Consider the following 72,089-nt stretch of genomic DNA (forward strand, 5'->3'; position numbering starts at 1 on the left):
GAATTGATCTTTGCTGTCTTGAAGTCTTTGCTATCAAGTAAATCTAGTTCAACTAACAGGATTTAGTTTGTGAAATTTGGTGAAATTTAAAGTTGAAACAGGTGCAACTTCAGACTGGGAATGTAGTGCAATGTAGAATAAACATCTTAAACAGGTGATGCAGTCTTGTTTGGGCTGAAAAGGGGCGTCCAAGAAAGGCTTAACCTCACAGAGCATGGGTTGAAGCTTCCACTTGGCCAAAAAATCCAGCACTTTATGAACATTGGGCCTTATTCTCCAGAATCTTCCTAAGATTTTTGTTAAATTTATTCTTGAGGAAGATCCTAAGAAAAAGTCTTCATTGGATTCATGATGTTCTTAAACCAGACTTTTACACACCTTTGTGCTCTTGAGTGTGTGTAGATTCTGTTCTTACCTAAGAACAAACCCCAAATAATAAAACATTGGTGAGTGTCACAATCTTCATAAAAACTGTGTAAGTGGGTTTAAAAAGAAATTTCTTCTTACGAACGGTTGGTGAATTCAGGTGATTGCAATGATTGTAGGCATTTCGCCTTCTACAGAGCTGTATATCAAGAAAAGAGTCAAGGAATCTTGAGAAATCTCTGGGCGTAAAGAGCAAGGCCAAAAACTGAATGCCTGTTACCTTTTATCCCTCAGTTGGCCCTGCTTTAAAACCGACATGCTTCTGTGATGAATATCACCACACTGGCTTAAAACCACCAGTGAATCCATACGTGTCTGAGCTTTTATATGTAATGATGATGATGGTCAAATAGAGTTAAATATGAAAAAAGAAGTTTTCTTTGGGGGCTATTTTCCATTCATCTCTCCACCAAGAATGGATTAAAAAACTTACTCTTAAAACTATCATAAAACAATGTTTTAGATATCAGGCAAGGCATTTATGATCATTTCATGTAATAACTTTCAGTGCAGAGCTTTCAGATGCATTAAACTCTTCATGCATCTGGTCATTGTGAATAATTCTGGGTTGGTAAGTTTCTCTAGAACTTGAGGGGAAGTTGCGTTTAATTTAGTTTTTTTTACAGTGTGTTTTTTGTAAAGTACATTAAATCAATACATTTCAATCAACCTCCATAGCTAAACTATGGAAAGCTTTAAACAAGGTCCTTCCACTCTTAGTCTTCCACTCTTAGTCTCTGATTTATCAATGATCATAAATAGCTTCATAGGAATTCTTTGTAGCTTTCAATTGTTCCCAATTTCCATTATTACCTTATTGTTGGAGTGTAATCCTTTTGCTCTGGGTCATATGTTCCCTCATATGTTCATGATACAATAGGCCCTTATACAGTAATAATAGGCCTTATAATGGGCCCTTATAGAGTAACTTCCTCCCCGAATTGCAATACACCGAAACCACACAAACGAACCCTCCCTCTGACACCATTGGAGTGAAACTAGAGCAAGCTGACCCCCATCAGACACAATCTGTTGGGACAGCACTGGAAACATTGCTCTTCCTCCTGCCCTCTCTCTCTCTTTCTGTCTCTCTGCCTCTCTCGCTCACCCTTTCTCTCCCTCTGCCCCTCCACATTCTGAGTGCCCTCCAACAAGGCCAGCTTTGTGCGCCGCTCCCTGCTTTGCGTGTTTGCAGATTGCGTTTTTTTTTTCCCCTCGTCTCCTCAGAAATGAAGGGCCCAGATCTCTCACATCTGAGAGGGTCTTAATTTGGACGGGGGTCCGGCTGGGGCCGGACTCCTTTGTTCTTCCTTTCCCAGGACGTTCCCCCCGAGTCCCAGCAATTCCCGGCGCGTCGCCTCTTCCAGATTTTTCGGCAGGAATGAAAGAGACTGAAGGCAGACTGATCTGTCCAACTGGAATCTTTGTCCAAAACACGGGGGTGGTGGTGGGTGGTGGTGGGCGGTGGGGGAGGGTGGGCAACAGAATGGCGAGTGTGGCACATGTTCCTGCAGTTTTACTGAGTTAGAGTCGCACACATGTATCATATTCTTATATAGATAAATAATAGGATTTCATATACACTTTGTATATGAAACATACAGTCATGTGCAAAAGTTTGCACGCCTATAGTCAAATAGTGTTTTGTTGATTTTGTGAAAAATAAATTAACACATCCTGTACAGAGAACACACTTTGTTAATGCACAGTTGCTGTTTACTTGCTGAATTTAACACACTGGAAAAAAGAAAATTAAGATATGGCACATTTTATATTTTATGCTTTATTTTTGCCATTATGTCAACTCCTTAAAATCTCAGGCTTTTACATACTAAGTCTTATTCTTCAGTAACTACAGGTACTTCAGTGCAAATGAGTGAAACTAATCTTAGGTTATAGAGATGTGTAATAAAGCTTTGGGCCGGTTGGCGGGCCCATGGCTCATGGTAAGGCGCTAAACTCAGCACATACATAGAAATTGTGCACTATAATTTGGAGAAAGTTGCCATATTCAAGTTTGTTACCTGTAGAGAAACTTATTTTCACTTAAAATATCAGCAAAAGCTATAATTTACTGACTGTATAAAAAGTTTCAAACAGTAAACCCCCTTAGGTTCCCCTTGGCATCACAGCTTGAAATCCATTATTTTCACATGTTCAGTCATTTCCTAGTCATACCTTGTTGAAGCATGCAGAGATGTTAAAAGTGCAGATTCTAACCTTTCGATCCGTACCACACTTGTGTTTGTAAATCACTTGTGATTTAAATTTGATGAAAAGTTATTGCTGTGTGTACAGTCTAGTTCTGCACAAGTCCTTCCTGCTTTGCCTTATTTTTGTCAATGTTTGATACTGAAATCAACAGTGCAGACTCTAACCAACTGTATGTAAATGTAAAGGTAATTCATGATATAGGTCACTCTACAGAAACGTCCACTGTTCTATCTCTCCATAGGCACGTTACTGATCCTCATGGTGTTACACATAAGAAAAGGTAACACCAGAGACATTTTTAATGAAAAATGATGACAAAATGGCTGCTACAGAACATCAAACCACATGTTGTCAATCATGGAATATCCACTAAAATATGTAATTTAATCCATTTGTATTCTATTTTTTTTCACAGTTACCTAAGAATAAAGTAGGTCACACCAGTGACTTCAACTAAAAGCTTCATATGAAATCATGAGCTAAATGAGAAAATCCCTGATAACTGAAAGACACAGTGGACTCACCATGTGCTTTTCTTCATAGATCCTCAGAAAAAAGTGTGATTTTTATTTCAAAATAAGAGATTTTTTTGTTACGCAGTAATACCAGTGACAGGACTCCTGGGGACCACAACTTTCATTATATATTTAATAATATTCATTTGGCATTTGTTTTCTTTATGCCATTTAATTTATATATTCCATAGTCATGTATAGATTATTGTAGTTAAAATTGCAGAAATACGTATTGTATTTCTTCAAAATATGGCCTCACCCTTTACACATGACTGTGAAGACAAGCACTTCTGTGGTGCTTGGAATTCTATATAATTGATTTAAAAACCAATATTGCTAATTTGAGACTCAAAAAGGTGTAATTGTTAAAATAACATATAACATATAAAACATATAAAATATAAATAAACTGTAACCCTAACATGTTTTTCAAGTGTAATATATCTGTAAATGCCAGGAACACAAAAGTGGACATTTCTGAAGAATGACCCATATAACTAAAGATTCATATAAAGAATTTTTAGGTACACTGAATGCATATGAAAACAATAATACCTGGAGACTTCAAATGATTAAGAATTTAAACTTGAGCTCATAATCCAAAATGAAACCTTTTAAAATTGCACATCGACATCATGACTGCCTTAAAGATGAATTAGACAGATTAAAAAAAAAAAAAATCTGCACAATTCAATTGTTGAGATGTAATATCATTCAGGGTGGCTTATTGCAAAACTTACTAGCTTGGAGTTCTTTACAGTCGTGGTGATAGAGACCAGGGGTTGCAAATATTGTCATTTTATTTTCTTTCCAGAATGAAGTTTATGGCCAAAATCTAATCTCAAAACATTTATGAACACTGTCTCAGGCATCAGGCAGCATACTAAACATTTCATGTAATAACTTTCGATGAGGGAGCTTTTAGATGCATCAAACTCTTCAGATGTCTGGTCACCACCACTGTGAGCAATTCTGTCTTGGTAAAGTTCTCTAGAACGGAGCGTTTCACACCAAACCACTCTGAATGACTTTGTTTACATTTTAATGATTTTCAGAACTTTTTACCAATTGATGGAATTCTTCTTAAAGATGGACATTAATGCTGTTTACAGTATAATTCTGTTTTGAATGCACAGATTACTTTGACACTTCTGTTGTGAAATGTGTGACAACGGAACTTCATAATTTCAATGAGTAGCAGACAATTCACTTACAAATGAATGACGGCTGATAGATCTTTGCAGTTGGAATTGCCTTTAATTTCCAATTCTAGAGTTTTCTAGAGAGATATTTTTTGAAACCTTCAGGGGTCTGGTTTGGGTGCATTAGTTTATCATGAGCAATTAGAGCATCTAACGCCTTGTACTGCAAATGAGCTCAAGGCATGACTGAAAGCACATTGTGGCTGCATAGAATTACAACAGTCATTACACAATGTTTCCACAAATAGTCCTACAAGAATAGGGCCTTGTAAACATGTCTTGGACCATGGTGTAAATGGCATCTGATGGTAAAGGGAGGAATGATGGTGGCTTTTCCACTCAGTTAGATAATAACTGCTGCCTACAGTGTAAAGAATTTTTGTAAGATCAAATATGCAAGTAAGTCTGATAATGTGTTTTGCAGTTTTATACAACATCATGTGTTGAAGTCTGGGAAAATATTCACAGTACAGTAAAATGTACAGTGAATAGGTACTGTAATATTAGTGTAACAATACTGTAATAACATATGAAAGTTGGTATTTACATCATTTTACAAGCATTTACAAGCATTATTTACAAGCATCCATTGAAACTCCTATCATGAGATCCTGCACTCAAGCTCATTATTCACATCCCTCAAAAGCAATGCTGTGGAGAGTAGCCTAAACCCAAAGTCATGTAAAAGTATGGATATTTTGGTGACATAATGATAAAAACACATCAAAAAACTTCACTAACGTTTCTGCATAATTCAATGGTTGGGATGTAAACAGTCAGGCAGAGATGTTTGATGTGAAAGCCTATGAACTTGGACTGTTTTACAGTGGCGGTGATAGGAACCAGGGGTCATGAGGCCTACAATACAAATATAATTATTTGGTAAACCAGAAAACTTTTTTTTTGGGAGGGGGGTGGTATTTTGCCTTACAATGCCCCGTATGTACCTGTACCTACTTTTCGTATGTTTTCAGCCAAAAGCCTATCTCAAAACTGTTGTAAAACAATGTCTCAGGCAACATATCCAAGTGATTTTGGGTCTCTTCATTTGGTTCATTCATCATGAAACTTACAAGCAATCTAAAGGACAACAGACATTTTTCAATTTTGTCAAAAACTGAAGAAAAACTGACAAAAATGGAGACACAAGGTTTTCTTCTGACAGCAGTGACGTTCATAATCATTTCATGTAATAACTTTGTGTGAGGGAGCTTTTTTAAAGAGGACATTGAACATTTTGGACATTAGTTAGCCTCTGTTCTGTTCTTTTTGGGATTCTTTTGGTCTAAAATAAATGAGAAACCTCATAAATCAAAGGCGTGACCAACTGAAAAGCAGTACAGATGCATTTACCGCCACAACAGAATGAAAATAAAAAACAATAGTAACATAAATGGACCCAAGGAAAAAGTCCTTTTTTTCCTTTCCTCACAAATACACTTAGAAGTGATAAAAATAGTAATAACAAATTGAAAATACTCAGGAAAATACAAATGTATCAATAAATTATAACCTAAGAACATGTAACTGAGTAAATGGGAGTAGTAACTACCCATCTTTAACTGTTTGGAACTTTTGGTATATGTCTGAGTGTGTTCATATGAAAACCTGTTAATCTGGAATAATCTCAGGGACTAGATTAAAGTATCCACGTGGAACTGGTCAAGGACAGACTTCACTTCCCCAACAAAGAGAGACATTTAAAAGAAGTTCATAAAAAAAGATGGTTCTTTAAGAGTTCTTTAGTAAAGAATGGGAATGGTTCTTTTTAGAACTGTGAGTTCTATATAGAACAATTGGCATGCTTACATGGTTCTTTGCATGGTGAAACTGTTCTTTGCATTGATGGAGAATGTGTTGGTTCTATACAGCACCAAAAAGGGTTCTTGTATTTTTTATGATGTCAAGCTTGTAACAATAGAAGAACCATTTTTGTGCTATATAGAACCATTTTCAAAAAGGTTCTATATAGAACCATATACAACACATTCTCCATCAATCTGAAAAACCGTTTCACCATGCACAGAACCATTTAAGCATGCAAATGGTTCTATACAGAACTCAGGGTTCAAAGCCATTCATTCAGAGCCATTCTTTTTGCTAAAGAACCCTTAAAGAACCCCTTTTTAAGTGTGTGCTCTTACACATGTGAAAATGTTCTGGATAAGCTGCTGTTGAGCTGAAATGAGCACATCTGAGTAAAGAAATCACTAAAAGCTGCACAGACTCTTCAGCTGAGAAGTGCTTCCTTTAAGTCGTGAGTGGCATTCTTGCCACTAGGTGTCCCCCTCTCTTGCATGTTTGGTGGCCGGTGACAGGCTGTTAAGATGTCTGTTCCATGTCTTCAGAAGCTTGTTAAAGGCCGGAGCGTGTGACTCTGAGAGCTACGAGGTGCGACACACTATATTTAACCCCACAGCCGGAAGGAGGAGAGAAGCCTTGAGCCTGTGATGGCACGCGCCCTTTTAGGTTAAGCTAACAATGAGGGTCGCAATCAAAGATTTATGAGAGTGAAGTGTGAGAGAGAGAGAGAGAAAAGTTGGGTGCTTGAATGTGTTATTCACAGAGGTGGGTAGTAACTGAACTGCAAGGGTCCATATTATGGCCCATACTTCAATTTCTCACTTTTATAGTTACTGTTAAAAAGCTTCAATCAATAATAGAAAGAACAATCACTCCACAATTATTACTGTCAGACTGTAAAAACTATAGACACTGCAGATTCATACTGGATTAAAATCACACTGCTGTAATTATTATCCGACTGTAAAATATACAAACACTGCTGATTCATACTGGATTAAAGTCACACCAAAGTTATTATTGTCAGACCTTAAAATCTACATATGCTATAAATTCATACAGTTAGAACTGCATATGTTACAGGTTCATACTGGATTAAAATCACTCCACAATTATTACTGTCAGACTGTAAAACTACACACTGCAGATTCATACTGGATTAAAATCACTCCACAATTATTACCGTCAGACTGTAAAACTACACACTGCAGATTCATACTGGATTAAAATCACTCCACAATTATTACCGTCAGACTGTAAAAACTACACACACTGCAGATTCATACTGGATTAAAATCACTCCACAATTATTACCGTCAGACTGTAAAAACTACACACACTGCAGATTCATACTGGATTAAAATCACTCCACAATTATTACCGTCAGACTGTAAAAACTACACACACTGCAGATTCATACTGGATTAAAATCACTCCACAATTATTACCGTCAGACTGTAAAAACTACACACACTGCAGATTCATACTGGATTAAAATCGCTCCAGAATTATTACTGTCAGACTGTAAAATGTATGCATACTGTACATTCATACTGGATTAAAATCGCAGATCACTTCATGGTACCTTCTCTCTTCATCTTCAATAAGGCTTTCGACAAATTGAGGGCCTGCACACGACTTTATTTACTCACTGTGCACAGTGCCAAATCCTAAGTGTGTAAACTATGTTTTAAGAGCTTTTGCGCGGAGCAGGTGGCTCAGATATATGTGCATGCGTGTGTGTGTGCGCGAGCGCGCCAGTTCAGATGTAGCGACAGATGGTGTTTGATTGTGGAGCAGACGGTTCGTGTCACACAAAGATGCTGTCTCAGCCTTTCCCAAGGAGCCTTCACGCTGCCTGCAGACTACAGAGAGAACTCACTCTGCAGAGAGAGAGAGAGAGAGGACAGTGCCCGGCTGTGTGCTTGAGAGAGTGAGTCAGAGAGAATGACTGATCTCACACTCATTTTTTTCCCTTTCTGAATCACAGAAGGATCAGCGGTCCGGCTCATTCTGGGAAATCCTGATCCAGCGTCATTCCATTTAGTCTGATGAGTGAACGGCATCTGCGATGGCCTGCCATGCCTGGGAGAGAGCTGAGGACCTAGGGGTCAAGGTCAAAGTCAGGGGCAGGAGGGTGAATCTCCCCACTCGAATTTTAATTACAGTAAGAGCACACGATCGGCTACTGAGAGATGAGCAGCCCGCAGCACAAAGCCCGAACCATGTAAGACGCTTAAACACTCAGCATCTGACCCACAAACAGGCAGTTGTGCCATTTCACTGGGCTCTGATAGCTATATGATAGCTTTAGGCCAGTCCTGTCTACACTGACGTCGCTGTGTCTTTCGAGGCAGTTTTAATTGTGACCTTTGGGGTCATTTGTTTATCTTTAGGTCAGCTGATCTCCGTATGATATATCATATAGTATATTATATGGTACATCTATATCATCTGTATAGTATAGCTACTACACTGCAGTATATTTATCCATTATTTATGACATTATTTGCCTGTCATAATAAAACTTTGTGATTCTTTTAAATTTTTGGTCACATTTGATTTGAGAGTCCCGTATAGATGATCTATAGAAGCTTTACTTGTTATCAAACTCCTGGTGAAACTCTGACTATGAAAACTGCACACACTGCAAATTCATACTGATTGATTAAAGTAACTCCAAAATTATTACTCAGACTGTAAAAACTAAACACTGCAGACTCATACTGGACCAAAATCATTCCCACGACATATTAAGTGCATCTAATAACTGTGCATTCACACATTAACAACACAGCCAACAGCAATGTTACTACTGGTGAAGTATTCACTGTTGCAGATGGATTAGAGCAGTACAGCTGATGTCAATACATATGTGTCAACTTTAGACTTTTCTCATGTAATTACACAAGTGTACCTTGACAGTTGTAGCAACATATTTCCTCTCATGTAATTACACATGTGTAACAGGGTGAACTTCTGTCTGCCAACAAGACTTTTCTGATTGTAACAGGAGGTGTGTAATTGCTTACATTATGAGGGTACTTACACTGCATCTGCACAGTAAATATGGCTAGCTAAATGTTAGGAAAGTTGGTATCTCCTGCGCAGATGCAGTGTAAGTACTCTTATAATGTAGGTAATTACAACTGCACACCTTCTGTTACAGACAAAAAACCTTCATTGGAAAGTTGATGCATGTGCATCACCAGTAGTTACACTATTATTAACATGTAACTAGTGACAATATAAAGGTGGATGGAAAATGCCACCCTTCATATTCATTGTGGACTACTGGACACAATGTTTTTCATATTTATTGTGACCTTTGAGGTCATTTATTTATAGTAGCTGAAATTCAATGGTTAGATTTTGTGCTCCACAGTGAAATCTTGTGTATTGTTGATCGATCATTATCTTAATAAAGGCAGTGATGTTCACAGCTCAAGTTGTGGGAGAGTGTAATTTGAGTCAGTGGCGTGGGAGTCACAGTGATTCTTATGATCTTCCTCTCCCTCTCTCTCTTTCTCTCACTCTCTCTCTCTCTCTCTCATGAGGACGTATAAAGGTCTTTGAAACTTTTGACTGTTGAGGTAAGATGAAAGATTTGGCGATTGTGTTGCACAATGTCAAAGACCACTCCTTCATCTCTCCCACAAGCAAAGGATCTTAAGATGAAAAGAGCATCTGAAAGAACAGCAACACAGTAACAGGTGGAGTCTTGCCTTTGTGTGTGTGTGTGTGTGTCTGTGTGTGTGTGTGTGTGTGTGTGTGTGTGTAAATATGCAATCTTAACCACCTTGCAGTGTTCAGTTATTAAAGAGTGGGCGTATCACTTGAAAGTTCACGTGAGAACAAGACATGTTAAGTGTTTGTGGAAAATAATTCTATCCCAATGCATCCCAATATCCCGGTGTTCCTGGGGCTTTGGCAGACACAAATGCCAAAGACTTCCTTGCAATGTATTTTCATGCCTTGAGATGCATGAAGAGTTTAATGAATTTTCAAAAATCATGTTTTGTTTTTTGTGTATCACAAACTGTCAAACTGCTTTGGGCTGTTTTCATTAAGTAAATTTAACTCAATAAAATACAAGTAACTTACAAAATTAAACTTTATTGATTTTTTGTAATTTAGATATAGTTTTTGGCGAAAGCAGATAACTCCAACGGTCATTTCTCGTTTCAGAGTTAAACAAAGCCATATAATGGAAACATGTTTCTTTTGTGTGCAATATTTAACATTCTTTAGCATAAAAATCAGGTAAAGTGCTGAAAAATCGGAACAAAAAAAGTCTGTTAATGATCAATATTAAACATCTATAAGATCAAACCTCTGAAAATCCTAAGGCTGAATCTCAAATGGCTCACTGCTCTCTATATAGTGCCATTTATAAGTTATGAAATTTTGGCTTTTGCACCCAAATATTGCACTTTATGTCCAGTATGAATTCTGCACACATGGCTGAATCCAAAGTGGTTCTTTGTTAGACACACTGTGCTCTGTTTAGATGCAGTAGCCATTATTTTAAGACCTAAAAGATCTACTACACTTTGTAGGGAGAAGGGAGCCATCTGAAATTCTGCCTAAAACAATTTGCGGCAGCATCACATGACCTGAATACTGTGCACTGGTTCGCTGAATGGATTTATCGGGTTCTGCTGGAGAACAGCGCTGGCGTTTGACTGTTTCTTCTGGACAATAGCGGCTTTTGTGACATGGCTTTTGTTGTTAAGAATAACTCAGGTCAGTCAGCTCATTTTTTAAAGGATGTTCTTTGTCGTTTTTCGCAAATGAACTCTTCACATAATCACCTAAAACCCAAAGGGCTTGGGTACATTCTGAACATGTGCTAACAATGGAAAGAGGTAAGAAATTGCCAGTGAAGAACCAACAGGGCCTTCTCGACCTTCAAAGAAGGCTTTTTGGTTGTATACAAGTAATTTTAGTTTAATGTAATATAATCATGCTTGTTGTATTTAAACTATTCTAGTATTATAGTAATACTCTTATTTCATTGTTAAGTTTTAGTTGGAAACAAAAAGTACATCTTGAAATAGCCAAATTGGAAAATTGTCCAATCAGAATTTTTTCCATGGTATTTGGGTAGATACAGCCAAGTGAGCTCTCTCATTGGTCTGGCTTTCAGGAGCTGAACTGAAGACCTCACATGTTAAATTGACTCTCAACGTAATTAGGAACAGACAGTGGAATAAACCAGTTAGTAGGACCAATTATTGAGAAAAAACATCACTCTAGGCCTTCTGGAAGTTCAGCATATGTCAATGATGTGAATAAGCCAGAGTCTAACCAGGTTTCAGTTAGTTGTTAGGAATGGAAAACAGCAGCAGCAGCTCTATTCCAGGACTCTTCACTGAAAGCATGACAGTAAAACTGCTACACTCTTAAAAAGATTGTTCTTCAAGGCTTTTTTAGTAAGTTAAATGGTTCTATATAGAACAATTAACACTTAAAGAACCATAAGCATGATTAAATGGTTCTTTGCATGATGAAATGGTACTTCAGATTGATGGAGAATCTGTAGTATATGATTCTATATAGAACCTTTTTGAAAACGGCTCTATATAGCACCAAAAAGGGTTTTTCTGTTCTGTTGTTCTACAAGTTGACATGGTAACAATAGAAAAACTAATTTTGATGCTATATAGAACCATTTTAAAAACAGTTCTGTTAAAAAACATCTATAGCACATTCTCTATCAATCTGAAGAACGCTTTTACAATGCAAATACACCCTTAATCGTGAAAAGGGTTCTTTGAGTGTTTAGGCTTCTACATAGAACCATTTTCTTTATTAAAGAACCCTTGAAGAACCATCTTTCCCAAGAGTGTGCATACAAGGTGAAACACATGCTCATGTTACAAGGTTTTGAAGCTTCAAATGCTCATGTGTAGAATGTTCATAAACAATAGAAATCCCATAGAAATTATTGTACAGATGGGTTATTTTCTCAGTTTTTGACTGATTTTGACAGTTATAGCCCAAACGGAGAGCCTACTCACATAAAGATATGGCTCTTCAAGTGTTCTTTAGTAAAGGCAATAGTTCTATTTAGAACCATGAGTTCTATATAGAACCATTTGAATGCTTAATTGGTTCTTTGCATGGTGAAATGGTTCTTCAGATTGATGCAGAAAGTGTTGTATATAAGCTTGACATTGTGACTAGCAGGACCCTGTTTGGTGCTATATAGAACCATTTTCAAAAGGGTTCTACATAGAATCATATACAACACATTTTCCATCAATCTGAACATTTCACCATACAAAGAATCGATTAGGCATGGTTCTGTAAAAAAAAAAAGGGTCTATATAGAACTCATGGTTCATTATCTTTACTAAAGAACCCTTAAAGAACCATCTTTTTCAAGTGTGTATAGTTCAAATAGTCGTGATTCACCACTGAAAATCATAATATGCGTAACTCACAATCCACTAAATCTGCCTCGCTAATAATAAACAATGTTAATCCTGCTAGCCAGTGCTACGTTAAACCACTGAACTCAACAGAATTTACCCTTCCATTCTGATTATGCGGCAATAAACATCTTTTCCATGAACTTCTTGAGGTAAATTCATATTACGGTGACAAAAAGGTTTCATTCATGTCTCGTTTATTCACTTTTAATGGAGTTGCTTTATGTTGAACTTTGAAACCTGACCTTGAAACCCTTAGCCAATGACTTTAGGCTATTTCTTGTCATCCTGTCACTGAAGAAAGGGCAAAAAATAGCAGCATGTATCTCATGTTTTCTCAGATTATTAAATAATCCATTAAATAAATGCATTTGAGGTGTTTGTTCTTCTGTTGGTTTGCCATCTGGAGTGATGACATAGTCATCGCTGAATAGGGATGCATGCAGTGTGTGTTTGCCATGATAGCCTGAATGTACCTTCAGGCTAATCAAAAGCCTAGCCTGCCACCTTATTAGCTGACCAACTAGCCAGCATGTAAGTAGCTAACAAGGAAACTTGCTAGCTTATAGATTTTTGTGACAAAATGTTAGCTGTCGGGCACTAGATAACTGAGAAGTTCACTGCTTCATATCTCCAAAATGGTAACTTTACAGGAGAAGGAAAAAACCTACTTTACTTTTAATGTGAGTCAATGGAACCAGAGTTTTTTCCAAGTAATTTTGGGCCGTTTCCTTTGGTCCACTCAACATGAGATTTCAACACAACATAAAGGGCAACAGGCATTTTCAAATTACACCAAAAACTGGAAAACAACAAAAATTGAGATATGAGGTTTTGTTCTGACAGCAGCGATTTACAGTATTTGAATGGTTACAGGGACATATGATGCTGGAGCTGTGAGAGAAATTAACAGTAGGTTCAGTAAAGTGCATGAAGTCATGGTCATTTGGTGCTCATTTCTGAGAAACATACTCAACATGAGCAAAGTCATCAGAATGTTCTCTTGTGAACTGTATGTAGACCATAGACTATCACTCCACTGTTGTTTAAAAAGCAAATGATTGTATTGTAAACAACTGCTTTTCATGACTATTTCCATAATGTATGTTGATATTTAACATCAGCAGATCAGCAGATTCTTTACAGCTCTCATTTTCCTCCCCAGTCATTGTCCAATGGAACTTCAAGCAAAGTTGGAGTCAATGATGCAGAATATACACATATACAACATATAGTTCCACATGTTGTATATTAAAGATAGATGGACAATGAATCTTGTTGCTTCTAGTAAATGTAATTGCCCATTACTTATTATTTGAAAATTTTCTCAGCTTTTTGACCCATGATAAGCCCCATATTTACTCATGACAAACAAAATGATGTGCGTAAGTTGTTCACAAAGACACAAAAAAAGTAATGTTCATTTCAAGTATATTTTCAATCTTTATTAAATAAAATCCAATGTCATTGCCTCCACTGAACAACAGTTAAGTGCATTTTTTTAAATTCATATCCATACAGTACAAACTTTCAATCGTAACATCCAGAAAAAAAAGAAAATGCAAGGATTGAATTCTTATTGTGTCCTTTTCAAACAAACGTGGTTGACTTTCATCTCATAGCAATTCTGTATTCAAGAAACACCATAAAAATACTGAGCTAATTACCACACAGCAAAGAAAACACTCGCGCAGAAAAGGGCCGGAGGCCATCTACACACTCTCCCGAAACCACACACACACACACACACACACACACTCGAAGGTTCAGAATGATTCCTCTGGAATGAGAAGTGGGCTTTTTTTGCGTTTATGTTCTTGAGATGGTTGCACAGTGACGTATTTTTAGACATCTATGTCCGAACTGTGGTCATCCAAAAATTCGGCCTTGAGGAGATGACCTCCCCAGTGTCCGGCACGCAAAGAGGCGTCTATCTTAAACTGAACGAGTGCCAAGCACACACAGCATCTGAGTAAGCAGGACACAGCTGTGTGTGCGCTGGTGTTTTAAAGTCATTGGAAAATTGCAGTAGCGTTCATTTAATGACGAAAAGCATTTGTACTGTTTGTACTGTTTTCTGTGCAAAAACCAGAGAATTCAAAATCAAAAATGGCTGTGTAGCATTAAAAAAGGAAAAAAAAAGAGGGCGGGGTTATGATGTCCATTCAAATGCTTTGATTGGTGCCTTCAAAGCAGCCAAAATGTCAACCCTTGGACCCATATAAACCAAAAAAAGAACCTAGGAGAGGACCAAAGCTATTCTAGTGTGAAGTCCATTCGGGCGTACAGTCTGTAATATAGTTTTGCATATAGAGATTTACATTTTGGAATAATAATTTATTTCTTGCAACCTTATCATGAAAGGAAAACCCTCCAAGTGCCAGTCTTACCCAAGCAGGAACAACAAGAACAACAAGAACACCAACAATAATAAAATAACAATAATAATAGAAATAATAATAATAATAATTCTATACACCCTATAAATGCAATGCCCTAATCTCCAGAAAAAAAATACACACTTCAAAAACTTCAGTTTGACAAGCCCAAGTCAACTTTACATCAGTCATACTAGTTCACTGAGTTGTTTGGCTTCATTATAAGGGGTGTTGTGAGCATTTTTACCCAGAATTCCAGACAGAATGGGCAGGCAAAAGTCAAAGGGGGCCCCTACTGGGATATCAAAGTCTTTCCAAATATAAAACACAAAAAAAGTTAAAGTCAAAGACAAAGAAGAATCTCAAATTTAACAACTAGATCACCCCAGGAAAAAAGAAAAGCTCAGGAATGCTACTTCATATGCCATACATTCAAAAACAAGAAGAGAAAAAGGAGAACTGTAAAACTCGAGAAAAGAAGAAAAAAAAAAAAAGAAAGAAATTCAAATCATCATAGGAAAACAACAAGCAGACTTTTGGGAATCGTTTACTCATGGAGAAGTTCCTGGAGACAGTTGGGGGATTTGAATATCTCTGGAACTTCTGAGTCCAGCTTGCAGATGACCTTGTAGATGGCCTTCTTCCAAGAAGGGTCCACGTCTTTTCCCGCCACGATGGCGTTGAAGAACTCCCGCAGTGTGATCTGAGCCACCTCCAGGAAACGTTCAGGAACCTGCAGAGGGAAGAGGTTTAGCTTGTTATGAAAACTGCTTTTTTAATGATATGCCACAATATAAAACCCAGTGATAAGCATAACGTTTCAAATTTTGTTAACACCTAATTTGAATAGCACTTAAATAGCGACTTTGTAACAAATGCATAAGCAGTGAATGGCATATTTATAAATACTTGAGTGATATTGCATTGATATTAGGCACAATATACACATACATAAACATTATATATATATATATATATATATATGCATATCGCTGCTGAATGAAACCTTGTATCTCCAAAATAGTAACTATACAGCAGAAGGAAAAAAGACACTTTACTTTTAATGTAAATCAAAGGAACCAGAATTTTTTCCAAGTCATTTTAGGCTGTTTCTTTTAGTCCAATCATCATGAAATTTACACACAATGTAAAGGGCAATAGGCACTTTTAAATTATGTCAAAAACTGAAAAACGACAAAAATGGAGATAAAAGGTTTTCTTCCTTTCAAATGTATATATAGCTTTCAATAAAGTGCTACCAAACCAAAGCATCCTAATCCTTACTGGTAAATTAGGGCATGAGGTGCACGCACACACACACACACACACACACACACACACACACACACACACACGTATCTTATCGGGCGCTTCACTCTGGTAGACAGCCATGGGGAAATGCAGTGATATGTGGTCTTACGGCTCACACTGTCTTATTCTCACTTCCTCTAATACAGCTTTACCCACACTCTGTCTTATGGGACTTCCCAGTGTTTACACAGGCTTAAGGAACACACACCTATCGCAACACTGACACAATCAAACAAGGAGCACAGGGGGAAGTGAATACACGACAGGTGTGTGTGTGTTTGTGCGTTTGTGTGTGTGTGTGTGTGTATGTGTGTGTGTGTGTGTGGGTGTGCGTGTGTTTATGTATGTTCTTGTGTGTGTGAGTGTCATGCTCATAAATCTGAGATGAACTAACGACCTGCAATAAGGTAAGCAGTGGAAAGCAGAAGAAGTTAAAAGCAGAAGTTAGAGGGGAGTAGCCCGGCTCCTCTGTTCCCTCTCCACTGTATAACATCTCCATAAACTCTCACATCCCTCACAAACGAAAATCACTGCGGCTCACGCCACTCTCAACCGAGACCGGAGAGTTCTTAAGAAGTCGGGAGTGGAATGAGCAACTGTCTGTCCACCGTGAGACAGGTGTGCTTGTGGCAGAGTCCATCTCTGACTTCATAAAGATTTGACTCAATAATGATTCTTTAAGAAAGGATTCAATATAGGATGAAATCTCAAATGTCACCATGTTTCAAATAAATGATCACTCTTTAGGGAAATGATTCAGTTCAATTTTAAATGAGTTAAATACAGTTTTCAGAAATGATTCAATACAGCATACAACCCCAGAATATCTTTAGTAAAAGGTTCAATGCATCGTAGTATCATAAACAAAATTTTGGCACAATTTGATTATATTCAGATTCTTTAAGAAACTATTCGATGCAGTATAGTATGTTGAATCTCACCATGATTCAAAGAATCATTTTAAAGAAATGATTGAATCTAGTATGATATCTCAATTTGAACTATGATCTGATTCATTTATTATTCTTTAAGAAACTATTCAATGCAGCAGGGAATCTCAAATATCTCTATGATTCAAATCAGGGAACACTCTTTAAGAAAATGATTCAATGAATCATAAAATCAAATTCCACAATTTGATTTGAGTTGATTCTTAATGAAATGATTCAATGCATCATGAAAAGTGAAATGTCAGCCATACTCAACTGAACTATTTTTCTTTAGGAAATGATTCAATCTGTTATGAATTTTTACATTTCACCTTGATTTGATTCAATAGCGATTCTTCAAGTATTCAATGTATAATGAAACCTCAAATTTTACCCTTACTCGATTCAACAGTGATTCTTTAAGAAGTGATTTAATGCTTTGGTAAACTGAAAAGTTTCACCATGATTTGTTTCAATGCAGATTCTTTCAGAAAATGATTCTATTTTACCACATTTTGAATTAATTCATTCCTGAAGGAAATGACTCATTCATCGTAAAACCTCAAATTTCACCATCATTCAATCTGAATATGATTCAGTCCATCGTGAATGATTTAATTTGACCATGGCTCGTTTTACACAGCCATTACCTTACATTCGTTAGGGGAGAAATGTAAAAAGACAATAGAAACATGATTGACTTTAGATTTAGCACTATTCAAAATAACCTAGGCCAAAAAATGTGAATCGATGTTTAAGATGCATTTTTACACCAATACTGTCTGTTTAAGAGTAAGTGGGGTCTATCATGGAGCTTGAGCAGAGGGTCCCTGGATTATACCCACCCACACACACACACACACACACACACACACACACTCATATCAAGCCAGGTTCTTCTCAAAAACATCTCTGGAGGTGACACTTTACGCTCCTAAAGGGTTGTAGATATGGCTGCAGCTAAACAATCTGTAGTGGTGTGTGTGGCACTGCTCAGCCAAGTGCCCTGCGCTCTGTGTGTGTGTGTGTGTGTGTGTGGGAGCAGACTGCACTCCTCCTGTGCCCTGCAGACACTCATCAACAGTGTTAGGACACGCCAAGGTTAGCGGCCATGCACACACACACACACACACACACACACACACACACACACGCACACACACACACCCACACACACAGAGTTGCTGCAACACTACCATCTTGGCACAGAACTGACTGCCTCACAACTCACCCAGAGTGAAGAATGGGCCGTAGTGAGCATGTATTAGTGCCTTTGTGCATGTACTGTAGGTATAGCAGTCTAGTTAAGCCTAAACACTAGAAACTCTCAATGATATTTTGCCAAAAGTTGCCACCAACATATGAGTTCCACAGATACACTTGATTGAGGGTCACCGTCCTAATATTCATAGTTTTTACTGACATGAATAAAGTGGTACTCTAGCCAACATTAAAACATGTAATCATGCCTACATCTGTTGTAAACGTGTCCACACACCTCCTACTGTGGTGAGAAGCAGAAAGTGCAACCAGCTGCTAAGGCTGAACTTTGGAGGTGTGTAAAAACATTCCTGCAGATTTCTTTAAAAAGTCTTTGGAAGCTGAATATCTTTTATGTAATGGTAGTTTTGACTGGAAATTAAATAAATGAAAGGGTGTTGAAAGACTAGAAGTGCTTCGGGGTGGATACTTAGGGGTGAGAGCTGTTTGTGTTGTTGGCTAATTCTTCAACTGAAGAATTTAACAAAGAGAAAAGTTTGATGACCAGCTGAGGACAGTGCTATATAACTAATGCTATGGACCACCACAGATTTGTTCATTAGCCTCAATATCAGTTGTTAGGTTGTTAGTGTTGTTAGGTTTTCCAGTGGTGATTAATGTATTTGCATGATGCATGCTGGGTAATGTAGTTAGAGAACAGTGATAGCCAAAAACAAGTCAAGTCAAACAAGTAATACCAAAGCATGAATTCTGTCTGTATATATATATATGTATATATATATATATATATATATATATATATAGATATATATATATATATATATATATACTATATATAGATAGATAGATAGATAGATTATATGTATGTATGGACATGTTCACAACTGTAGGTTTGAAGGCAAATATGTAGTAGACTAAGGTGAACTGAGGTGAAAGTTCAGTTTAGACTAGAGATTAGACTAGTAGGTCAATATTGGCCTGTTTTTTATGAACAGCCAAACTTTTTTTCTTCACTGATTCACAAACAAGTTCAAATTTGACCATTTTTTAGAGGCTGCCTGTAAATTTCCATGCACTTGGCAAACCCTGGCTCCGGGAGCTGGAGGTGAGCGGAGTGCCGCATTGCTAAGAATATTCCTGCATGGAATTTCTCCTGACGCTTTTACTATGAAAGGACAGCGAAATGCTGACTGCGAGGAGACGACAATGTCAAGGAGAAAAGGGTAGCGGGTATTTTAGATCCACTTGACTGAGAGAGGGAGAGGGAGGGAGAGAGGGAGAAAGAGGAAGGGAAACAAAAGGGGTGGTGGGTGGGAAGAAGAGAGGTAGAGTGGGGTAAAGAGAGAGAGTGCATGCGCAAGGTAGGGACGGTTTGGGGAGGAAACCTGAGGGGGGCGGATAGAGTGATGGAATGAAAGGTGAGAAAGACAGAGGTAGAGATAAACTGAGGGAGCGAGAGCCAGAGGAGAGCAGTGAAACAGAAGAGAAGTAGAAAAAAGGAAAGAAAGGAGAAGCTTGAGTGGGTTATTCTTGTCCTAAGCACCTTTTCATGCTCTCTCGCGGGAACATCTATACGTCTATATATCACGCAGTTGTGACTGATTGCGTGCGCACATTCGTCCTCCAGTTCTAACCGTGTTTTTTCTTTGTGTGTGTGTTTCCCTGCTGATCTCATTGGTCTGCGGTGGGACATTTGTCCCTACCCTGTAGGAATGATGTACAGAGGGCATTTGCAGCTGGGCCAAAACCGTTAAAGTGATAGTTTGGCCAACAATCAAATTTACACAATTTTACCCCAAATGTAGCCGATCAGCCAAGACACAGCTGATGTCCTAAGTTCGCTTCTTTACTTTTGGACTGAAGCTACAAAGCTAATGTTGCTAAGAAATAATGGAGGCTCAGCTGTGCAAAACACATACCTATATCATCACACACCTGCTTTAAACTGATGTAAACAGTCATGTGAAATGCACCATTCTAAAGAAACTTACAGAGTCTGTTGTGATTGTTCACAGTTGTAGTGATAGGAACCAGACGTCTGAAGTGTTTAACGCCTCTAAAAACTTCCTCACAAAAAGAATATTACTTGAAATGGTTAAGAATTTGCCACGTGATGTCTGAAACATTGATTTATAGTAGATCTGAGATCGTGTTTTGGTCTGAAACCTCACAACGTCCTCATTATCAACATAATATCTGAACTGAAGATTCGACGGTCATATTGGATATTAAATAAATGCTATATCTCACAAACGGTGGTTCCCATCACCACCACTGCAAAGGAATTTGAGTCCCATCAAACCACTTTGAATGACTTTGTTTACATCGCAACGATTGAACCATTGAAAAAGACACTAGAATTCCCTTTGAAGTCACTCAAGTAGACTTGTGTATGTGGTTTTGGCATTGTCTGACACACTGTTATCTATAAAAATGGAAAATAATTATAGACAGAATTGAGGTTTTTAGTAATGTTAACAATATATTTTCCTCATTTCTTTTACTGATCAATATTAAAAAATGCATTCATTTGAAAGAGATTACATAAAGTGTTACACTGAAACCTAAAAGTTACTCCAAACCAGCTCCTAACTTCAAACATGACTGGCTTGCTAGCTAGTGCTGCTCTTAGTTTAGGTTAGTTGCATTTTTTCAACTAGCAGTGGAACAATCCAGCTCATCATCCTTCAGGGAGCAAGTTACAAAATTTTGACAAAATAAAACTTCAGGACTTTAGAAGGGAGTTGTTTGAGTGTACAGCTGAAAAACTCAGTGTAGCATTGCTGAAACACATAAAAGCAGAGCTTTTTGCCAAGATCGTCTGGGGACAACAATGTGAGATTTTGGGCTAAACACAGGTTGGAATGTAGACAAACAAAGCCAATGCCTCGAGAAGAGCTCAAAAGAGGGTGTGATGGTGCACTTGCCAGCACAACAAGCCTATTGTTAGCTCATGGATGTAATGTAAGTTAGCATGGCTGAAAAGGCCTCAAAAACTCCAGTCAAGCATGTAGATGTGTGAAGAGTGCATTACATGAGGTCACAGTGGAAGGATGGAGTTAAATTGGCAGTCGGGTGCACAAGAGTGGATAATTTAACTACTGGTAGATCAGATATTATACTTAGTTGTGAAGACTTCTGTGAATCTTCTCCTTTTGAAAAATAAGTTCAGTTAGGTAACGACACTGTTTAAGCTAGCATGGTTTCAACTGATTTTATTGCAATCCAGCACCACAAGTTTAAAAAGTTGTCACCAGACATGTATTCCCATTAGCCAGTTAGCCTGTAGACTACTTAGCATGTTGTGTGACAGATATATGTATGGTTTATGAAGGTATGTGTCCTATTAGGTGAAGGAAAGTAATATGTAGAAATATGAAACATAAGGGAAACTTGACTGCCATTGTGAGTGCATGTGTGAAGAAAGTGAAGTCTGTGTTAGTCTGTGTTAGTCTGTGTGCATGTCTGGTTAAAGAGTCGGTTCTGTTTTCAGCTTAACACCTGTCAACCCTCCTCTGAAGTAGCACATAAACAGCTCTTAAGAGGTGTGTGGTAATGATGACGGCATATGGCACCACGCTAATATACAACATTCTTCACCCGCACACATACGCCATTCCAGTAAAACCGGAGAATCACTCACTTTACACCGAAGCAGGTGTTGGGTGAACTAATCACCGCAGTAAACCGCCTTCAAGGATGGTGTAAAATGTTATTATTTGAACCTGGTTTGACTTAAAGGGTCCATATCCTACACTTCTCTTGCATTTTATTTTTTCCTTGAAGGACCACTTATAACGCTTGTTTGGTATTATGTATCAAAACCAGTCATAATTCATTTCTACATGACCTCTCTTTATCCCTTATGATAAAACAGGCTGTTCGTGTTACTGTGCCTTTAAGATTGATACACAGTTGTATGCAAAGGTTTGGCCACCCCCAGCCAAACGACATTGTTCGTTGATTTTCTAAGTGTAAAAGTGAACAATCGTCTACAGCAAACACACTTCTGCACATTTTAATGCATGATGGCTGTTTATTTACTGAAATTAACAGTAAAATGTGGCTTGTGCAAAAGTTATATCACATTTAATATTTTTTTGTTTTAGTTTCCAATTTTTTAAACACAGCAAAGAACGGAAATTGTGCAGTAAAATTTGCTGAAAATGCCAGTAGAAGATGTGTTAACTCATTTTCAAATCAACAAAACATGTCATTTCATCAGGGACACCCAAACTTTTCCATACGACTGTATATAAATGACCTAGGTTCTGTTTGGCTGCCCTAGGTTTAGGGATAACTTTGGCATAACTTTTAGCTATATTTGTTTTTTCATGACATCACTGAAGCACTGAATTCAAAACGGGCTGATTTTGTGGTTTATTTGTGGTTTATTGTGGTTTAAACAATACTTTAAAAATGTTTACATACTGTATCAACTTCTTTTACTCCAAAAAATTGATGAAAATTTTATTTTCCATCAAAAAAACACTTCAGGCTGAAACACCCTTTATAACTTCAGCATGAATGGGTGTGGCTAAACTTCTGTAGGCTAAATAAACGGAAATATTGTTTTTTTTTGAAACTTGATTTTCATATATGGTTCATACAGACTGCACAGTAAACATTACGTCTTATGTAGCATGTAAACTTTAACATTTTTACATACTAAATTAAAGTCTTTTGCTCCGAAAAAGAAAGGAAAATTCAGTGCTCCATGATATGGCCCATTTAAAGAGCCCTGCTTCACAGATATTCTTTAACTAGATCTATGCCTGTCTTGCCTGTTTGTCTCTCTATCGCTCTCTCTCTCTCTCTGTCTCTGCTGACAGTTAGTTTTATGAGATTTGCGAGTTATGTTTCTCAGAAGAGAGACAGAAGGCTTCAGATTTCCTCTATTTTCATTAGCTAGTGGCACATTGTTCTGGCCTACCAGCGCTTTGACTCTGCCCTGACTCTGGACGAGGAGCTGTCAATCAAATTTCAATCAAAACCTGTGAAAAGAGCACCTCCTGATAGGTGCACTCGATGGTGCGTCACGTGTAGTTAAACGAAACTTTCTCTCAGATTTATGGAAGCAGGGGACAACACTTTGACACGGTCTTATTTCATTCAGGAACGTGTTTTTATTTGTTCTGCGCTGGCCAAACAAAAGCTGACCCTGAGAGATAAAGGCAGCGATGGCCTTGAAGGATTCACGGACCCCACATGCTCCGAGCGCTCCGGGTTAATCCCTAACCAATGGCCTGGGAACACGAAGCGGAAAAATTCCCATGTCAACCTGACCGTTCTGGATGCGCTGGGAACTGCCTAGGTACAGTCTCCTGGACAAGGGTGCGTGTTTGTGTCACTAGGATGACTAAACAAAATATGTAAAACTCGACATGGTCTAGCTCCAGTTTAGCCAAGCTTCTTCACTCCTTCTTTGGCCACACTCATTGTTCCTGGCACTGGACTTCAGCCATACAGCTGTTTGGATTGGTCACTGTTGGGCAATCTTTTAGCGTCAAGGCCCCTAGGCTATGAAACGCTCTACCACACTCTCTTTAACCCTTTAAAATCCTAGGCTTTTTACATACTAAGGCTTATCATTCAATATCTTCAATGCAAACTGCTCCAGCTATTCGTAGGATATAGAAATATGTAATAAAAATTTGGGCCTAATGGCAGGCCCAGGCCTTTTAAGGGGTTAAATATGTTTTTCAATCTCTTCCTTCAAAGTCTAATCTGTTTAATGGTTTTTGTTTTGGGGAAATTATGTAGTTGTTCTTGTCACATCAGTAAACTGACCTCAGGTATTAAAAAGGTGTTATATAAGCTGTGTTTATTGTTCACTGTTGTTGGAACAAAACCTCGAAACTGGTAACTTTACAGGAGAAGGAAAAAACATACTTTACTTTTAATGTACGTCAATGGAACCAGACATTTTTCCAAGTCATTCTGGGCCGTTTCTTTTGGTCCGTTCATCATGAAATTTACAGACAATGTAAAGGAGAACAGGCATTTTCAAATTATGCCAAAAACTGAAAAACATATGCATTTATCTGAAAAAGGTTTTGAGGCCTTCAGACGGCCAAAATAGATCCATCGCTTTCTCAACAAAGACTGAAACCAAGCCGTGTTTGGTCACTAGCGTCCCTATCAGCTGCAAATCGATAGTCGCGGAGGATAAGCCATGATAAGCTCTTTGTGTCACAACAGCCAAACAGTCTCAGTCTCTCTCTGTCTTTCGTCCAAGCTTCTGATAAAGCTCCCAGGCTTCCCTGAAACCAAGGCTTACAAACTATGCAGCCTTGAGGAGTCCAGAGAGAGATCTGACCTGATAGGCAAACATTTAGACTGAGGTAGCCAGACTAGCATGGCCTTGTCGCTTGCCTTGTTTTTTTTCACTCTTAAAAGCCAGTGTGAGGACATCCAGACCACGTCATCAATCTATTTCTCAAGGTGTGTGTGCACGTAATGATTGCGCTGAACCTCCAAGGATGGGGTTGAAAGGGTAGATTAAAGAAGGTGAGATGTCTCTCGCTCATTCTTGATTGCCTCTTTCTCTCCAGTATGGTTTTCCATACTGTCTCTACTGACCTATATCTTATTGTGGGGGGTGTCCAGTTCTGGCCCTGGATGACCAGCACAGTTTGGTGATTTCCCTGCTCTAATACACCTTATTTGACTCAGCTGTTAGTTCCCAGGTATTTCACAAAGCAGGATTACTCTGTGTAGCCAGATAAATCCAGCCAAAAGTCAAGTCTGTTGAATAGAACAAGAGTTGAGGTACTTTACCACTGAACAATCCTCATTCTGGGCTTAAATGAGCCAGCTTTAGACAAAAAGCCTGCTTCAGTGAGCTGGGAAATTGCCAAACTGTGCTAAACTAGCAATGCTAATTGGTCTTAGAGTCGATAAGATGTGTTGGACTCATTTGTAATTGTATGCAGACCTTTCTTAACCATCGTTCTAGCCAAATTTAGTCTCTGGTCTCCACTGAGTCTAACTCAGTCTAGTTTTAATTTTTTTTTTTCTTTTAACTTGGACTCAAGTAGCTTAAATCCAAATCATTGCATTTGTTTGTGTTTCATTTGATTGCTCTGAAAGCATTTCTCCAAAAGGACTCGATCTTGACCTGGTCTTGCCTTCAGTTTAACTCAGTCTTGACTTGGTCTAGGCCCCTTTACACTCTGTCTTGGCACAATCTCAATGAGTCATAGTCTTGGACTTCCGTTGAACTCAAAAAAGTGGTCCAAGGTGTAAGTCTTTCTCCTTTTTAATATTTTAATTGTGTGTGTATATTCATATTTACTTAAGCCAATGTCCCAGCTTCCCCCCAAATCCTTCCCTCACAAAAAACCTGCACTGGAACTGGACACCCTGTCCTATTGTTTAGATGAAAAGCATTAGCATTTAACACTAATACTGTTGTAATTTCTAAAACCTGACATGTTCCTCCTCATGCCACTTGATGCCTCAGAAAGAATTAATGCTTAATGAACTACTTATATGGTAGACTGTCAGGATTCTCTCTTAATTAATGCTTAATCAATCAAGGTAAAATCAAGCAGCATTCCTGCCCAGTGCTGGATGCCTTGTCTTCACTAGTGTACAAATGTACACACTAATAGATTCAAGTGCATTCGTAACCTCTGCCACTAGCTCTGTTCAGAGCAGATTGCTGTATAATCTGCATTACAGATGAGTCCCGGGCTCAGGAGCAGGGAGGACCCTGGGCTCTGACAGAGCTCTTGTTTTATGGCATCCTCCACATGGGGCCCAGATTGTGTTTGATTTGGGGCATGCACAGAGCAAAGCCAGGTCAGGATTCAGGGTCCCTAGGGTCAAATGGCCACAACTGCTTATAATAGTACAGAGCGAGGTGTGTGCGCAAGTGTGTGCCTGTGTGGGTGGATGTGTGTCCAAGGGTGGGAGCTGAGACATCTGGAGTCTGAAAGGAACAAGGGAAGTGTGTGGAAAGAGAAACAAAAAAGGTCAAAAAGAAGTATGTCCTGTACAGCACAGGGAATGGGTTTTAATGGGAAGAAACCTAGATGGCCTTTCACTTTTTGCACCTCAGAGCCTTTCTGCAATTCTGCCTTGACTATCTTACATACAGAGTTTCTTTCACTCCCAGGACCTACATGCATCCTTCAAATTAATTAAAAAATGAGAACTCACGATTTTGTTAATGTGTTTGCCCGTCCGTTGCAAGGTTAGAGGGGATTGAGCAGATTAGCAGAGGGCCGAGTATACAACCCTGGGGCACTCCATAGGGGAGTGGTGCATCCAGCCAGCGCTGATGGCCACCATCTTGGCCCGATCTAGTCGGGTGGAAAAAGAGATGTGGGGGGACTTGAGACGAGGCCATTGGCACCCTCTCCTGCCAAGTGTGTGTAGATCTCCTTGGCACGGACATGCACTCTGGAGCCTGGGAGGTTCTGAGGGGGAAGGTCCTTTTTTGCGTGTGTTTGAATGTGACAAGCTGTTCCTTTGCATCTCAATATCAGGACAGAGGGAAGAGCAGGTGGAACAAGAGTGAGAGAGAAAGGAAAAGAGGAGGGAGGGAGAACGGGATTGAGGAAACGAGAGGGAGAAAGAATGAGGGAGGACAGAGAAAGGATGATTAATGGAAAAAGACAAAGTTACAGCTTGGAAGGTACAAAGTGGAGTTGAGGAAAGAGGAGAGAGACAGAGGGTCTGGGTGTTTATGTGTGTGTGGTGTACGTGTGGGTTTCCTTGCAGACCTGTGTCAGGACAGCAATCTCTTTAGCAGTGACTGAGGCCACTTTAGATCAACTCAGATTAAAGCAAAGGTTCACTGAGGACCAGATCTTCCAATGTCAGCCTGAGGCGAGGGTCTGGGATAGCTTCTGCACGGTCCATAAAGCACACCAGAGTGCACAACAAGTCAAACTCTGACTCTACAAGGTCATGTCTGGAGCCGGGCTAAAAGGCCAGGTTTCACCGGCAGGTAAGGGTGTTTGTGCAATTAAAAGAACAAGTTGCTATCGCTTTGGGGACACTGTAACCCGAATCCTTAATTCGACACAATTTTTTCACCTAAAGTGCACAAAAACACACAAAAGTGACAGTCAGCGGCTACAACGTTTAAATCAGATCCTTTTGTCTTTGCTAAATGGCTTATCTGGTTCGTCTTGTCGTGGGCAATATGAGAAGAAGCAGACTACCTCATCCAAACCCATCCACCCCACCTGCCCCCATCTCTCGGGCCGCAGGGGAGAGCACTCTGGCTCTAAGTGCTTCTGTCTGGCACACACAAGACGACCTGGAGAGCGTTAGCCAAGGCGATTTTGGACTGCGGGGAAATCAGCGGTCATACACGTATGACTCTGGCAACTAAGAATGCTGACGCAGGATCAGCTTTTGCATTTTAAGTCTTAATAAATATGATGATGCAGGCTGGGAAGAGGCTGCTCCTAGATCAGCACTCTAAAGGCAAGTTTATGCTATGATAATGCTGATACAGATTGCAAACAATAAACAAATTCTTAGGTTACGTCTTAAAACATGACAGTGAGTTTAGTACCTTTGTGACCAAAGAGTCTACAACAAAGTTGTGACAGAGTCTCAGACCAAAATGTTGAAAGTTGACCATTGTTACAAGGGTAGCATTGGATTAGGCACCACTCATGGCACTGGAGATGGCACAAATGTGCCACTGTTGTCTTCTTTTACCCAGACATGAAAGGCTCCAAACTCTCCTTTACCTTTTTTAATCATGCATAATCTTTTGATTTTTGTTGATGTGAAAAATAGACAACTCAAGTGGTCATTTCCTTACGTAGTAGGCCTGTCATTGTACAATTTAGCCTGAAAATAAATGACACCAGACAATCTGCCACATAGTTTGTCCAGAATTTCATTACTATCAACTGAAGCTGAACTGCAAATGTAGTTATGTTCTTCATCTTCACCTTCCGAAACCTGTGATGAAGTGTTGGCAGTCCCCAGCACCACCCAATCTCCTCCCTGTTCCTCAGTCCTGCATCAGTCCTGCTATAGCTATGAGGGGGGATCTGGCCTTCTAGCTACAGGCAGAAGCTGCCCAGAACTCCAGCCCAAGTTCTCAGAGTTCTTCCCACTCTGTCAATCAGTCTTCCCTCATACTACCACCACCATGTTGAAAGCATGGTCTGAACTCACAAATAAACATATAAGCCTGCTGTTATCTTTACTCTGAGATTCTAAGACCAACCTGGACTTCTCTATCACCAGGATGTTAGAAATGATCCAGAACTGGAGGTTGGGAATCTTTTCGTTTGCATTTTGGGAAACTTTGTCACTTTGTCAAGAAATTAGAGCTATTTGCTAAGACAAATAGTACGTTTAATCATTTAAAAACACGTTAGCCTGATTTGGATACATAGGATATTGGGGCAATTTCCTTTTTGGCAGGTGCTACTTGGTGATTTTATTTCCATCCAGATTGTCCATGCCATGTTTTTCATCTTCCTCCTCTGAGAAACTTACAGGCTGAATTACCTACTGATTTTCTTCAAACTCCTGATCATTTTAGTCCTGTATGGATATACATTTCCATACATTTTCAGTCAGGTGCCTGAAAAAAATGTTACTAGCTGTATTTATTCTCATAGTGCACCTATCTATATTAAACACTTCCCAAATTGTGAAATGTTGGATGCTTTGGAAGATCATTTGGCCATGTGTAGTTAGAAAATATAACCCACTAGAGACTTGCTTGTGCTATAGTAATTTTATTGCCTTCTGGAAGTTTTTTCGTAAGGATATGTAAAACTTTTACTGTAGATGTTCCTCCGACAAACTAATCCAAATCAGGGTGTTAAATGCCTGCTTTGAGTATCAGAATCTGTCAAAATGTTTCTTAAATATCTGGACACCCCAATCCCATAAGAGGTGTTGTTGTTTACTCTGTGACTGTCATAAAAGGAGGGAAAAAGTGAGAGAGAGACAGCGTGGGACAAGAGAGAGAGAAAGAGTAATTAATGAAGATGCTTTAATTGCTGATTTTGTTCACTGTGCCGTGAGGACGAGAGAGAGAGAGAGAGGAAAAAATATCATTAAAACTTCCTAATGGGCTCAAGAGAGGAGCGGAAAGCATTTTGAAGAGGATGAAAGGAGCGAGGCAACAGAAGCAAAAAAGACGGCGGGAGACAGCGGGCGAGCGCGTCAAAAGAGGGGGAAAGAGAGAAGGAAGGAAACAATAACTACAAAAGACTTCTCAGAGGACGGAGAGAAGCGCAGGAGAGAGAAATCAGTGACAGAGCTGATTAGCATCAAACAGGGGAGAGAGAGAGAGAGAGAGAGAGAGAGAGAGAGAGAGAGAGAGAGAGAGAGGGAAAGTAAGAGGGGGATAATAAGAAAACAGAAAGAGGGGAAAGAAAGAAAGGGAAAGGGAGAGGTGAGAAAGATACAGAGACAAGGTAGAGAGAGACAGAGAAAGGAAAGAGAGAGATAGAAGGGAAGAGAGAAAATGACAAAAATATACAGAATTACTGAAAGAAAGGGTTAGAGAGGGAGAGAGAACTGAGAGAGAAAGGGACAAAAACAAAGCAGAGAGAGTGAAAGAGAGAGTTAGAGAGAGAGAGAGAGAGAGAGAGGGCGAGAGAGTGAATAAGAAACAGAGAGGGAAGTGGGAGACAGAAAAAAGGGGGAAGAAATGGGGAGAAAAAAGTGAAAAAGAGAAAAAGAGAGAGAGTAAGTGGAAGGTGGAAGAGGGGGAATAAAGAGAGAGAGAGAAAGAGAAGAAAAAGAGCCAAAAAGAAGGGAGGAAGAGGCAAAGAAAGAGAGGAAAAGATAGAGAGAGAGAGAGAGAGAGAGAGAGAGAGAGAGAGAGAGAAAGAGAGAGAAGAAAGTAATAAACAGAGTAAGAAAAGGGGAATAGAGACAGAGAGAAAGAAAACAGAGAGAGAAGGAGAAGGAAAGAGAGAGGGGATAATGAGAAAAGAGAGAGAGAGAGAAAAGATAGAAAGGTGAAAAAGATACAGACAAGGAAGGGAGAGACAGAGAAAGCAAGGAGAGAGAGGGAGAGAGAGGTAGAAAAAAATAGCAAAAAAGACAAAAATAGTGAAAGAGAAGGTTTTAGAGAGAGAGAAAATAAGAGAGAGAGAGTGAGAAAGAGAGAGAGGAAGGGACAAAACAGAGGCGGAAAGAGTGAAAGAGAGAGTTAGGAAGGGAGAGAGAGAGAGAGAGAGAGAGAGAGAGAGAGAGAGAGAGAATATGATAAAGGTAAAGCTGAAGAGACCTGCAAGGTGGAGCTGACTGTATGGGCAGTGAACCGGTGTGTGTGTGTGTGTGTGTGGTGCTGAATCAGCGGTGTGTCTCCTGTTTCTGATGGTGATGGAGGCAGGTGGGGGGTGGGGTGTCTTGGGGGCATGTAAGTTCACCACCAGCACAAAATCTGCCTGTACATCATATCACACGCGCACTGTACGGTCAGGTGGGTTGGTTTGTAAAGATTTGCATTGCTTGGCAAAATTTCCTTGTGCAAAGTTTTAATCAGCTATTAGATCCATCAGACACCTGCTGAGAAAATCCTTAACATGCAAAACGTCCCCCCCACCATGCCTCCGACAAACGCCCATACACACACACACACACACTCGCACACACAGGCAGGCCAGGCAAAACTTCACAAACAACAGTAGACTTATTCACTGATCTCCTCTCCGTATGCAAATTTCTCATTTATATATGTAAATAATCTTGAGCATGAAGCCTTAAGTTCCTGGAGCCAGAGAACAGAGTGTAAAAGAAACAACCTCTCCTTTCTTTCAGATCACTGGAGAGTATACTGCAGGGCATTGTGGCTGCCGTCATATTAAAATAGAAAACAGTTAAAAGGAAGAAGATGAAAGGAGTGATAAAGAGAGAGAGAACGAGAGGTTACATGTAAGGAGGACAGAAAAAAAACTCATTAGATTCTCACTGGGGTTAGTGCTCAGGGGCCTCTCACTGCCAGGGGCTCTGAGGGGCCTTAAGCTGGTGGGATTTGAAAGAAAATTATGATTTTTTTGACCAAAATGATGTCATTTGCTCTCGGGCCCTCCCCCTGACTGTGATTGGTCCTGATCAGTGCGTCATCTGTCCCCAAGACCTCCCCCTGACTGTGATTGGTCCTAATCAGTGCGTCATCTGTCCCCAAGACCTACCCCTGACTGTCATTGGTCCTCATCAGTCATTTGCTCCTGTGATTGGTCCTAATTAGTGCCTTGTTTGCTCCCGAGACCTCCCCCTGACTGTGATTGGTTCTAATCAGTATGTCATTTGCTCCCAAGACCTCCCCCTGACTGTGATTGGTTCTAATCAGTTGGTCATCTCATCCTCAGACCTCCCCCTAACTGTGATTTGTCCTATACAGTGCCTCATTTGCCCTCCGAGACCGCCCCCTGACTGTGATTGGTCCAAAGGGAACATATTTGTAACTCTCTCTTTTTCTCTTTTTATCTCTCTTTTTCTCTTAAATTCTCTCTCCCTCTCTTCCTCCTTTTCTTTCCTGCTCTCTCATTTCTCTCTCTTTCTTACTTTTTTTCTCCTTCTCTCTTCCTCTCTTTCTCTTTCATCTGTCTTTCTCTATATCTCACATCTCTCTGTCTTACCCACTCACTCACTCTTGCTCTCTCACTCTTCCTCTTTTTCTCGTTTCTGCTCTGTAATCTCTCTCTAATCTATACTTTCTTACTTTCTCTCTTCCTCTCTCTTCCTCTCTTTGTCTTACCTCTGTCTCTATACCTCTCACATATCTCTCTTTATCTCTCTCTCTCTCTATCTCTCTCTCTCTCTCTCCCCATCTCTCACTCACTCTCTCAACTCTCTCTCTCTCTCTCTCTCTCTATCTCTTTCTCCCTCTCTCTCACACACACTCTCATATCTCTCTCTCTCTCTCTCTCTCTCTCTCTCTCTCTGTAAAGCAGCAGGGCTCATAACCTTGCTCTGCTCCTGTGTGAGGTGTTTTCTGAAGAAGTGCTTTGCCAGCAGACCTGGGCCTTCCAGGGGACCGCACTACCCTTCCGGACACGCAGGACACACACACACACACACACACACAAACACACACACACACACACACACACACTCTTTAATCACACACACTCGCTCTAATAACTGTAGCACAAATCGCTCTTGCTCCAGTCCACCTCTTTAGCCATATCTATCAGCCTTACAGTGTTCAAACTGATAGTGTCCACAGTTACTGCCTGTCAAAAGTTTGGGGACATCTTTCCTTGGTTTTTAATTTTCTGAGCTGTTCAGGTGTTCAATTGCACCCTCATTGCTTGTATAATCTCCATAGAAAAGCACTGACCAATAGAATGGAGCACTCTGGAGTAGCCACACATTAGCCTGAGATCACCATGTCCAAGGCCAACTGTAAAGCACCCCCGGCATTGAAGTGATGGAGTTCCCTGGAGTGATGGAGCCCCATCTATTATCTTTGGGATGATCCAGAACTGATCATCCAACACCAGCTCCGGACCTCACTAAAACTATCTGAATGCAATCAAATCCTCACAGTAATGTCTCCACATCTAGTGTAAAGCCTTTCCAGAAGAGTAGAGGCTGTTACTGCAGCAAAGGGGAAGAAGAAACATTGGGTGTTTATCAAAGTGTCTTCCTTGGTGTTTTGCCTAAATAACGATTTCACAATTTTCTTTGCTAAACTGTTGTTCAAACAACTTACCGAAACTGACCTCACAACAACTGGCCTTTGGCTATATTCCCAAAGTTCGGCTTCTATCAGTTATCCTTTCAGTTGCTTGATCTAAACACATTTCTATGTTTCTGGGTTTAATTATTGCAACCCAGCAAAGAGAACACACTCATCTATGATAAAAACGTTTTTAAAAAGCTAAGCGTCCCCAAACGTTTGATGGCAACTCTGTATTTATCATCACACTTGTGTACCTCAAAGTCGTTGGCCTTGTTGTAGTGCATGTTGAGCGCCCTGAACAGCTCCGAGTCTCGGCTGACCGCGATCTCCTCCGCTCCGGTCACTCCGTCGTTGATGGCCTGTCGTGCAAACTTCTCCATCTGGATGTAGTAGAACTCCCGAAAGTTACTGAACCACTTTATCAACTGAGACGTGATACACCTGTTAAACTGTGGAGGACAAAGAGAGAGAGAGACAGAGAGAGAGAGAGAGAGAGAGAGAGAGAGAGATTAGACATTTGTACATGTAAGAAAAAGTAATACGTCATAGTAATAACAGGTCATTATTAATGTGCATTAAAAAGTGCTAGAATTTGAATTAATAACCATTTTCTTCATAAAATACAAACATTACAATTGGATTTCACAATTCTTATTATATTGAAGTGTAATAAATAATACAACCTGTCTTTATAAACACATTTACAACTTTATGATACAGGTCCAATTATTTCATGTCTATTTATTTATTAGTTAATTATTAATATTTAAAGGTATGTATTCACCATGTAATAATAGTGTACTCATCATTGAGGAAACATTTATGCGTCACAATGTGGTAAGATAATAAATAACTACGTAATCTTTTAAGGCAACATGTAGATTAATTAGTTATTTATTATGACTATGAATTGTTTTTACGTGTTAAATATCTCAGGTATCAAATAGCTAATTCACTATAAATAAACTACAATTAAATATTAGGTTACTACACTCTTAAATGTCATTAAGTACATTGTTAATGATTAAAATACTATTTATCAATACATACGTATCTATTATATAACTATTGCCTGTCATTAACAAACTACTACACAATGTTTAAGTTGTAGTTTGTTTTGGCCTGTTATAATGAAGTGTTACAGAGTTACTACTGTTTTTTTGCTAGCTTATTTTAATGTAATAACGTAATTACACAATTAATTACATTGTAGTTACATAATGCGTTACAATTACATCAGCAAGTTTGAGTCTGCACTTCCGATTTCCATTTGTTTTGACACTAAAGGTGACAAATACGTGGCAAAAATGTTTTTACCACCAGAAAAGACTGTATAAAAAATAACTTTTTTCAAATTCAAATCATAATACAACATCTCACACCTTTGAACTCATCCATATAAAAATTACAGCATGTTTTTGGTATCAGCAGCAGTAGTTGACATGTCTAAGGGTTAATGAAGCGTTGAAGGATTGGAAAAAGAGCAGCGGGCCCTCAGACAAGCCTTGTTAGCGAGTGTTCCTCAGGGGAAATGGTTAATCATTGACCAAATCTTCATAATCACAGATCCTGTGTCAACAGCGAAGATCACATTAACATCATTTACATGAATAAAAGAAAGGCCTCTCTCCAATCAGAGGCAATCTGGACGGTGCGTGTGAACGTGTGTGCATGTGTGTGCGCGTGTGTGTGTGTGTGTGAGTGTGTGTGTGGTGGGTAGCCCTCAGCTGCGAGGCCTGGGATGGATAATTGAGTAGAAAACTGATAAAGTCAACATAAAAAGAGCCATCTGACCCACAGGGGAGTTCAAACATCAGCTTAAAGCTCATTGACCAATCAGCAGCCAGCTTTCAACTACTGTTACCCCACAGGCACGGGACGGGGTGGAGAGGGGGTCTGAGCCAAATTCAATACAACCTTAAACCGGTTAAGAGAGCAGCGGTTTACAGTTCACCAGGGCAATGAACCCACAGAGAGGGGGCGAGAGACAGACAGAGAGAGAGAGAGGGGGGGGGGGGGGGGGGGGACTTGGTATATGACCAACAACCTTGTAGATAACTTAATCTCTATGGTTCTAAGAAAGACAGCGAAAGTAAACGAACAGAGAGAGAGAGAGGAGACAGAGGGAGAGTGAAATAGAGTGATAGATAGTGAGAGAAAGAGAGAAAGAGAAAGAAGAGAATTAAGAAAGAGAATTAAAAAGAGAGGAAAAGACAAAAAGAGGGGGGTGAAGAAATATAGAGAGGAATGGAGAAAGAGAGAAATAAGAAAGGGAAATACAGAGAGGGGAAAGAGAGGAATAGAGAATAATAAGAAGGGTAATACAGAGAGAGAGAGAGAGAGAGAGAGAGAGAGAGAGAGAGAATAGAAGAGAAAGAGGGAAATACAGGGACAGGAAGGGGGGATATAAGAATAACAGAGAAAGAGGGAAATACAGAGATGGAGAGAGATATAAATAGAGAGACACAAACAGAGAGAGAGAGAAACAGAGAGAGAGAGAGAGATAGAGACCTTTCCACGGAGTAAAAACAACAGCAGCAGCTGATAAGTCCCAAACGGGCCCCTTGTACCCTTTTAAATGCTCCACCCCCAAACCTCCCCCCCCACCCCCTCCACTACCCCTCCCTTCCCCCCATTTTCTCCTTCATCTCCCATCTTTCAGAAAAGACGACAAAACGATGGGCAGCAGCCCTCTGGGGAGGGGAAACAGCTTTTACATGGAGATTAGAGAGAGTACTATTGTTCAGAGAGAGAGAGAGAGAGAGAGAGAGAGAGAGAGAGAGAGAGAGAGACAGAGAGAGAGAGATGAAGCATAAGAGAGATGGTAAAAAAGAACAGAAAAAGAGTGATGTGGGGGAAACAGAATAAGATAAGAGATAAGATGGATGAAAAGATGGGGTGATAAAGAAAACATGACAGAGGAGGAGAGAGAAAAAGAGAAAGAGAGAGAAATGTTGAAGAAAAGAGACAGAAAGAGAGATAAAGGGAAAGAAGAAGAGTAAGAAAGAAGAGTAGAAGCTAGAAAGAGGTATGAAAAGAAAGAGGCAGAGAAAAAGAGAGAGACAAAGGGAGACAGATAGAGAGAGATAGAAGAGTTATTTGAGAGTTGAGAGTTTACAGGAGAAGGAAAAAAAGTACTCTACTTCTAATGTAAGTCAATGGAACCAGATATTTGTCCGGGTCATTTTGGGCCATTTCTTTTGGTCCATTCATCATGAAATTTACAGACAATGTAAAGGAGAACAGGCATTTTCAGATTATGTCAAAAACTGAAAAACGACAAAAATGGAGATACGAGGTTTTGTTCCGACAGCAGCGATATATAGCATTATTTGTTGTTAGCGTCGAATACCTAATTTCGCTAACCAATATTTATTTTGGTAAATCAAGTAAATCAACAAATCCCTGCGATGTCTGAGAGCTTCTAGAAGAATCTAGAACCAAACCTTTAAACTATCCAATAAAATATCTTCTCCTTTTTTTTTGAGTGTATTTGAGTTCATTTGTATTGTTTCTAAAGTTATGAGCTAATTTTACAAGAACAGCCCAGAAAACCTGCATAAACATTCACTGCTCTGTCCAACATGACAGTCCATCACACAAACACTACCATCAGAGACATGACCGTCAGGAGGTCCGTCCAGTCTGTCCTGCAGTGTGTGTGTGTTTGTAGGTCTTTATGATGAGCACTAAATCACTGACGATGACCTCATCACTCACAACAAAGACCTTTCCTGTCACACCACCAGAGAGAAAGAGAGAGAGAGAAAGAGAGAAAGAGAGAGAGAGAGAAAGAGACAGAGAAAGAGAGAAAGAGAGAGAGAGAGAGAGAGCGAGAGAGAGAGAGAGAGAGAGAGAGAGAGAGAGGACAAGTGTGAGTGTATGTGTGCATATTCTCATGAGCTGGTATTATTATTGGATGGTCCAGCACTCTGAAGTCATCTGTATACTTTACTCTCACTCTTATGCCCATTCTATCATGTGCCAATGTAACACCAAGAATCTGACACACACACACACACACACACACACACAGCCCAGTGTTTGTTCTTTACACTCATCCTCACTTCCTGATGGAGGACTAAAGAGAAAAAACAGTGCTAATCCCCTCGCCAGGAGATGGAAACTCTCTCAGCTCTGAAAAAAAACAGGATCTAGAAGAGGAAGGCCTTCTACATACCTTCTATGTTCACATTGCAATATTAAAATATATCATAACTCTGTAAAAACCTCCACATTTCTTTCAGAAAATGTCTACATTTCTGAATTTCTTTCAGAAAATGTGTAAAAACTTCTACATTTTTTTCAGAAAATGTGTACATTTCTAAACTCCATAAAATGTGTAAAACAAAAAATTAATTTCTTACAGAAACTGTGTGTAAATTTCTTTTTTTTGTTTCAGAAAATTGGTAAAATGTCTACATTTCTTCCAGATGTACATACATTTCTAAATTTCTTTCCAAAAATGCAGCCTATCAGTGCTAGAAAAGCAAACACACACGTATCTCATTAACACATATTGTAAAATCAAGCCGTCAACCAGATGAGCTCATGTATTTGTTGTAGTCACTGATGCATCACTAATTCCAGCTTGTAAAAAAAAAGATCTACACTAGCCTTCTGCGTGCACACACACACACGGGTCGAAAGTCAAGAGGTCCCTAAGCACTTCAATTAGCGCTTTAAAGGCGTCCGTTCTGGACGAGGTCACTCTTGTTACTGACCTCAGACCAGCTCGCTCGTCCACAGTGACTGTCTGAGAGGAAACTGGAGGGAGACAAAGGGAAAAGTCCACCAACAATTCGTTCCCACCGTTATTATCCTCCAGATAATCAGACCTTATTAAGATTATGGCTAGTCTTTAATATGCAAAGCATGCTGCATTGATATTCATGAGATATGTAAATATGACGAATGAGTAATGAGCAGCCACACTATGAGCTGTGGTGGATCCGCGAGAGAAAGGAAGGGGGGGGTGATAAAATCCGTGCCATGCATTGTTCCACAACGCAGTCAAAAACAAAGCCACACTGAGATAATGCCGCCAACAATCTGACCTTGTTTCATCGTTATGTTAATCTAATTCAATTAAGCAAAACCTTTATGCTTGTGAGGATTATGTAAAAACAAATTTGTCATGTTTCGATGTACGCTGAGGACCATTAACCCATCTTATGTCATAATTTGACGATTCAATTTAAAAACGTTATTTGTTTACGATGCACAGAAATACGACTACAGCACCAAAGTTGGGGACCATCTTGAAACGACCCTTTTATTGCCACAGTGGTAAAATTAACTGCCATTTGTACTACTTATGAAGATGTTTTCCTTATTTTTCCACATTTCAGATTAATATTGAACATCATAACTATAAAATAACACATGTGGTGGTCAAAAAGTTAAATCTTTCAAAGTAGCCCCTCTTTGCTGTGGTGCAGCTTTACACACTCTTGTTCATTCTCCCAAACAGTTCATGAGGAGCCACCTGAGATGCTGTTCCAACATTTGAAGAACATACGCATATGCCAAGACTCTGTTTGCTGCTGAAAAATAGCTGTTAGGTGAATTTTTGACTTGGTTTATGACATCTTAAGGCTTATTACATAGTAATAACATGGAAAACAAGGTTATTCTTAAGTTATAGAAGTAGGTTTCTACATATTTAAGAGGCTAATCAAAACAGCTGATGGAAATAATTTCATATGCTGGCATCAACATCGCTATATTTGTCGAAAATATAGTGGTGTGCAAAAGTTTTGGCACCCTGCTCTAATAACATGTTATTGATTATCAAAAAGAAATTAAGAACACATCCTCTATGGAGAGCACACACTTTGATGCACAATTACTGTTTAATTCCTGAATTTAACATAGTTGAAAAAAGGTTATGGCGCATTTGCACTTAAATTAGCAGAAAATGTATTATATTTAGGTGCACTTTTTCATACGAGTGTATCAAATTCAGAGAAAAATCCACAATGGCTGTGAAAACGTAAGTTTCTAAGTCTGTTTAACCAAAGGATTGTTTACTTGCGTGCATGCTTGTACCTCTATGAGTACGAGTTTTGACAAACATCCAGCTGAGGCCAACCGAATACCTATGTGGTTTGTGAGAAAGAGGGAAGTGGTTTGTTTACCCGAATGGCCAGCAGCGTCAAGGAGAGAGGAGAGTGATTGATAAGGGCTTCGTGAGGGAAACAAATGCTCGCTTCAGAATGTGACCCAACGCAAATGCGCTCGACGTGTTGGCACAGAAGCACGGCAGGTGATATATACTGCCCATCAAAAGTTTGGGGACATGCAGCCTTTCCAAAATGCTTTTAAAACAAATTACTACATTTTCTTCGTCAGTTTGCAATAACTTAACATGTTAAATTCGAAGCAGGTTTGTTTAGTGATAGTAACAGGGCCACATGTCTCAAAAGAATGGTTCTTTAAGGGTTCTTTAGTGAAGGCATGGTTCTATTTAGAACCATGAGTTCTATACAGAACGATTCATGCTTAAACGGTTCTATCTTCAGATGGATGGAGAGTGTGTTGTGCATGGTTCTTTATAGACGCTTTTTGAAAATGGTTTTACATAGAACCAAAAAGGGCTCTGTTATTGTTTTGATATTAAGCTTGTAACAATCAAAGAAGCCTTTTTGGAGCCATATAGAACCATATATAACACATTCTCCATCAGTTTCACAATTTAAGCATGAAATAGTTCTATCCAGAACTCATGGTTCTAAATAGAACCACTGCCTTTACTAAAGTACTCTTAAAGAACCATATTTTTTAAGTGTGTATCTTTGGAAATAAAGCCAAAGGTCACCCATTTGATCCCTTTTTGTGATGTCAGCACTCAAACTTTTCAGATATTTAACCACTTTTAGGTTAAAATTAGTTTCAGGATGTTCTTTGAACAATAGTTTGGAAGAGAAATGATTATCTAGACAAAACCTGTTCTTCACACCAAGGAAGATACTTTGATGAACATAAAGCTGAGTGTTGATGCTAAAATGTACCCAAAGGATTACATAACTATTCTGTGCTATCTAAACCTTTGTTTTCTTGCTTAATTGAAAAGTAACCATGGAAATTGAGCAGTATACTGCTTGGAAGGTGTCCCCAAACTTTTGACAAGAAGTAAATGGCTGTACTTTGGAGAAAAAGCATACCTGCCTGTGGTAAATGTCTAGGTGTGAGTTATGTCACATGATTGTGGATTGTTTGTCACCGTGGCTACAGTGACCCAAGGGCAGCTGGTAAAAAAAGGGGAAGTTTGTCTGTTCATTTGAATAAGATGGCCTGAATCTGTCACAGGTTTCATCCTAGCCCTCACGCTCATACACTCTCTGTGTGGTCTGAGAAGATCTCATCAACCACTAGTTCTCACACACAATTAAGCCTTTGTTTGTCATGTACGTGTTTCGTTTATGCTTTTCAACTTTCTTGTTTTCAGTAAAATATCATCACCTTTTATAAAGAACTCTTGAAGAACCACTTTTTCAAAGGTGTAGATGAGAACTTTAAGCAAGTTCTCAACTCATCTGCAGAAGCATCTCAGGTGGCTCCTCATGAAGCTGCCTGAGAGAACAGCAAGAGTGTGGAAAGCTCCATCAAGGCAGACTTAAAGAATGAAAAATAGAAGATATTTTAGTTTTGTTTTGGTCCCTGGAATGTTATAGTTTTGATGTCTTTGACTGTCATTCTGAAATGTGGAAAACCATAAAAATAGAGGTGGCCAAACTTTTGACCAGTACTCTCAGTACTTATGTACCTGTCTACCTACCAACCAATCAGCTTGTTTATCTGCCAATATGCCTCCATCTGACTTACTGTCTACCAATCCATCCACCTACCAGCCTATCAGGCTGGTGCAGATATGTCATTCACCCAAATTAATCTCCACTGGCCTTAACCAACACCAACAGCTGTGGCACTTAACATTTCCCTAACACCACCAGTGGCTGGCCAGCATTCTTAAGTGATTTCACCTGGACAAGTGAACTCACCTGGACAAGTACCACCCTCCCACCAAAAAGTGACACAATAACTCAAACTTTACTTTACTCTACAAACTTCCAAAAGTGGTCCACTCACCTTGACATCAGAGAAGAACATCTTCAGCATGTTGGAGCTGGGGTACCTGGTGTAGAAGAACATGAGCTTGGCCTTCTTCAGGTGGTTGGGGGAAAGCCCTTCCTGAATGTGCAAATGAGCGGGTTAAGGAAAAGCAGCTGAGCCCCGAGCGGAGAGCAGGGGCAGGATTTGCTTGCCATTATCATCATCATTACTCAAGGTGCCGCGGCGTCACGGCCAATAAAACGCCACGGCCAAGCCGGTTTTACATGAGAAAGCCATTTCGCAGGCAAAGCGAGCAACGTCTTTCCCTAAGCCCTTCGCCTCGGCCAACCTCCTCCTTCAGATGTAAAAGAGCGAGGGGAGATTTGCATGGCACCTACAAATACAGCGGTAAGCACTTGGAGGAACCCTCTGGGTCTCTCACAAGGCATGACGAGCTCAGGTCAAAACCTCAAGAGCTACATTTTTGTGTTCCAAATGTAAAGGAGCTGCTGTGTTTCTTTGCTCTATCTTATTGCATTAAGAAAAGTTGATAAACAACGGATATTCTTTAACCCCCTTAAACTCTAAAGGCTGAAATTTGAAACCACTGTTTATATTGAAGGTGTACACACCATCATATGACTTGAGTGCCTTGAGCACTGGCTGATAGCAACATCTATCCAATATTTATTCGGTAAAATTTTTAAAAGCTATCATGCTGAAACTTCTTGACCAGTTGACTAACCCACAGAACAAATTGATTATGAATACAATACAGAAAAGCTTACCAAGCTGTTTGATAGGTTCAACAAGTAACAAGATCTTGCTTACATTTGTGGTATTTTAAACATTTGAACCGAAATCTGGACAGTTTGGAGTCTTTTCTATGGTGCATAAATCTTTAGACATTATATATTAACAAGCAGTCTCTGATAAAACCCCATGGTGGGCAGACTGCAGATTGTTCACAGTGGTGGAAAGTTTTTTCAAGCTTGGGTATAACTTACACTTCCCTGTATTTTAATCTTATGTACAATTAATTCAAATTAATGAACATATCACTGCTGTCAGAACAAAATCTCACATCTCCAAAATGGTAACTTTACAGGAGAAGGAAAAAATATACTTTACTTTCAATGTAAGCCAATGGAACCAGATTTTTTTCCCAGTGCGTTTGGGTCATTTCTTTTCATGCATTCGTCAAGAAATTTCCACACAATGTAAAGGGCAACAGGCTTCTTCAATTTATGCCAAAAACTGAGAAATGACAAAAATGGAGATACAAGGTTTTGTTCTGACAGCAGCGACATACTTTTGGACTCGTCCTCCTGAGTCAGGGTACAACCTGTCTTACGCTGATCATATACATGATCCAAGTTGCGCAGTCAATTGACACACATACACAAGCACAGAATTTATGTTTAATTGTGTTGTGCATAAGTTACATTATTTGCTTAGAGAAATAAAAGCATTGGCGCAGATTAAAGGGTTAAAGAAGAGGGCAGGGTGGACGTGGCCCTCTCAAAGTTTGAAGGGGATGGAATTGTCTTGATCTTGATCTGAACACATCCAGACTTTCCAGACTTTGCTTTTTAACAGTACATATAGATCCTTGCTACAGAAAATTACTGTTTAATGACATAATGTTACATTTTTCTTTAACACTAATAATGACTATAAAACACTTACATGATGGGTTGAAGTGAAGTGAAACCCACCCTGCTGCATATAAGTGATGCAACTAAACAAATTCTCGTTAAGTCAGTAACTGCTATGTGATTACAAGAACTTAAAAGTATTGTGCTACGTTGTTTTGTTACGGGAAAAAAGTAAGTTAGTCACTAAGTAACGTTGCACCAAATTACCCACAACACTACAATTAACAAATCAGTGCTATCTCTAATGTTAATTGCTAAATACTACTTCTTAAGATGAATAACTGAATAATATGCAGAAAGTTTATGAGGTTAACTATGAGTAGTAAAGTTCACAGTATTAAAGTAAATATCTTTTATGCACCTACACAATACACACCCACATACTTCATAATAAACTGCTGTTATGGCCTCATGACAGCAAATTTGCCACCCTATATCATCTCTGTAGGTTTCAATTTGACTGTTACATTTAGAGGTTGGGAAGGACAGACTGACATGCCTAGGAACCGGTCAGCATTTATCTAAAGACATCTCTTTGATCCCACAATATGACTGTAAAATGACACATTTGTCATGTAAATATGGTTAATCCGAAAACATAAACACGTCTTGTAAGTGTGCACACATTCAAAGACTCAAAGGAGCCCCTAAGTAGAGTACTCCACATGAATGAGAGAAAGAGAGAGAGAGAGAAAAAAAGGGAAAGGGAACGGAGAGAGAAAAGAGGAGGGGGTGGTTAGTTGGAAAAGCGCATCTATCGCTCTCTCTCTCTCTCTCTTTCCCTCTCTCTCGCTCCCTCTCTCGTTCTCTCGTGCCATCTGGTCTTGCTTTATGAGCACAAAGGCCAGAGAGAATGAAAGAGGGACAAGCTGCTCTTTTCTTTCGCAGCATTACTTCATTCAGCGCCACGGATGAATGGATCATGTGCGACCGCAGAAAGAAAACATGAAAGCTAGAAAGCTGAAGACAAGTTTAACAATGCAAACACAAATAAAAGTTAAATGTTTGCAGTGTAACATCCATGAAGAAATGAACGTCCTGTAGTTATGTAGCAATAAAGTTGCTTTTATGGGGGCCTCAGCTTTGCTAGTTTGTAATGATGTGTAATGATATTTTCAGTGTCTCCATAAAATTTGTGATGAGCTGTTTTTAAACACACCGTTTCCATCAATTGCTTGGCAAGTTAAACTCTCAGGCTTCCAACGTGGTGTTAGAAAAAGTTATGCGGAACAATTTTCAGGCAGTTTGTTTAAGACATCTTCGTGCAAGTTCACGGCAAAGCGAACGCGTCGGGTCCGCTGTGTTGATTATCGGCGTTTCTCTTTGCGAGGGAGGAAAAACTGCTTGGCCAGTTGTCCGGCTGTTTCAGTCCAATCTGCACTTTTTCCACCATGCGTTCTGCTTTCATCAATAATCTATTTAAGCTAAGAACGCATTGTAAGTGCGAACGGGGGACTGAGTGTGACATTCCTGCAGAGGACGTTCTCCTGCCCTAACCTCCGCCACACAACAAAATGGCTGATTATGCGATTCTGCCAGACAAAGAGTCCTCCGCACCCTCCTCCCCAGCCCTGCCTCCTCTGACACCGGCTCTGGGCCTTTTGTGTGTCTGTCAAACAGAGACTAGCTGCCAGTAACCCGGTGGCCACACTGAGGCAACTTTCACCTGCCACTGCTCAAACCCGATTGAGATTGCTCAATACGAGCCATAAACGAAATGTCATCCTTAGACAGAAACAAGCTGTAGGAAACTCCCAAATCTCTATTTACACCATATCCTGAGCCATAATCCCATCCCTCTTACTGCCAAACTACCTCCATTCTTAAATCCGTGGTAACCCCATTCCCAACATAGTGTTCCCACTTGTGCCTAACCTCATTCCCAACACTTCCATAACCCCATTCCCAGGCACCAGAGAACCATCCGCTATGCTTCTCATACTTTTACCTAATCTTTATCCTGCTGATGCCCTAAACCGTGGCTGCCTAAACCTTTTGGCTTGGGGGTCCAAAGTGCAGTATTGGCCAAAAAGACAAAACAATATATTTATACATTGCAAAGGGCGGTAGCTTTTAAAGTTTTGAAGAATATATTTTGTAAGATTATATTAGATTTTGTTACTAAAATGCATCAAAATTAAATTTTACAAGGAAAGAATAAGTATTTAAAAATAAGAATTGAATACATTTTAAATCATAATATCTGTTCTCATTGGGTGAGGGGGTAAGGTTAGTCTAACCTTTGGCCGAACTAAATCAAACATCCTCTCAAGCCAACACTGGCCTGTGGGCCACATTTTGGGCTGCCCGGTTGTCAGCATATTGTTACTATTGAAATGAAACCTTGGGTCTTCATTTTTGTCCATTTCTTCAAAATTTCATGATAAATAGACCAATAGAGATGGTCCAAAATGACTTAGAATAAGAGAATCTTTCATGGAAAGTTTATCATTTCTGAGCTACAAGATTTTGATCCAGTAGCAACCCCTAATAATACTTAGTTGTCAAGTATATCATCTTGCATATATTTTCCTCATCTGAATTTGAACCCTATAGTCAACCTAACAACCTAAAATCTGAGCCTTGCTTTTTCGGCCCAGAATAATTATGTATTACTTGCAATTACCAATGTTAAAGCTACACTATGCATGTTTTTGGGACGTTGGAGACCTCTCTGGTTAAAATGTGTAATTGCACACAAGATGTGGAAGAACATTTTGGAATGTGGGTTGTGCTTCCCTTAGTGGATCAATCTGATGATTGGGCGCACATTGAAAGAGTATTTAAAGAGAAGTGAATTGTCTACTTTTGTCATGATATCTTCAGCAACATAATGCTGATTTTACATTTGAGACCTAAACATCGAGCCGGACCTTCTTTTTGAGCCTGTGCATGTGACATTGATATGTAAAGATGTATGATGTGGTCCAAAAAACTTCCATTCAATCGGACGCCTACCTAACATGCAGCATATTTTAATTTTTTTCTCCTGACTCAGTGATGCTACTTCTTTCCATTTTTAATGCTACTTCTTTCAAATCTTAGCTTTAATATCTGTTTTAGTATCTGAAAATGCTTCCATGTACATATTGGGAAGGTTAGTTTTTCATCTAATCAACATCCACTATTCTTTTTCACTGGCTAATCTTTTCAAGTGCAATCATTTTCAAATAGCTATAATAAAACACACTGCGGCTGGTGTGCAGGGTCATTGTTTAATTGCTTTCCATCCCTCTCTTCCTTTATTCCCCCCGCTCTGGTTTCTGGACGGGGTGGCTGAGGAGAACGCAGGGGCCCTTGGCTCGGGAGACAAGACGAGGCAGTGTAATGAAAGACAAACAGACAGCCGCAAACACCTGTTAATGCCCGCTTCAAAGAAAAGAAAGAAAGAAAAAAAAAAGCATTGAGGAAAAAAAAAAAGAGGGAGATTGTTTGGCTGCCAAGCAACAGCTGAGGGCCCTCAGGTTGTTGACAGATCTTTATGAATCAAAAGGGGGGAAAAAATGAAAAGGAGGGATAATTGTTCCTCTCTCTTTTTTCTATAATAGGATATGATGAGGGATGACAGAGCTGGAAGCTGTCAGTCATACAAAACACAGACAGGGGGCTAGGCCTTGAGACCTTAGTTGAACCTCGAAGCTTGGCAACAGAGATATTAGTCACCAAATTATGCCCTAAAGGTCCAAAATTATTTTGAATCAGTTTAAAAAGTATGCAAATTTTAATTTAAATGTTTTTAAATGTAAGGATCTGTTTTTTTTTGTGACCAGGCTTATTAAGTGCAATGAATATAGACAGTAAAATATATAGAGTATCAGTGGTGACAATGACACCACAATTTTGGCCGTGGACGTGGCAGTTATCAGGTTAGAATGAGTGGACTGTTACACAAAGACAGTAAAAGAGACATCTACTGTCTTAGCAGTGAGACCCATTCTACGTTCAGTCCCTCAGGAGTTAACCTGAAACCTCCATCCTTCTGGCCTATGCACCCTTATCACAAGGCCATCACATGGGGTTAAACCATGGGAATCAGAGGACACTGCACTCTAATGTATGTCTGGTGGGGTGAGTGTTCTTGGTGAAAGGCACTTGAGTTGGAAATGGAAACGCTAGGGTGACTTCACAAAAAAAAACGAGCAAGTAGAAGGCCACTCTAACGGAGGTCTGAGCTGAGTTTTTCTAATAGTGCTATAGAGTAGGATGACTGTAGAATAAGTAGCATTTAGAATGTTCCTTCTAATCATTAGGATAGCTTAATCGTTAAGTTCTTGATTAAACTGGTGCTTACAGGTTTAACAAAAAGAAAATGTTCCAAGTCTTCAAACAAAGAGGATCTGGTTTTGGATAGTGCAATTGGATAGTGCAGGATTATGTTATTATTATAAATATGAAAATATTACAACAGCAGAGGTCAAGCAAGAAAAAAGGCCAGGTTTAAAAAGGATATTGTACTCCCTGAATATGGCGAGATGTCAGACATGTCCTGAAGGTCTCCACACTCAGACTTGATGAGTGATAGAGACAGACTCTCAGCTGTGCTCCCTGGGTGGGTTGGCGAACAGGACCGATGGTGCCCCATATGGTGGTTTGATGCCATCTTGGTCCGTAAGCTGGTGGTCTCCCGTGAGAGGTCCATGGAATCAGGTGAGCCTCTGTCTTTGCCTGGGTACCCTACCGATGGGGCACCAAGCGGGCCCTGGAAGGGGTACCCCATGAGAGGAAGAGGAAAGGGATGGCGAAAAGATGGCGGACTGAAGCCCATGTTGGCGGAGAGGGAAGAGGGGTGTAGGGAGGGATGGTGGTGGCCTCCATGAGCACCCACTGCCGACGATTGGTGGTGGTGCTCGGATGCAGACTTCCGCACCACTAGAGGCAGTGCCTCGGTCTGATCATTGGCACTGGGGAGCGGGACTCCACCAAACGATTCATGAGGGCTGGGAATTATCACATCGCCAAAACACTGAAGCCTCTGATTGGCTGTGTGAAAGTTCGGGTTGTCTCCGTTGATGCTGAAACGATCCTGAGGTGCAGGAAGTGGTGGGAACACCTGTGGGAGAGGCCGTGGAGGTTTTGCAAAGACCTTTACTACAGTGTCTACAACCTGGGACATGGCAGAATTTAGTTCCTGCTTCAGCGTCTCAGCAAGCTGTTTGCCTTCTGCGTGCATAGAAGTTGGACCTTGACCCTTGCTCCTCAGCGCACCCTCCCTTTTGGGCTTCTCTCCATCTAGCAGGGATTGTTCCTTTAGTAACGCTCTTGCCCGGTCCAGAAAGTGCCCTGGATCCAAGTCTGACATTTCATTATCGGAACGATCGGCAGCAGAATCCCGCACAGGGCGCTCATCAATATCGCCATCGATGAGTCCAGCATCAGAACGGCCGCTGTCTTCAGAGAGGTTTCCTCCATCATGTTCTGGGTCATTCCCTTCAGAGTCAGTGCTATCGTAAATCTGGAAGAACTTCTCTTGCAGCTGTCGCAGCTGTTTCTGCATGTCCTCGAGCTGCAGCTTGAGCTGCCTGCGTTCCTCCACCTTTTGCTCCTTGCGCGCTGACACCAGCTGCTGGAAGCTGTGCTGCTGTTGAGGAAGCTTCTGCTTGCGCTTGTTCTCGCGGTAGCCATCACGTGGGCTAGATGGCTGCTGAGGACCCTCTGCTTCTCCATCCCCATCCCGCTCTCGCTCCTTTGTGCTGGAGTTTGATGGCATCATAACACTGGGGGAGTGGCTCATTCCACGTATGATGTTCTCTACACGAGCACGCTTAGCTCGGAGGTGTTCATCATTGAGTCGTTCGACATCAAAGTGACTCAGTGTGGAGCGGCCGAAGGGTGAGAGGCACTCCTGAGGGCTGTCCTGGGATGAATTACTGCATGCATCCTCCTGGGGCACCTCAGATCCTGTGCTGGAGAGGGCGCTACCATGGAACCCTGGCTCCGCTCCTCCACTTCCTCCATTTTTTGCCATGTTGCTTTTCAGAAGCTGTGAAATGATAGTGGCACCAGGAAAGGGCATCATCGCATCCTCATATGAGTTGGCCCTCTTAAGAAGCTTCCGGAGCACATTGGATTTGGTCTCAGTGGCATCCTCGTGCCCGAGCTGTGTCCCTTGGCACTCCAGCAGGTCCTGCTCCCGGCTGTGATGGGCGTTCATGGCCCCGAAGATGGCGGCGGATTTGGCTGCGCGGGCTGCGATACTGTCAGCAGAGGCTGCCGGTGTAGGTGTGGAAGTTGAACCCACGGTTCTCTTCACGCCAATGTCCACTCGTCTTCTTTTGGTCTGTCGGTTTAGGAGGGACTCACTGTCATGGTCCGGCATCCCTGGTGCTACTACTGAGCCATTTCTCACAGGCCAGGGCTCGCACTGTTACAGTACCACTCCAGTTATCTGCAGGCAAAGAGAGGGACAAAACGACAAAACATGGTTCACTAACACCGTAATTGTAAAAGTCCTATTTTTTTCCCCAACCATTTATATGAGGCATTGGGCTTGTTTTACGTATTCCCTCTACATATTTCCCCTTACTTATTTCTTGTAGAAGGTACATATAATTTAAACTATGCCGTACAATATTACTAGAAAAATTATATTAACCAAACAAAAATAACAGTATAATAACTACATAACGCACAGCATTTTCCAGTCAAAACACATACATGGCACATTCAAAGCAAAGGCAGAGAAGACTAAAAAAAAAAATGGGTTGCTCATTCCTATGTCTATTTTTTATGCATAAGACAATCTGCCTAAAACAAACCTTAATTCTATGTTATCCTTAACACAGTCTGTTTTTTGATGAAATTTTATGAAAGTTTTTATGAAACGTCAGGACAGAAAGCAAACGGAGAGTGCGAGTGGGTGTATGGTGGTGGATAATGGGGGAAAGCACCTCCGCTTTGCATACACAAGCAAAGTCCTACATTCTGCACGCTGCCCTACTGACAAACAGAGCAACAATTGTCGGTTCACATGGAAAACAACAACAACAACAACAAAAGCTGCATAAAATTATGTTAATCGCCTTTCTACTGTCCTCAATTACATAGATTTGGACCAGGGACAACATGTAAGAACTTATGGTTTTAAAAAAACATGAAGATTAATAACACAGAGGTACAAAGATGACAACAGAAATTATTCCCACGGTTATCAGACTCAGCCATTGTCTCAACCAGGCATGATATAATGTCAGCTCAAACACCTGTGACCCGGGTGTTTTGAATTATATAATTTTTCGACAGCTGATGAAAATGAGAGGTTTTATTAAAATCATAAATTTAAAAAAAACAACAAACTGTGGTTGTTATTTTTACTTTATTATTTTAGATATTATGGTGGTATAGAGGAAGAGGTCAAAAAGGTCACATTCAGTTTTTTTGGAGGACACAGGAGTTGAACATCAGGGCGTTTAAAGAATAAGGCTCCTCTTTTCAATATATATATATATATATATATATATATATATATATATATATATATATTATATATATATATATATGAAGCAATTCACACATCAGTTTCATATTTTACAAAGTACATTCATCACATTTTGTGTCCAAATTTGGACTTGAAGAAAGGGTGTAAAAAAGCCAAACAAGCCAAATTCAAGTATCGACGTTTAATCAGTGCCAAAAATATTACGCGCATTTAATTCGTCCTTTTTTTTGGATATACGCTTTTTACATAAATGTGCAACTCAAACAGGTTTCAATGGTAATCGCACGAGCAAGAAGCAAGACTCTAGCTCAGATTTTTGAAACTGATATTTTACATGTAGACTGGCTTATCGCTCCTCTTTCAAGTTAAATGATCGTACAAAAAGAGGTCTCGCTTGAAAATGAATGGACAAAGAAAAGATTTAGGCTTTTAATTTATGACTTTTAAAGTCCCCAATTCGTATCCACCATATTCTGCAATTTGGGATTAAACTTGCTGTTGGAGTTTCAGCATAAATCAGACACTTGTTTTAAAACTAAAGTAACTTTTTTTACGGTGTGATATCTCGGAGGTTAGTGTGGAGGAACTGGCGAGTTTCACTCCTCAGTGTGAGAGAGGAAGAGCAGGCTGAAATTCAGCCTAACTTCCCCATGCATCAGCCTCACTCTCTCTGAAAAATCAACTTCGCTTTTTTCTCCTGCATAAAACAATTTCGCAAAATTCGCCAATATTAATTCGCTTTGCTTTAACGTAATGGCATAAAAAGGCAACATTCAGGCTCATGTTTAAGAATAAGAAGGCTCGGTCGTTCAGACATTTGTGTCTACTCTTTTATCTAGACTATGTGGTTTCGATTTTTAACAATAAAACACCTATTACATCACGTCATGTGTGCATTGTTATTTATAAATAGAGACTTGTTTGACTTAAACTTCAACACGAACCCTGATTATCTCATCTGAACTATATCCGATCTAAACTGACGTGACAAAAGTCAAAATAACCCAATGGGTGAATTCAAAGATGCGCAAATACGCACACGCCATACAACAAAAACAAGCACTTTTAAACGTGTGCGTGCGCGCGCGCGCGCCAGACGCCTCCCCAGCACCTGTCTGTCTTTCCTCACCGCGCACCTGTCTCCCTCCCCACGCATGCGCAACAAGCCTCGCCGCTTTTCAGTCCGTTTCGCAGAATTGACGGACAAGGAGCGAAAGCGGAGGAGCAGAAAAAAGCTCCGGCTCCCCTTCGCTCACATTTAGGGCGACTCACCGCAACGTGTCACTAAAAGGAGAAAGAAAAAAGCAGAAAGAGAATAAAACAACTCGCTGCCACTGGCCACAATAAGAATCAGAAACATCCAAGTTCAAGTGCGCAAAAGCGCAAAACGAGAACATAACTTTGCGGGTGTTGAATGAGGTTAAACCTCTAATAGAGCAAATAAACCCGCACACCCGGCCCTCCCCGGGGAAATGACCGGCCAGGACAGCGCGCTTAGGAGGGGAGGGGTGCAAATAACCCCCAGCATGGGGCAGAACTCAACCCTAAACAGGCTAAAAACGCCACTACAAACGCGCAAAAAAAACTTCGCGGAGCAAATGTGGAAATAATAAAGCGGGGAAGCGCGTGTAAGGGAGAGCAGCGCGAGCGAACTACGAGCAGCTTTAAAGCACCATCACGGACACTTCAGCCAGCAGGAGCTCCCTGTAACACAGCACAAGTACAAAAGCGCAAAAATTGCGGCTCGCCTTTTCCTTATTCTTTACTTCATTTAAAGCGCAAAACAGCCGATTTGCGCTTTGTTCGGTTTCCAAGATCTGTACTAGAGTGTTTACTCACCTTGCAAATGGACGCAAGCCGGACAAAAGAGGAAAAAAAATCCCTGTTTCTTTTATCCGAGGGGAGAAAAAATAGAGAGAGAGTGAAAGAGAGAAAAAGGACGTGCTCGAAGCGCGCGCGATGTAACTGAGCGATGCGCGTGGGAGAGAAAGAGAGAGAGAGCGAGAGAGAGGGATGAGGGAGAGAGCGCGTGTGTGTGATAGAGAGAGAGAGAGTGAGTGTGTGTGTGTGTGAGTGTGTGAATGTGTATGAGAGACAGAGCGCGCGCCGGTCCTCTCGTTTTTTTGCGGCTCCTCCGGCAGCGCGAGCCACTTAAAGACGCGAGCGAAGGAAACAGGAAGGACCCTCCGCGCGCGTCACGCGGCAGCAGCGTCGTCGTGGTGATGTAACGGCGCGCGCTGCCAATAAGGAGCGACCGGAGGCTCGCCAGGGGGATGAGGACAAAACAGCTGAAAGAAAAGATAAAGAAACGCTCTCTTCTCTTGCCTGTTATTACCTTTGCTGACAAAGTGATGGGGCTTCATTAGGAAAGGATTTGTAGCGTTATTGGTCGATTAATTGTCGATTATTGTTGGTAAATATCTACAGTTTAGCGGTATTTAAAGCTATTTGTATGTGCATTCGCTAGTTGTGGGTGAAATGAAGTTTAAAACATAAGACAATGTTCTGCTTATAACCTTAGCTGGGGCTTAGTTTGCAGTTAAGATGGTTTGCAAACATGGTAACGATTTGTAATCGTCGATTAACAGCGATGATTTTGATATTTTAAGCTTTTGGGGGGCTTTTTGTGTGGAATGTTTTCACTATACTGCGCATTAGATGTTGTGCATTTGTGAAAATGTGGTGCACTAGTCTATTTATTATTCATCTATCTATTTAACCACTAAATCAACGCAAATAATTAATCAGTTTAAAAAATAAAATTGTCTTCTTTGCTGAAAACGGGTGTGGAATGGTATAGGCTGCCTGATCTGACTTTTGTTTGTTTGTTTGTTTTTCAAAACAATAAATTAGCCATGCAACGATATTTCATCTTGTTGTTTGTCGGATAGACAGGGATTATTATTTTTTTAATATTCAGTACTTTTTTGCGTGAACCTGTGCGTGACCGAAGTGTCTCTTCTGAGGTGTCGTTTGTTTTTTTCCCACTCGTTTTCGTCACGTACCGCCTCCTAGCGCAGGGATTGGCTAGCAGTTCGAGCAAAGCGTTCCAGAACTGTGGGCAGCCTGGGAGTACAAACTACTAGCCAATCACAGCGCAGGAGGGCGGGGCTTGTTGGGCTTACTGGAAAACGGGTGGGAAAAAAATAACATCGCGCGCTTCTCTGAGATCCAGCGCTGCTTTTTTCCCCTAGCTTTCAGCCTTTGGCTGCATTTACTGTATGAAAAAATACATATTAATGCTTTATTTCTGTATTTAGTTGTTCAGTCACTGCAGGAGAGCAACTGAGGTTTTTATAGTCTTTTTTCAGATGAGTTTATACACACAGACACACAAGCGCGCGCATACATAGCATCACAGGATTCTAGAAAACGTGAAAAACAACATCCATGCATGTTTTCTGCTTCTTTGTTTGCATGTATGTATGTAAGCTATTATATATTACGTATGCAAATTATATCATTTGTAATATTTTGCTGAACATTTTTGTGGTCACTCTGAAGCCGCTGGGTCTCGGCTCTCACTTTCCCCCCTTTCTTTATTTTATTTCATTCAATTATTATTTTTCCTTTATGTGAATTTTTCCCTCAATTTGCTTTTCAGCATGAACCCAAAACACACGTTTAAAATCCCGGAGACGATTCATTAAAATATGTAACCTGTATGATTTATTTGGCTGCTCGACTTTGAGCAAAAATAAAATCGCAATCACGTTAAATTAGAGTAATTAAAGTAAACAAACCCCTTCATTTACGACGTAGCCTGTAAAGACAACATCTTAAGTATTGTCTTAATAAGAGACAGTCTCAGCGCGCGCTGTTGATATTGTTAGAAAAAAAAAATGTGACAATATTACAGTTGGATTAACACGAAAGTCATAGTTAAAATAAATAACACGTCTAAAATAATATATACACATCTAATATGGTAATATTATAGTAATAATGCAGTTTAATATTCTACACATTTAAAAAAAGGGTGCTTCCAGGGTTCTTTAGTAAAGGCAATGGTTCTCTTTAGAGCCACGACTTCACATTTGTCTGCTTAAATGGTTCTTTGCATGGTGAAATGGTTCCTCAATTTGATGGAGAACGTGTTGTATATGGTTCTATGTAGGACCTTTTTAAAAATTGTTCTATATAGCACCAAAAAGGGTTCTGCTGTTGTAACGATGTCAAGCTTGTAACAGTAGAAGAACCCTTTTTGGTGCTATAAAGAACTATTATTAAAAAGGTTCTATATAGAACCTTACACAACAAAATTTCCATCAATCTGAAGAACTATTTCACCATGCAAAAAATCCTTAAAGCATGCAGATGACTCTATCTAGAACTCACAGTTGTAAACAGAACCATGTTTTTCGGTGTGTACAGTAATAAAGTGCTAATTTATACCTTTATCTGTTGTTGAATGTGGCAAACAGAAATATATATAAACAGGAACATAAAAATATAGAGATTTATTATGTATAATAGACTAGGAGCGGTCAGTGCGGTGATGGGGCAGTGACCGCTGTTTGGGCCGCAGTTTCTGACCGGCCGCATGCTTCTCTCTCTCTCTCTCTCTCTCTCTCTCTCTCTCTCTCTCTCTCTCTGTCTCACTGGTGGGCACGCGGGATGGAAAACACGTCAGGACATGAAAGAGGGAAAAAACAACAACAGGGAAAGCGCGAGGAGGTGAAGAGGACGTGCCGCGCGTGTGTGTGTGTGTTGTACCTGCCCCTCGCGAGCTCTCCCGGAGCTGTCCGGTGGGCACGCGGCGGAGATATGGGAAGGGTTATGTGTTCTTTTAGAGAGAATCTGGCGAGCGCGAGCTCTCTGGACAGTGTGGGCATTTAGTGAGAGTGTGTGTGAGCGCGCGGGAGGCCTTCGCTACACCGGGTTTGGCGGGTGAACGTGAGAGCGCGCGCGCTCTGACCCTCTTTCTGTTGTTTTAGGTTGATCTGCCTGTTGATTTAAAAAGAAAAAACCTCTCACAAATTATACACCGTGACTGATGCAGAACAAACGATGATGACTATTATTATTTTTATTATTATTATTATTATTATTATTATTATTATTGTTGTTGTTGTTGTTCATTTTATTATGATGATGATGATGATGATGGTGATGATGATGATGATTATTATAATCATTGTTGTTGTTATTATTATTATTATTATTATTATTATTGTGATGATTATGAGTTTCCGAATGCGTGCGGGTCTTATTTGCTTTTTCATTGCGTTTCCAGTCTGAATGGAAGCGGATGGGCGCGCGCAGCGCTTTCCTTTCCAAACGGACTTGTCCGCGCGCACGTGAACGCGCACTGAGCGCGAGCGGGATTAAAAGGAAAAAAAGAACACCGAGTCCACGCGCTCGGACAGAGCCCCCCCGCCTCTGAGTGAAAAACAAACGAAGAGAAGAAAAGATCAGAGCAGCGTCCAGTGTGGATGAATACGGCCTGATTCACACGAACTAACAGTGAAAGACATTAAAACAGGCTTAAACTGTTAACACAGCGGTCATTAAGCCAGTCAGGCGCGCGTGACTGAAAGAAAGTCACCAAACAACAACAACAGCTAATAAGCACGACTAAAGGCTGGATTTCCCAGTTAAAGAGCAACTAAAAGCTTTAACTCTATTATCGTTTTCAATACAGCAGACCTGATTCAGTTCATTTCAGTTCAGTTCTCATCGGCACGAGCCGCTTCACGTCTACACAACACAGCCAAATCAATCACAGCGCGAGTCAGTGCTGCTTTAAAGTCAACCTGAGAGAAACACTGACCTTGTTTTCACACCTTGCTGTTCGTGTTTCTGGTCGTATCATGCTGGACTCGTCCTATGTTATCATTTAAAAGACAAAGCTCTTGTTTTCTTGTACTTTTAATCGAAGTGTAATGACTTCTGCCTCCTCTAAAGCCTCTTCAGATTTTTGCTTACGTCACGCTGTACCAGTGGGCGGGGCAAAATAATCATAAGAATAATTATTATCATATACTGCCTTCCAGCAGCCTCACTCACCTAAAGCACTCAGCCAGCTCCCTGAAACCGAGACTCACTCAGTACACTCTGAAAATGACAGTACACTCTAAAAAAATGGTTCTTCAAGGGTTCTTTAGTAAAGTGTTCTTTAGTAGAACTGTGAATACTCAAAGAAGAATTTGAATGCATAAATGGTTCTTAGCATGGATAAATGATTCTTCCCTATGATAGAGAACCAGTCATATATGTTTACTTAAAGAACCTTTTTAAAAATGGGTGTGTATATAGCACCAAAAAGGGTTCCACTATTGTTCTTAATCAAAGAACCCTGTTTTAGTACTATATAGAACCCTTTTTTGCTGCATGTGAAGAAAATGCGTTATTTTTTCTCTGTAAAGACTTTAAATGATACAATAATATATATAATAATGCACAACAATATTTAAATATGCATAGTAGTGGCATAACTACAAGGGGCGGAGTCACAGTGGGCCCCACAGTGACCAGGCCCACTTAAGGGCCCCTGATAAAAATACTAACCCAACTGCACTCTCACACATTTAAAAATAAATGGTTCTACAAGGGTTCTTTAGTAAATGAAATGGTTCTATATGGAACCATGCACACTCAAGAAACCCTTTCCCTGATTAAAGGGTTCTAGGTGTTGTGAAAGGGTTTTAAGATTGATGAAGAATGTGCAATAGATGATTCTATAGAGAACCTTTTGGAAAATGGTTCTGTATAGAGCCATGAATACTCAAAGTACCCTGCAAAGGACCATGTATGATTAAAGGGTTCTTGGCATCATGAAAGGGGTCTTCAGATTGATGAAGAATGTGCTATAGATGAATGGTTCTATATATAACCAAAAAGGGTTTTGTCATTTTGACATCATAATAACGTTAGAATCCTTTTTGCTGCTACATAGAACTGTTTTCACAAAGGTTCTATATAGAACCATCCACAACACATTCTCCATCAATCTGAAAAAACTTCATGATGCAAAGATCCCTTTAATCATGCAAAGGGCTCTCTGAGTGTTTGTGGTTCTAGATAGGGACCCATTCTCTTTACCAAAGAACGCTTGAAGAAACATCTTTTTTTATGAGTGTGTCACTCAGAAAATCCAATTTTGGCCCTGACATCTATTCATCACCCTTTTAGTCATAATGCACTTTATGAGTGGGTGCTTCATATTTTGCAGTGTGATTTATTAAATATTCATGATTTGTAAATCTTTATAATCTTTAAGAGGTCATCTAACATTAGATACTAGTGGGTGTCTGACATATAACATTAGTAAACAAGTAAATAGTAAACAAGCAAATTACACTGTCATTTTAATTAATTGAATGTATGATAATATGAATAAATATGCACCGAAAAAAATTAAATAACAAGTAAACAGAGAAACAAACAAGCATCTTAGCACAGCCTGCCTAATTCAGAGCACACCAGGCCTGGCTGAGAGAACCGAACTGAAGACCACTGAATCAGAGAATGCGATCGTGTTCTAAAGCTCATACAGTACGATCTGTATGCTCTCGCTATGGGAGCAGGCTCAGACCCGTCTCCTCTCATTTTGGTCCAAGGTCGGGGCTGAGAGCGGCGCAGTGGCCAAAGGGAGGACCGTTGGAACGGGCAGCGTGTGGCATCGCCAGTTCATCCCCAAACACACCCCACAGTCGCCCCTCCGGACTTCAGGAGGAGAAACAAGAGGAGGAGTGTCTTCAAGAGCTGCCATCAGCATGATGCTCATTTCACAGCCCATCCACATAGAGAGAGAGAGAGAGAGAGAGAGAGAGAGAGAGAGAGAGAGAGAGAGAGAGAGAGAAGAAAGAAAGAATAAGAGAAAGAGAGAGAAACAGACAGACACAAGAAGGATTGAGAGACAGAAACAGAGAGAAGGATGAAGGAGAGACACAAAGAGAGGGAGTGAGAGAAAAGAGGAAGAGAGAAGATGAGAAAAAGGAGAGACAGAGAAAAGAGAATAAGAGCAAGAAACAGACACAAAAAAGACTGAGAGACAGAGAGAGAGAGAAAATGAGAAAAAGATAATCAGAGAGTGACAGCATAGAGAGAAAGAGAGAGAGTGAGAAAAAGAGAAAAAGAAGCAGTGAGTCAGAGAGAGAGAAATAGAGTGAAATAGAGAAAGAGAGAAAGACAGTGGAGAGACAAAAAGAGAGAAAAAATGTAAAAGAAGAGGAGAGAAGATGAAAAAGAAAGAAAGAAAGACAGAAAAGAATAAAACATGCAAGAAAATTAAGAGAGGAAAAGAAAAAGACAGAAAAAGAGAGAGAAAAAAGATTAAAAGACAGACAAAGAGAAAGTCAGAAAGAAAGAGAATGAAAGAGAGAGAAAGAGAAAAAAGAATTTGGTAAAACAGAAAAAGATAGACAAAGAGAGTCAAAGATAGACGAGAGAGAAAGAGAAAGAAAAAGGAAAAAAGAGAAAAAGACAGAGAGAGAGAGAGAGAGAGAGAGAGAGAGAGAGCATTAGGGCATTGGGGGTGGGGGTGGGGGGTATAATGTCCAGTGATCTCGATGCCCAACTAGCTGTTTATCTCTGCAGCTCACATGCACCACACACACACACACACACACACACACACACACACACACACACACACACACACACACACACAGACAGATGGTGTCCTGATGTGTGATCTTTATCACAGCGCTCTGTGTGCTGATTGGTCGGGCTCACTCTTGTATTACTCAACATTCATTCGTTTATGTCCTTTTTTTAACCCTTTAATGGGTCACTTATAGAGCGTCCAGCATGAATCTGCTCCACTGGACTAAAGCAGTAGCCACAGGTTGTGCGTCCTTCACAGTACGTTTTAGAAAATAACATTTCTGCTTGCGAGTAAACTTATTGAGTAGAATTGTTCACAGTGGTGGTGATAGGAACCAGACGTCTGAAGCACTACATTACACAAAGTTTAATATATGTGTGTTACATAGTTATTATACGTTTTTATATGAATATACTGAAAAAAAATCCTGTACTTTTTTGTCAGGGTTTATTATTGTTTCATATAAAACCAAATGAAAATAAAAACATATCGTGGAAAACAGAATCCTCTTCACTTTTTAAAATAAAAAATTGATGTTTGTATGTAAACATTGCTAAAGTCTGAAAACATGCCATTCACTCTCATTTGGAGACTAAACTGCAAAGCAGCCTGTTTTGAATTCCTTGTTACTGTGATGTCACAAAAACAAACACATTCACACATATACACTTGTTCAGCCTAGGAGTTTAGCTCCGCCCACTCACGCTGAAGTTATAAGGAGTATTTCAGCCCGGACTGTTTTCTGAATAAGGGCACAATACAGGGCATTCAATCAGAGCAGAGCTCATTTACATATATCAGTCTTAAAGGCACAGTAACAAAACCAGCCTGTTTGATTCTAAGGGATAAAGAGAGGCTTTAAAATGGTTATATATCCATGAATTATTATAAATAAATATAAATATATATTAAAATAAATGTAAATAAAAGACAAGAAAAGTGTAGGATATGGGCCCTATAAACATAAACGTGCCATGTGATGCTATAGAAGAGCACATTTTGGTTCCCCAAAGAACATTTACGTACATTTTGGTAAATGAGGACCTTTTCAGAGTCTTTAAAGAATGTTCACACGATGTAAAGGTTCTACACCTAAACCTGCACATCCAGGCCAAGAACATGTAGGAAGTGTTATGTATAAGAAGATATGGCAGCTGTACACTGTATGATTCTATAGTGTGTCTAAACATGAGGAAGCTGGTACGTCTGTAGAGCAGCTCAGAGTGAGAAGCTCCGGAGTGAAGCAGCAGCTGAAGCTGCACGAGGCCAGAGACGGTCAGTCACAATGGCCTTATCACAGGGGCTTAAAATAGGACCTCATACTGCCAAAACGCTCTCCTGCTCGCTCGCCTGTGCTCTCTCTCTCTCTGTCTCACTCTCTCTTTCTTCCTTTCTCTCTCTTTCTCTTCCTCCCAGCTTTCCTCTCTCTCTCTCTCTCTCCCTCTCTCTCTCTCTCGCTCTCTCTCTCCCCTCTCTCTTTCTCTTCCTCCCAGCTTTCCTCTCTCTCTCCCTCTCTCTCTCTCCCTCTCTCTCTCTCTCGCTCTCTCTCTCCCCTCTCTCTTTCTCTTCCTCCCAGCTTTCATCTCTCTCCCTCTCTCTGTCTCTCTCCCCTCTCTTTTTCTCTTCCTCCCAGCTTTCCTCTCTCTCTCCCTCCCCCTCTCCCTCCCCCCTCTCTCTCTCTCTCGCTCTCCCCTCTCTCTTTCTCTTCCTCCCAGCTTTCCTCTCTCTCTCTCTCTCTCTCTCTCTCCCCCCTCTCTCTTTCTCTTCCTCCCAGCTTTCCTCACTCTCTCTCTCTCTCTCTCTCCTCTCCCTCTTTTCCATTTCTCTCTCTTCACTGTTCTTTCCCATCTGTCTCTCTTTGTCTCTCTGTGTTCCTCTTTTCCATTTCTCTCTTACTCGTTCACTCTCTCTTCCTCCCAGCTTTTCTCTCTCACTCACTCAGTCACTCACTCAGTCACTCACTCAGTCACTCACTCTCTCTCTCTTCACTGTTTGTCTTCTTTTCTATCTCTCTTTCCTTTCTTTTCCTCCTAGGTTTCCTTTCTCTCTCTCTTCTCTTTTCTCCTCTATTCCGTATCTCTCTCCCCATTGTTTTTTTCTTTTCTATCTCTCTCTCTCCCATTTCCTCCACTATTTTCTTTTCCATGTCCCTCTCCTTCTCTCTTCTCTCTTTTCCTCTTTTCCATTTCTCTCTCTCCCTCTCTCTCTTTCTCTCTCTCTCTCTCTCTCTCTCTCTCTCTCTCTCTCTCTCTCTGTCTCTCCTTTCTTTTCCTTCTCCCTTTAAAAAAAAACATATGGCAGTAGTAAGAAAAATAATTTGCATACAATTAGTGATCAATAAAATTATTTAGATATTGATAATATTTGAAACATTCTTTTAATAATTCCCACAGTTTTCCTCCTTATCCCAAATGTAACGGATCAGCTGAGATGTTTGCTGTCTCAGTTTTCTTCTTTAACTCTGGAGCTACGAGGCTAATGTTGGACAGCTCGCTGAAAACGGGTTGTGACAGCAATAAACAGCAGTATAGATAACAGTACATCATACAGCATCAGTAACCACATAAAGAAATCTGTTTATGACCACAGTAACGGTGTGAGGGGGGTATGTGGTGATTTTGGTATGTAGTTTAATTAAATTAGCCTCATAGCTCCAGTGCAAAGCTAAAGATGGAAACTTCAGACACCAAACATGTCTTATCTGATCAACTGCATTTGGCATAAGAGCCAATTAGCATTAAGAAGAGCGTCCATTACTGAGCATTGAAAATTCACCTTTGGCAAACAGCACCTCATTACCCTTTGATGTTTGTCCACAGGTATTTAGTGAGCGTCATCTGAGCCCCACCTCATTGTTTCAGTGGTATGGTCCAGTTCCAGAGGTGTCCCTGTCTGACCTACCTTATGGTCAAAACATCCAAATATAGGAGCTTTCTGTTACGTCTCGATGATGCACAACCGGCCATCTGACCCTGCCCACCGTAACCCCTCCACGCACATAAAAAGACGTTAAACGATGGAATAACAGAGATAAGCTCCTGTGCGTTTGTACTGTGCAGGTTTGGACGCCGATTCTGCCCGCTATACTTTCCAAGTGCACCCTTGGGGGTAACCAGGAGAGGAAGGTGGGGGGTGGATGTTACATCTGAATCATTTAGCCAGTGCTAAAGAGAGTGATCACAAGGAGCCGCTAAGATATCTTCCAATAACAAAAGCCACCGGCTGTGAAAATCAAACAAGGCCCGGCCAAAATCAGTCCGAAACGCCTTGCTGGAAAATCCATTAAAGGCCAGACGACACTTTTATGGGAGGCCCAGCGAGGGGCCATGGTCGAGATAAAAACACTTCAAATGGGTCAGAGCCGGGGTCAGGACGGCTCAGTTTTTACCAATTTTAATTACCGGTGCAGGTCGCCAGGCTATTTTAGCAGATTGAAATATTCAGACTGCAGATTTTGAGGTGGAGTCAAGCACTTTTAAAAATAAAGTGATTTCAAGTGATGACACGGAAGAACCACCACTGGAGCCCTAAAGAATCTTTCAATGGATAGTTTTTTACTCCAAATCCAGTGTATTTTAAGATACTATATAGACAGTATATATAATACTCAGATAAAAGATATAAGATAAAAATACATCACTGCTGTCTGATCAAAACCATATACCTCCAAAATGGTAACTTTACAGGAGAGGGAAAAACATACTTACTTTTAATGGAAGTCAATGGAACCAGAATTGTTTTCAAGTCATTTTGGGTCGTTTCTTTCAGTCCATTCTGCATGAAATTTACGTACAATGTAAAGAACAACAGGCATTTTCAAATTATGTCAAAAACCGAGAACAAAAATGGAGATACAAGGTTTTGTTCCAATAGCAGTGATAAACTCTATCCTTCACGTAAACTCTATTCACAAAATTAACGATCAAAACAATTATAAATAAAAAAGCAAAAAATCTTTACACCATAGAGATATTTTACATGTTTTGTACATGGAGTACTGATTATATTGCACACAGGAAATGGTGATGAATTCACAGTACGAATAACCTATGCCCAGTTTATGGTCAAATGACATGTTTTACTGATTATTGAAGCCTAAATAAGTGAACACGTCCACTACAGAGACACACTTCTGCAGATTTTGATGCACAACTACTGTGTATTTGCTGAATTTAACACTGGGGGAAAAAATGAAGCATAAAATGCGCAAAACTTATAAAACATTCTATATTTTGTTTGTCCAAAGTTAAAATTAGCAAATTTATAGAAATGGTGCAAATTTTCAGAAAAAGGCCACATTTAAGTGTGTTCTCTTTAGAGAATGTGTTAACTTATTTTTATTTCGAAAATCAACAGAACACATCCTTTGACCAGGGGTGTTCAAACTTTTGCATATGACTGTGTCAGCCTCATTTTTAATGCATGATCAATCACCATTTCAGTGCTTTCTCCTGTAATTAGAACAGACTTATTTGTCAAAACTGCCTCCATATTATGAGCATACATTCAAACAGACATGTCCAAATTAGTACAAATTAGTACTGTACTAGTACAGTACATGTAGTGTAAACTCTATATATTTATTTTAAGGGCTATGTAGGCTGTACTAGGACACAAAGTTTGACATCTGAGAGAACTGCCATAAGGTTTTATGGCCTGATGAGTCTAAATTTGTAATTGGGATTACTTGGATTAAATGCAACCATCTTCTAAGACTGAACTTTGGAGGTGTGGAAAAATATCCCTGCAGATTTCTTTGAGAAACTGAAAGTGAGTCTCCTGAAAAGAGTGTAAGCTGTATTAAAGGTAAAGAGTGGACGCACTAAATACTGAAAAATGTATATCGTAGCTGCTGAGGCTTACAGACGTATGCATAAGTTCGGGAGCCCCTGGTCAAATGACGTTTTGTTGATTTTCTAAGTGACAATAAGTTAACACATCCTCCACAGAGCACATTTTAATGCATATTTACTGTTTATTTGTTGAATTTAACATACTGGGGGGGAAATAAAACATAAAAAAGTGGACTCTGCAAAAGTTATGGCACATTTTCTATTTTCTATTCCACAAATAAATAGAAATCATGCATTAAAATTGGCAGAAAAATGTGATATTTAAGTGTAAACATGTAATAAATTTTAAACATGTAATTTGACCAGGAGTAAATAAATAACTTGCACATAATGGCCATTTTCACTGGATATAAAATAAACATAAAGGTGGTCTCTGACTTTTGCACAGTTCTGTAATTCAAGGTAACCAAGCATCTCTAATGTTTTCTTAAAAACAAATTCATACATAAGCATCAACTTCACTCTTGATATCGGCACAAGAAATGTCAGGAATTCAATCATAAGATTAAAATGTCAATCATGCATTCAATCAGGGTGGTCTAAACTTTTGACTTTTACTGTATGCATGCATAGACACACTCACAAACACACACACACACACACACACACACACACTCACACATACACACACACCCTGGAGGAGAGAGTCATCAGCCATCAGGCTCATAAATCTCCCTCTCAGTGGTGAGGAGGGCACTCTGCACCTTGTAGGAAACACCCACATTAAACGCTGAATAAACCATAACATCCTGTCCCGGGACGGACCCGCGGGCCGCCAGGAGAGCTCCGGGCTCAGGGGGGGTCACCTGCCCTCTCCCCTCACCTCCCTCCCTCCGTCCCTCCATCCCTCCATCTCCTTCCTTCTCTTCCGCCTGGCTGTGTCTTTCGCCTCAGCATCTGCTCAGACTCTGGAGGGGTTTTTCCATCCCAACGACTTCCTGCCCCCTGTGATGTCAGAATGGGGGGAAGTGGGCACTTAAGCGGAGGATGAAAACACCCTCTTCCTGTCGTGTGCCAGACCTGCTCGAGCGGCAGCACGGACAGGTGTGTGTGTCGGTGTGTGTGTGCGCATGGCTGAAGCCGCTTTGGAATCCCCATAGAGGAAACATCACATTTCTGGAACGCTGGATGGAGAAAACATTTTACGACCCTATAATGCTCACTACACCCGTAAGGGTGTGACCAAGATAGCACAGCACTGTGCAGAAGAGATTATTTGATTACCAGGCAAAACAGCCGGTTATTCATTTTCAGGAGGCAGGAAAAAAGTCGGAATTAACGGAAAATTACACAAAGGCCTCAACGACTAAATGTAAAATCACCTTGTTCTGTATTTAACGTGTTCACTCTTTACTTCAATTCTTTTCAAGAGACTTGCATTCAGGTTTCCAAAGAAATCTGCAGGGATATTTTTCCACACCTCCAAAGTTCAGTCTTAGAAGTTGGTTACATTTGCTGTTTCTCACCATCCAAGGACTCTCAAACACCTTCAGAGTGAAGGGTGGTCTCTGACTTTTGCATAGGATTGTAGAGTTGAAGTTAATTTTTCCTTACCCTTACCTTCAATGGTCAGGACCCCCAAAGGACCCCCACAGAGCAGTTATTATTTGGGTGGTGGATCATTCCCAGCTCTGCAGTGATGCTGACATGGTGGTGGTGTGTTAGAGTGTGCTGTGCTGGCACGAGTGGATCAGATACAGCAGTGCTGCTGGAGTTTCCACTCACTGTTCACTCTATTAGACACTCCTACCTTGTTGGTCCACCTTGTAGATGTAAAGTCAGAGATAATAGCTCATCTGCTGCTGCACAGTTTGTGTTGCTCATCCTCTAGTCCTTCATCAGTGGTCACAGGACGCTGCCCACAGGACGCTGTTGGCTGGATATTTTTGGTTGGTGGACTATTCTCAGTCCAGCAGTGACACTAAGGTGTTTAAAAACTCCAGCAGCACTGCTGTGTGTGATCCACTCAGACCAGCACAACACACACTAACATAGAAAATCAACAGAATGTGTTGTTTTTTCCTCCCTCGTTCCTCCCATAGAGTCCCTTTCACCTTATGCCTCAACATACTAGCAATAAGCTTAAGCTATGTGATCACTGATCTGATCAGATTGGACACTGTTGCTTTTTTTGCATGGTGGGCGGGGCCAAACCTGGCCTGCTTGTTTGTGATAACAAATGCATCATGTTGAAAGGTAGAGAGAATTAGCCAATTAGCATCAGAGGCTGGCACACCATGGTGCAATCACTTTTATTAGCAACCCTGGTAACTCTTTCTTCGAATACCATGTTTATGAGTATCTATAAACTTATTCATAACATGTTATAATGCATTCATAATTTCACACTTTCCTAAACCACCATTCTTACTTTAAAAATGACATCACAGCAATCCAAGTACCCTTCAGGCCCCTCCCCTGAACCCCCTGTGACATTCCACTGAGCACGAAGTTACTGTGGAATGATGACATGGAGAATGAGAGGCAAGTTAGTAGAGTGTTATAATTGTAACTACACTACAGTAATGCTAATTTCTGCTAACACTCTATTGGATATGCAGTGTTAAGTTAGCACCAAGCTAACAGTGGTGTACATAGACTTTGCCACATTGGGTTAAACACCACCGATGGCACCACCAGTTGAACCTGACATTTGAAGCTTTTAATGTGCTTTGCTTTGTACGTTGCAGTAAAGTCTTCAGTAAATACATCAACTTGAGGCCTCCATCTTAATATTGGAGGAGGCTGTAGTAAATATGCCTCACTTTACTTAGAGCTGACAAATACAACTTACAAGCTCTTATAACATGTTATGAACACTGCTTATAATGTATTATGTTAGCCGTTCATAATGTATAATAAGCAGAGCTATAAAGTGTAATGCATTTTTATAAATATTTATATCCATGTTTATGATGCCTTATCAATGCAGTCTAATGTATTATGAATGTGTTCATGAGTATGGACCACCACCCAAAAATATCCACCTCTGTGATCAGAAACTGTGCTAGAAGCACAAACTGTGCATGAACAGATGGGCTACAGTCTCTAACTGTACACCAGAAACGAAAAAAGCTACAAAGGAGGTGTTTCCCCTAAAGTGGCCAGTGTGTATTTACATATTGATTTAGGTTCTTTCCAGCAGCATCACAAGCTGGACATATGTTTAACGTTCCCTGCTTGTTTACCACCATCATTTATTATTCACCCATTCAGTTTACCATAAACAGAACATTCACATTAGCACCACTTTTAATTATTAAAGCGCCTGGTTTCACACTCCTTTGCTCCGCTCACTCTCAGTCTGCTGGGATTACCAAAAAAGTGTTGACTCAGGATGATCTTTGACCTTTGACCTAACAAAACTGAAGGAGCTATACATTGTGTTTTAAAAGGTCAGCACTTACAAATCAACTTAAACCAACAGTAAGATTAGCAGGCACAAAAGAGGAACACTGAAAAAGCCTTTAGGTTACTCTTATCTAACTAGCCATCTTGGACTTCACTACAACTCTCCAGCCAAGCGGAATCAGTTCCATTTGGATTCTTTTTCCAGTTTCCACATAGCTTTGGGGCTTTGGTTTGGTCAGCGGTCAGTGAGAGTAGGCAGCTTTGAGTTCCAAAACAAAAGTGGTGAACATTAGTCAAGTTATTTGATGTTAACACCTACCAACCCAAGGCTGTGTGCCAATGTTGTAGTGCTGTTCGGGCAATTACTGATTGGCATTTCGCTGTGCAATTCAAATGTAATTAGGTTATGGTAATATATTGGTATAGGTGGACATTATGATGTGTGCTCCTAGGAATCCTATCAAGCCTGTAACTGGTAAATAACTGGCTGCTTATTACTTTATTGAGCAATAAGTGGATTGAATTAAGCTTTTTTGCAGAGTACTTGTATTAGTTTATTACACATCATAATATTTTGCATAATGTCTTAGGTGTCCCTTATTATGTCCTTATAAGGTCAGCAGCTGGCAACTAACTTAGCAAGCCAATACCTTCAAAATAATTGGCTGCTTATTACTACTTTCTGAAGCCAAAACAGGATTTTCCAAAGCACATTTAATTGTATTTTACACATCAAATTCTTTTGCATAACATTTTAGGTGTCCATTATTATCCTCTGCTAAGCCTTATCAAGCCAATGGCTGGTAACTAACTTAACAATCTGATATGATGCAATCAGTTTATTGACTAGAAAATTAATAAGCAAAATACATGCAGACCCCATGTTCCTACACCAGCAGTTAACACCTTATCACAGTGTAACTAGAAAACTCAACTTAATAGAAGGTGTTTATCCTTATTATGAGCTAATTGGTGATTTATTATTGAGATATTGATCTGAATTAAAGGAACTTTCACACATTTTGGGCCCCATGATTTGGTAATGATTGTACACATGATTATAATGTACAAGGCACATGAACATGAAAAAACAAACATGAAAAACAAAAAATCTAAAGAATGCTTATTCTTTCCACAATACAACATTGTACATAGCAATAATGGGTCCCACTTTATGTTGTGTCTCTAATAACAGTGTAGTTACACATGGATAACATATGTAACAACAATGTAACTACTGATGATTAGACTATGTTACAGATAGATTGCACAAGTAGTACAGCCTGTGTAATTACACAGATTACATACTTCCTTATACTGCTGGAAAAGACAAGAAAAAATGCTGTTCCAGTCTGATTACAAATGTAATTGCACTCTCATGTAATAACATGAGAGAGAATAGTCAGTTATGACTATTAAGATACACTTGTGTAATAACATGAGAGAGAATAATCTGTTATGACTATTAAGATACACTTGTGTAATTACATGTGAGATAAATAGGCTGTTACAACTATTAAGATACACATGTGTAACTACATGAGAGAGAATAGGCTGTTATAACTATTAAGATACACATGTGTAACTACATGAGAGAGAATAGGCTGTTATAACTATTAAGATACACATGTGTGTAACTACATGAGAGAGAATAGGCTGTTATAACTATTAAGATACACATGTGTAACTACATGAGAGAGAATAGGCTGTTACAACTATTAAGATACACTTGGGTAATTACATGAGAGAGAATAGGCTGTTATAACTATTAGGATACACTTGTACACTTGTTTAATTACATGAGAGAGAATAGGCTGTTACAACTATTAAGATACACCTGTGTAACTACATTAGGTAAAACTGAAGTTGATACACATGTGTAATTACATAAAGTATACTTCTGTAATCCATCTGTAACAGTGATTAAATCATTAGTAGTTACATTGTTGTTGCATATGTTATTCACGTGTAACTACACATTTTTTAGAGCCAATATTAAGTGGGACCCAATAACCTTTCATAAAATTCAAATTATCATAAAATCTCCTCTGTTAACAAACACAAGTGACTGGATTAAAAGTTCAGCATCTGCACTTTCAACAGAATTTCTCCACTTGGAGCTACACATGAAAAGTAGTTAATATAAAATGACAACATGCTATTGTTGTGACTTCTTAGGGTTAAAGAACATAAAAGCATTTCATCAGCTGGTGAAACATTTCAGGGTATTTAGCAATCCATAAGCTGTGGGGGGTCTCTAAAGCCGCTACCTTTGAAACCCCCCTGAGGTGAGAACTTGATGGAGAAATTTAGAAAAATGGGAGTGAACGCTTTCATCGCTGTTGGCTGAAGCCAAGCGAGCAGAAACCTGCCAGACGTGTATTAGTCTTTACACCAGTTTACAAAACAACACTCTGCATGTGTGTGTGTGTGTGTGTGTGTGTGTGTGTGTGTGTGTGTATATATGTGTGTGTGTGTGTGTGTGTGTGTGTGAAGCCTCATCCCTACAGGCCCACCTCAGTCTGGGTTACTGTTTTAGAAACCCCTCTTTCTCCCCAACAACAGTTTGTTTGATGGCCATGCAGGAGACCTTCAGGGAGTTCCATAATTCAGCTGCTGGAATCTCCACCTACGAGTATGTGTGTGTGTGTGTGTGTGTGTGTGTGTGTATGTGTGTGTGTGTGTGCGTGTAGGTGTGTGTGTGTGTGCGTGTAGGTGTGTGTGTGTGTTTGTCACCTTGGCCGCTCCCACAGGGAAAGTGACAGCAGCGTTTTTTCAGCCGCTGACCCGCGAAGAGGACACTGGGACAAAACAGAGGCACTTCCTGTTCAGAGAGAGCAAAAAACAGAGAGAGAGAGAGAGAGAGAGAAAGAGAGAGAGAGAGAGAGAGAGAGAGAGAGAGTAAATAGGGAAAAATGGAGATCAAGAGAAAGAGAGTGAGCAAAGAGGGAAAAGGGAGAGAAAGAGAGAGAGCAAAAAAAGGGAGAGAGGAACCGAAAGAGAGAGATAGATAGAGAGACAAACAGTTAAAGAGAGAGAGGGAAAGAGGGTGAGAAAGAGGGAGGGTGAGAGCGAAGAGGGGAAAAAGGGAGAAAAGAGAGAGAGAGAAGGAGAAGGAAAGAGACTGAGAGAGAGAACAAGGATGAATGGGACAGAGGGAGAGAAGACAAAAAGAGAGAAGGACAGAGGGAGAGTAAAGAGAAAGAGGGGAAAATAGAGAAAGAGGACACAAGAGAGGAGTGAGAGAGATATGGAGGAGAGAGATAAAGAAATAAGAAGATATGGAAAGACAATGAAAGAGAGAGGGGGAGAGTGAAGATGAGGAGGAGAGACAGAGCAAAGAGACGAAATTAGAGAGAGAATGAATGAGACAGGTGAAAGACAGAGAGAGATAAAAGAGGGAAAAAGGAGGTCAAGAGAAAGAGAGAGGGGAGAGAGAGAGAGAGAGAGAGAGAGAGAGAGAGAAAGGATGAATGGGACAGAGCGAGAGAGAAGACAAAAAGAGAGAAAGGGAAAGAGACCAAAAGAAAAAGAGGGAGAAATAGAGAAAGAGATAAAAGATAAAAAATAGAAAGAAAGATAAAGAGAGGAATTGAAAGGGACAGAAGGAAAGAAAGGACAGAAAGAGAGAGGGAGAGAGAGAAATTGAGGAGGAGAGCAAAAGCAAAGAGAAAAAAATTTGAGAGAAAAAGAGAATAAATGGGACAGAGGGAGGAGAGAAAGGGAAAGAGAGAGAGATGAGAGAGGGAGAGAGAAAGAGAGAGAGGGTGAGTGGGGGAGAGAGAGAGTGGAGAGAGAGGGGGGGGGAGGAGAGAGCAGAAGAGAGAGAGTGTGAGAGAGAGAGGAGAGAGAGAGACAGAGAGGGGTTGTTATTGAGTGAGTGAATCCTGACTAAGGCCTTCTTTTATTCCAGGCCTTCCAGAAGCTTCCGAAAGAGCAGATTCAATCTTGTGTGTTCAGCACGGTGAGGTCATGGTGTGTGTGAGTGTGTGAGTGTGTGTGGAGTGACTTCCTATCACAGACGGCGTGTTCTCCCCTCTTCTCTTTGATGTCCTGTTTTGTCCGTTCGCTGTGTTTGCCCAGGCGCTGATACCCTCCCATTAAAATCTGCAAAAAAAAAAAACTGTTTTAAAAACAGAAGCTGAAAGAGAGCAGAGTGAACGTGCAGGTGTGAGTGTCAGCGGGGGGCCGTCAGAGCAGGAACCGTCCCCCCAAACTCAGCCTCTCGAAACCCGCCGAGGCCCCGGGAACGACAGAGAGTGACAGGCCGCATTAAGGGATGGACAAATGAAGAGTGAAGGAAGGGATGGAGAGAGAGAGAGAGAGAGAGAGAGAGAGAGAGAGAGAGAGAGAGAGAGAGAGAGAGCCTGGAGAGTCTCTCAGCTTCAGCTAAACGATTACATGCACATCATCAACTCATCATCTGTACATACAGAACACAGCAGTTTAAAGAGGAAGAACCCAAAAAAGAGAGTGAAGTGAGAAAGAGAGAGAGAGAGAGTGGCAGAAAGAGAAGTGAGGAAACTTTAGAAGAGAAAATAGAATTTTAAAAGATAGGAAGAGAAATGGCGAAAAAAACAACGAGGAGAGAAGGAGAGAGAGAAATAGAGTGGAAGAGAGAGAGAGGACATAGAAACAGAGAAAAAGAAAAGAGAGACAAAGAAAGAAAAAAGAGAAATAAGAGGGAAATAAGAAGGGATGGTAGAAAAAGGACACAGAAAGAAAGAGAGAAGACAGAGATAGAGGAGATCGAAAGAAAGAAAAAGAGGAGAAGAGAGAGAGAACTGCAGATGAGAGAAGAGCTTAAAAGGAAACAATGAAAGAGAAAGACGAGAGAGAAGAGAGGAAAGACTCAGAGAGAGAAGAGAGAGCAAGAGAGAGGAAATAGAGAGAAAAACAGAGAAAGAACAGAGTTGGGAGCGTGAGAGGAGAGAAAGAATCAGAGACAAATGGAAAGAATGAGAGAAAAGACAAAAGGACAGAGAAAAAAAGGGAGCAATTAAAGAAGATAAAAAAGAGAGAGGAATGAGGAGAGACAGAGAAGAAAGCATCCAAGAGAAAAGAAGAGAATGAAAGAATGAGAAAGAGAGAGAAAAATGGCTGAGAGAGAGAAAG

The 72,089-nt window shown here is 40.1% G+C and overlaps 1 protein-coding gene across 1 annotated transcript; it reads right to left on the bottom strand.

Moving 5' to 3' along the window:
- Positions 1–14,963: 14,963 nt before the first annotated feature.
- On the bottom strand, positions 14,964–52,379 carry LOC118815290 (prospero homeobox protein 1-like). Its single transcript, XM_036581308.1, has 5 exons — positions 52,059–52,379; positions 47,235–49,169; positions 41,163–41,270; positions 33,326–33,520; positions 14,964–15,708 (listed from the first exon to the last, which is right to left on the bottom strand). The coding sequence occupies exons 2-5, from the start codon at positions 49,098–49,100 to the stop codon at positions 15,523–15,525; spliced, it is 2,355 nt and encodes a 784-aa protein (XP_036437201.1). The 5' UTR covers positions 49,101–49,169; positions 52,059–52,379; the 3' UTR covers positions 14,964–15,522.
- Between the last annotated feature and the right edge of the window lie 19,710 nt (positions 52,380–72,089).

The sequence above is a fragment of the Colossoma macropomum genome, unplaced genomic scaffold, assembly GCF_904425465.1.
Source record: "Colossoma macropomum unplaced genomic scaffold, Colossoma_macropomum, whole genome shotgun sequence".
Classification (NCBI taxonomy): Eukaryota; Metazoa; Chordata; class Actinopteri; order Characiformes; family Serrasalmidae; genus Colossoma; species Colossoma macropomum.

Bases quoted from the DNA above. Each gene is read 5' to 3' on its own strand.
- LOC118815290 (XM_036581308.1), bottom strand. From the start codon at position 49,100: ATGCCGGACCATGACAGTGAGTCCCTCCTAAACCGACAGACCAAAAGA. The intron at 41,271-47,234 runs ATATCCTTTTTA...GCTCATTTGCAC, and splicing joins CGCCATATTCAGGGAGTACA to ATTCAGGAAGGGCTTTCCCC. The intron at 33,521-41,162 runs GTGAGTGGACCA...TGTCCTCCACAG, and splicing joins TGTTCTTCTCTGATGTCAAG to TTTAACAGGTGTATCACGTC.